This window comes from Nicotiana tomentosiformis, chromosome 3, assembly GCF_000390325.3.
Source record: "Nicotiana tomentosiformis chromosome 3, ASM39032v3, whole genome shotgun sequence".
Lineage (NCBI taxonomy): Eukaryota > Viridiplantae > Streptophyta > Magnoliopsida > Solanales > Solanaceae > Nicotiana > Nicotiana tomentosiformis.
The window spans coordinates 38,458,924-38,530,735 of NC_090814.1; the positions used below are offsets into that span (position 1 = coordinate 38,458,924).

The 71,812-nt window shown below is 39.0% G+C and overlaps 5 protein-coding genes across 5 annotated transcripts; 3 read left to right on the forward strand and 2 right to left on the reverse strand.

The window, feature by feature from the left end:
- The first annotated feature begins 2,222 nt into the window (after positions 1 to 2,222).
- LOC104103221 (coatomer subunit gamma) lies at positions 2,223 to 12,836 on the forward strand. Its single transcript, XM_009611112.4, has 18 exons — positions 2,223 to 2,432; positions 4,896 to 4,993; positions 5,191 to 5,241; positions 6,293 to 6,406; positions 6,498 to 6,698; positions 6,792 to 6,893; positions 7,902 to 8,009; positions 8,137 to 8,370; positions 8,975 to 9,225; positions 9,381 to 9,552; positions 9,716 to 9,871; positions 9,958 to 10,008; positions 10,687 to 10,827; positions 10,908 to 11,105; positions 11,192 to 11,323; positions 11,454 to 11,627; positions 12,032 to 12,271; positions 12,438 to 12,836. Exons 1-18 carry the CDS (start codon positions 2,387 to 2,389, stop codon positions 12,630 to 12,632), a joined length of 2,664 nt encoding a protein of 887 aa, XP_009609407.1. The 5' UTR covers positions 2,223 to 2,386; the 3' UTR covers positions 12,633 to 12,836.
- A 422-nt stretch (positions 12,837 to 13,258) lies between these two features.
- On the reverse strand, positions 13,259 to 30,072 carry LOC104103222 (guanine nucleotide-binding protein subunit beta-2-like). The gene is made up of 6 exons (XM_009611113.4): positions 29,860 to 30,072; positions 29,690 to 29,784; positions 15,023 to 15,447; positions 14,573 to 14,930; positions 13,788 to 13,901; positions 13,259 to 13,595 (listed from the first exon to the last, which is right to left on the reverse strand). Exons 1-6 carry the CDS (start codon positions 29,972 to 29,974, stop codon positions 13,560 to 13,562), a joined length of 1,143 nt encoding a protein of 380 aa, XP_009609408.1. The 5' UTR covers positions 29,975 to 30,072; the 3' UTR covers positions 13,259 to 13,559.
- A 3,680-nt stretch (positions 30,073 to 33,752) lies between these two features.
- LOC138907648 (uncharacterized) lies at positions 33,753 to 36,242 on the forward strand. The gene has a single exon (XM_070198254.1). The coding sequence runs from the start codon at positions 33,753 to 33,755 to the stop codon at positions 36,240 to 36,242; it is 2,490 nt and encodes an 829-aa protein (XP_070054355.1).
- Positions 36,243 to 38,431: 2,189 nt separating this feature from the next.
- Positions 38,432 to 38,920, forward strand: LOC138907649 (uncharacterized). Its single transcript, XM_070198255.1, has one exon. It carries the CDS (start codon positions 38,432 to 38,434, stop codon positions 38,918 to 38,920), a length of 489 nt encoding a protein of 162 aa, XP_070054356.1.
- Positions 38,921 to 69,426: 30,506 nt separating this feature from the next.
- On the reverse strand, positions 69,427 to 70,714 carry LOC138907650 (uncharacterized). Its single transcript, XM_070198256.1, has 3 exons — positions 70,550 to 70,714; positions 70,117 to 70,348; positions 69,427 to 69,503 (listed from the first exon to the last, which is right to left on the reverse strand). The coding sequence occupies exons 1-3, from the start codon at positions 70,712 to 70,714 to the stop codon at positions 69,427 to 69,429; spliced, it is 474 nt and encodes a 157-aa protein (XP_070054357.1).
- Positions 70,715 to 71,812: the final 1,098 nt, after the last annotated feature.

Here is a 71,812-nt window from a genome sequence, read left to right on the forward strand (position 1 = left end):
GTTTGAAATGAGGAATCTGTGTCGATAAAGGTTAAGAATTCATGTCAAGAATCGAATAATGTTTGCTAAGCTAATTTGTATGAAAAGCCTCTGTATGATTATGATTTCCCTAGCTTTTTCCCTTATGTGTGCAATGCCTTATGTGTTAGGCCTTATTGATGCGATGAAAATATTATTTGAATGTACAAGAAGGGGAAATTGGAATTATAAGATATACAAAGTGCCAAGAATGACTTAATAAATGAGGCTACTCATGCCATGTAATGAAAGATGGGAAGGAAATGTGGGTCGCAATGAGCGATTGAAAGGATGATATCTCAGGTGAGATGGCCTAGCCGATCGGGCCGTGATCGGACGCCATGCCGCACACATGATGGTTATTATGCTGGATTGATTGATTGAAATTGTAGATATGGATGATGTCTCAAATGAGATGACCTAGCCGGTCGGGTCGAGATCGGACTCCGTGTTGGAACACGGTGGCATTGTGGATAGTGGCACATGGCACTAAGATTACCAACCTAATAAGATGGAAAATTGAACCGGAAACTATGTGATCCTTACTTGATGTTTTCGTATTTGTTTGAAGTTATTATTGTTTATCATGACTGCTTTCACTTCGTTTCATTGTTCATTCTATTAAGATTGGTATTTGGCTTTACATACTAGTACTATTCGACAGTACTAACGTCCCTTTTGCTGGGGGCGCTACATCTTTGAATGGATGTAGGTGGTTCCATAGCAGACAGTGTCGATTGCAGCTAGCGGCGCATCCTCTTCTCAGTGACCTTGGTGAGCCCCCCTTTTCTTCCAGGGGACATGAAGTACATCTATGTTTATATGCTTACACGTTTTGAGGTATAGTCGGGGCCTTGTTGCCGGCATTATCATAACTGTCTTTTGTATCCTTAGATGCTCCGTAGACATTTACGTGGGTTATGTAGGGGTATTGGAATGGGTCGTTGAATTATGTTGTATTTCTTCTAAAACTCTTATTCCGCTAGTTTGTAAATTGTATGTATTTTGGAGACTTAACCATGATGTAATGAAAATGAAGCAAGGCAACTTGTAAGGTTATATATATATAATACTTCCACTGCTTAACTAATGATAACGTGCCTTCTTTAATCACAAACGAGTCGGGAAGTAGTCATCTAATAGGCTTGCTCGACCGGGTTCACTCGGTTGAGCGCCGGTCGCGCTCCCCGAGGTTGGGGCATGACAGCCTCTCGGCTATGCGGGAGACAGTGACAAAGCTTACATCCGAGCTAGAAGTGGCCAAGGAAAGAGAAAGGCTTAGAGATGCTCAATTCCTTGGTATGTAAGATGAGATCAAAACTCTCCTTTCTACTGGAGCTTTTCCGTTACCCCGGTCTCGTGAGTCATCTCTAGAGGTCGACCTCCATGTGATTGTTCCTCCCATCCTCCTCGTGATCGTTCTTCCGTCCTCCCCGTGATCGTTCTTCCCGTCCTCCACAAGACCGTTCTCTATATCGTCTTGTAGATGAAAGTTCATCAGACGATGATGATGTTGTAGAAAATACCCCTTGACCAATTCTTTGGTATACTTTGAACTAGACTAATAGAACCAGCTTTGAATTAGATTGAACAATTTTGAACTTGTTGTAATTAGTTTTTGCTTTGTTTTGGATTGTGATGTTCAATTGAACTTTAATTTGTTAGTATTAAAGTATTAATTGGATGTTTGGTTGTTGTTGTTGTTGTTATTGTTATTTTTATTGGATTTTTGGTGAATTAGGGGGGTTGTATGTGGTGAATTAGTAGTTATTAGATGTGAATTTGGGGTATTGGTATGCTGTTTTTATTTGACAGGTGGTGTAGCTACCAAAACAGGTATTTTCTACCAAAATTAAACCCAGAAAAACGACCAACCTTGGTCGGTTACTAATAAAAAAAATTAAATTATACATTACCGACTAAAGTTGGTCGGTTAATGTACATGAATTCCCAGAAATTCAACATTACCGATCAAATTTGGTCGGTGTGCTTCCTGACCAGTCCAGTTTACCGACCAATTTTGGTCGGTATTTTTAAATTTTAATTATTTATAAAAAAAATATCTATGGTTATAAATGGTTAAAATTGCACTCAATTTTAATTTGTGGTCATGTGTTAAAGAGAAACTTTAAAGTGGCTATTTGTGGAAATGACCCCCTTTTGGTTACAGTAGACCCAATTGACCCGTCTCCTAACTCACCTCGGCGCTCGCACACCGAGAGAGCTTCAGAGATCAAAATTTTCGACTTCACTACTCACCATATAAATACAGTGAGACTGTACATTATAGAGATTAATCTAATAATCTCACCTTCACCTTCCTTGGTGAATACTCACAACATCTCTCTGCAATTCCTCTCGTAAAAATATGGCTCAGCCTCTCCTGAAGAAAGACGACGATCGCGATGACGAAGGTACGAATTTTTGAATTCTCAAGTTTTTACAGTCTTAACATATAATTAATTCACGTATTGCTGTTTTACGATGCTTTTAGATCTGCATTTTGTAGTTTCTTCTTAGTATTATGTGTTCCAGTGAATATTGAGTCTTATTGCTGTCAATCTGTTAGGATTTATGGATTGAAGTTTCCACCGCGATAGCATTTATATGGCGGCAAGTTTATGTTTGATCTTCTTTGAATTTTTCGGTGGTTGATGCGAATTGATCCGCTTCTTTTACGACTGTATATGTCCTTGCAGGCTTCCTATAGATCTGCATTGTGATTTAATGCTTCATTCACTTTATGTTTTCTGGATGAAAATGAGTCTGATTATAGTTGATCTGTTAGTAATCAGCTGCTGTTACTAGCCTTTTTACCTTTTTTCTTTCTGATAATCGTGTATCGTTGATTCAACGTGCAAATCAGTTGGAATTCAGCATTGAACGTTTTTTAATATTGGAATTAGATATGCCTGAATAGAGTGGAACGAACTGTGTAGATTCAAATGAACTGGCACCATAGGCCCATTGTAAACGAGTTGAAAGAAGCAATCCGTAGAAAATTTGGCACTGCTCACTAAATTTTGTAAATAATGGCATGTGGAGATCGGTTGTTGCTGTTTTGAGAAGAATCGACGGAATAACTTTTAGCATAAAAAAGTTCCTAGTATAAAGAAATTCAACGGAATGGATTCGGTGGTTCATATAGCTTAGGCGAACTGATATGGGATTGAGGCACAATTAAGTGATTGACGAGTTGAAAAGCTACTCATCTAACTTATTTAAGATTTGAGTGAAACAGACCTAATTTGATTCTTGAAAAGAGCATAGGACAGTGTTGATGAAGCCAATCGCTTTGTCGCTGCGAAGCGAAAGGTTATTGCTTCATAGCCATGTGCTTCATTGAAATATGCGCTTCAAACAACGATACGCACAACGATCCAAACATAAAAAAGGCCGGTTCTTTAAATCTTAACTTTGAGGAGTTGGACCGATCTCTGCATCATTGTATAATGGATGCTGAAGTTAATTATTTTTATTGTAATTTATTATTATAGTACCATAATTCATACTCCTCCCATTCTAGACTATGTGACATCATTTTCTTTTTTAGTTTGTTCCAAAAAGAATGACAACTTTCTAAATTTGGAATCAATCTAGCTTAAACTTCTTATTTTAATCTTAATGACAAGCTTTTATAGCTACACTAATGGTATGGCATGTTTAAGACTATAAGTTTCAAAGCATCCAAGGGTCTGGCCTAGTAGTCAATGAAGTGGGTGTGAACCATGCGGTCTCAGGTTCCAATCCCAGATGAGGCAAAAAAATTAGGTGATTTCTTCCAATCAGTCCAAGCCTTGATGGATAGAGTTACCCGGTACCTGTTGCTGGTGGGAGGTAGCAAGTATCCCGTGGAATTAGTCGAAGCGCGCACAAGCTGACCCGGACACCATGATTATCATAAAAAAAAAAGACCACGAGTCTCAAAAGGTTTATAGCAACACAAATATTATGGCATGCCTATAATCATAAGGTTCATAAGTCTTACTTTCTTTCTTAAAATACGTGCCTAGTCAAACTATGCTACATAAATTGAAATGGGGGGAGTATTTGTTTGGTGCTTTTAATTTTCTGTAAATTGTGTGCTTCACTTCAAAGAAACGTGCAGCGTGCTTTACTTTTTGCTTTTCGCTTAAAGCTTCATAGACCCTATTTCCAGTGTTATCAAAGGCGAAAAGCGTAAAAAAAACTCTAAGGTCTGTTGGGACTTTAAGCGCAAAGCGCAAATAAAGCGTGGGCTTTAATGAAGAAAGGCGCTAATGGAGAAAACTACAAATATGTATGTGTAGTCCAAGACTAATATCTATAAGCATGAATACCAAATATATGGACAAAGAAATTGAAGAAAATTTGCGATAAAGTGAAATATCAATTGTTTAGTGTCGCCTCTTCAGGATTATGCTCACTGGCAAGGAAAAGTATGCCTTAGAGGCTTGATGAAAGCACTGAAGCATCCATTAAGTGAGACTAAGCGCTCAACACGTTTTGAGCCTTGCTTCAGGGCTTAAGCGCGCTTTAAGCACGCCTTCGATAACACTGCTTATTTCTTTTTGCGCTTTTTACTTCTAAAACTCACTGGCTTATGGATATATACCTCACTAGAGCCGAGTGGATAAAGATGATTAATATAGTAGAATCCAACTAATTCAGGATTGAGGTTTAGTTGGCTGATTGAGTTGAAATTGCTCATTTGTTGGTTTAGTGTGAAAACATTGGGGAAGCTAACTGTTTGTGGTTCATTTAATGTGTCATTTTCAAAACTCTCCAGAATAGTGCTTTTTGCTAGATCTATGTGATGTAGTCATTTGGCTAGTAGGAGGAACTTACTTTGTTTGTAGTCAAAGGGCATTTCATATTGGATTTATATAATAATGCAGCGGAGTACTCTCCGTTTATGGGGATTGAGAAGGGGGCTGTGCTTCAGGAAGCTAGGGTTTTCAATGATCCGCAATTGGATGCACGCAGGTGCTCACAGGTCTGTTCTATTGTTATCTTTGATTTCTGATTCTGCCGTGCAAATTATAACTCTTGTAGATTTTATGTCATGTCTGTTCTATTGTTATCTTTGTTTTCGGATTCTGCCATGCAAATTATAACTCTTGTAGATTTTATGTCATGTTAATTTACTTAGACTAACTTGTTAGCGCTTCCTTTATTTTCGGGGTTTTCCAGGTCATTACAAAGCTTCTGTATCTTCTGAATCAGGGTGAGACGTTTACAAAGGTTAGTTTCTAAGCTAGTTCTGTTTTTGCAGTGAAGCATCTATTCTCTTTTTCTCAATTATTTTCTTTTGATAAATTGTACATTAAATTGTTATTAGTAAGCAGAAAGAAAAAGAAGTATGTGACATCACAGCTCATGCTAGACCACCTTTTTTTTATGAGAATTAAGTCACCAAAGCAAGTTTCTAGATAGTTTAAGCTATCAAAGAATTAATGATTGAATGAAAGAAAAATCAATAGAAGAGGTGTGGCTAAGTAGAGAGCTGTAGAATTCATAAAACAGGAAAAGAGCCTTTACTTTTAAATAACTAGTTATTCTTCTTGTTGTGAGGGCCTCGCTTGAAATAAGCCTCTCTGCCCCGATCAGGTACCAGTTGCATTGCAGGTACACCTACTTATGTTCGGGGTCCCCCCCCCCCCCCCCTTTACCCGCTTCCGGTATATCATCTACATATTTCTACTAGAATAGGAAACCTATCAAATTGTTGGACAGGGGGGAGGCGGAAGAGGTAATGAGGAATAAGCTCACGATAAACGAGGTGCAATAGAAGAGGCGAAGACAATTGTGCATAAGATGGGAGACAAACTGACGTGCTAAAGGAGATGTTTGTTGCCAGAGGGATAGTAAAAAAGGAGGAGATTTGAGAGAAGAGATGATTGCCTTGTTTGGAGGTAGGGGTTGAGAAGAAGAGAATGGAACAAAGCTTCCTTACTTATTATAAAATGTGAGGGACATAATATCATTCCTTATTCAAGATATTCCTGACCATGATCTCTCTTGAAGGATCGGGTATTACCTCATTTTAAAAGTAAGTTTAATTCTGGGAGGTAATTCAAACGTGGGACGAGATCTGACTAATTTGCCTGGACCTTAATCCCACGTACGAATTAGCTCCTATGTCTCTTTTCATAAAGCTTCTTTTCTTGCTGCTTTTTTGGTAAAAAAACCACCAAATTATTCTTGTCCTTGTACAAGGTCTTTGTGTCACTTTGAGTACATTGTCTCTTTTTCATCATGAGAGCTCATTTCCTTAGTTTGTTTTAATTTGTAGGTTGAAGCTACAGAAGTGTTCTTTGCTGTCACAAAACTCTTTCAATCAAAGGATCTTGGTCTAAGGAGAATGGTATACTTGATGATAAAAGAGCTTTCTCCCTCAGCCGATGAGGTAAGATCCTAGTTGATCTCCCGTGTTGATTTGTAAATTTCTACTTATTCTGTGGATGAAAATAACTTTTCATTTCTTTTTGCTCCAAAAGGTGATCATCGTTACTAGCTCTCTTATGAAGGACATGAATAGCAGAACAGATATGTATCGTGCAAATGCTATTCGAGTCCTCTGCCGAATCACAGATGGGACTCTTCTCACACAAATTGAGAGATACTTGAAACAAGCCATTGTTGACAAAAACCCTGTTGTTGCAAGTGCTGCCCTTGTTAGTGGAATCCATTTGCTTCAGGTACTCCCAGAATTTTGAAGAATCCTCTTTCCTTTGGTTGCTTGTTTGGTGGTAGCTTTCTTGAAAACCTTCTTTGTTTATGACTTTCCACAGACAAATCCGGAGATTGTGAAAAGATGGAGCAATGAGGTCCAAGAAGCTATTCAGTCAAGGGCAGCACTCATTCAATTCCATGCACTGGCGCTGCTGCACCAGGTATGAGTACTCATGGTTAATCAAGTAATTTGCTAATCTTTTCGAGAATTTGGTCTATTATCATCAATCCCTTCTTTTCATGTGATTACTAAATTCTTGTGTGCGAATTATAAAAAAAGAGTTAGTCCTCAAATATATATGGGAAAATACATTAAAACCCCCTAAAACATACCTGTTTGTTACTTTCATACTTAAAGTATGGGGCGTTCACAGTTACCCCTAAACTTTAATATTTCCTATTTAATACCTCCCAGTGTGCCAAGTAGTATGGAGAGTGGCTTCACTCTCCTTGTGGCATATGAGAGCCAAAAATTAGCCAACAAACAATAGCCACGTGAAATTTTTATGATTCTCTCTTATTAATTAATTATTACTGATTTTTTATTATTATTTTTTAATTATTTTGCTCTCTTTTTTTCTTATTCGATTTTCTTGAGTTCATTTTTATTCTTCAATTACACATTGTTTGTTGGCTAATTTTTGGCTCTCATATGCCACAAGGAGAGTGAAGCCACTCTCCGGGGGGGGGGGATACTGTGAACATCACATATTTAAGTATGAAACTAGCAAAACGAGTATAGTTTAGGTTTTTTTTTACGTATTTTCCCAATATATATATATATAGGGAAAATACGTAAAAATAAATAAATAAATATATATATATATATATGTGTGTGTGTGGGGGGGGGGGGGGGGAGAGCAGGATTTTAGCCGGTTGCAACTGAAAACAAATTATAAAGAAAGGTGATTCACCATATTCTTTAAGAGCTCATAACATGGTGCTCGGATCCTCTCTAATCTCTTACAACCCCCCCCCTCCCTCTCTCCTTTTTGACTGTTAGCGGTAGAATCTCGTTGCATTTCAGAAATAATGTTTCTTTTCATCTGCTCAGTTTAGTTCTTACAATAAGTTGTTAGATATTGTGGTATCCCACGTCATTTCTCCAAAAGGATCCTGAATAAGTAACATTTTGCATGCACTGGTATGTTTTACTTCAAAATATACAGATAAGGCAAAATGACCGTTTAGCTGTGAGCAAGCTTGTTACCAGTTTGACAAGAGGAACTGTTCGCTCGCCTCTAGCTCAATGCCTCTTGATTCGTTATACTAGTCAGGTGCCTTCTTTTTCTTTCATTTCTAATTTTTGAGATTTAACATCATAACTTGATTGGACTTCTATTATAGTACGAGATTCTGATTCTGGGTTTGTTAACTAAGAATTGGGATTTCATATCTATTCAGGTTATAAGAGAGGCTACCATGAGTAATCAAACAGGGGATAGGCCATTCTATGACTATCTAGAGGGTTGCCTACGTCACAAAGCAGAAATGGTTATTTTTGAAGCTGCCAGGGCAATCACAGAGCTTAGTGGTGTGACTAGTCGGGAATTAACTCCTGCAATCACTGTTCTACAGCTCTTTTTAAGCTCTTCCAAGCCAGTTCTTAGGTTTGCTGCTGTTCGCACCTTGAATAAGGTGATTCGTCTATACTTTCATTGGTCTTCAAGCTCTATTGTGAATGGTTAAGTTGGTCATGCGGTAATTGTGTTTTGGTTAAGTAATGATGCCAATGAATGATACAAACTAACCCATGTTTTTCCTTTTGGGATAACTCAGTGTGTTTATCTGTACAAATACCAGAATTCCCCTTTGACAATGAAAGATTAATGTGTTTGTATGCGACTGAAAGTGGGACCAAGTGGTTGGCCCCTCATCCCTCTTAATCCCAATTTTAATATAGCACCTTCTCTATTTTGAGACATTTGGCACTATTCTACTAATAATATTATTCTATACGACTTTTAAGACTTCAAATTCTTTACTTATTGTTTATCCATCAGACTAACTTTTCAGTTGTTACTTCAATACTTTTTTCCAGTACTCTTAATATACTACATAAGTCAAATTAACTTTTCAAACTCCGTGTCCAGTCAAGCACCATCATTGGATGGAGGGAGTAATACTTTGTGCAAGAAAATAGAAATGCTTGTTTTCTCCTATCTGATTCTATAATAGTTTAAACCCTTTTTGTGCTTTCTGTAATTGAAGCAGAAGGATTAGGAATTTGAACTGTGTGCAGGTGGCAATGACACATCCTTTGGCTGTGACAAACTGCAACATAGATATGGAGAGCTTGATTTCTGATCAGAATAGGAGCATAGCAACTCTTGCCATAACGACTCTGCTTAAAACCGGCAATGAATCAAGTGTTGATCGTTTGATGAAGCAGATAACTAATTTTATGTCTGACATTGCTGATGAGTTCAAGATTGTTGTGGTGGAAGCCATTAGATCATTGTGTTTGAAGTTTCCCCTGAAGTACAGATCTTTGTGAGTAATCATGGACTTTTAAGGAAGTGCATATAAATACTCCTACATGAACTTTTTTGGTTTCATAGATCCGCCAAGAAAAGCCTCCAAAACAAATGTAATATTTTTTTTGTTTAACTTCTGGAGGATATTTGCTAATTCTTTCATATTTGTAGGATGAATTTCTTAAGCAATATTTTGAGGGAAGAAGGAGGATTTGAGTACAAAAAGGCTATTGTTGACTCAATTGTGATCCTGATCAGAGACATTCCAGATGCTAAAGAAAGTGGGCTGCTTCACTTGTGTGAATTTATTGAGGACTGTGAATTTACATACCTTTCTACTCAGGTTATTTGGCTTCTCTATTCAATCTCCATTGTTCATGGTTTTCTTGTTAATCTAAATTGTTTTGCTGAACCTTTTCTCTCTCTCTCTCTCTCTCTCTCTCTCTCTCTCAGCTTATGAGATGATCTATTTATTTATTTATTTATCTCCTTTTATGTATCTATAGATACTACATTTTATTGGAAATGAAGGACCTAAGACATCAGACCCCAGTAAGTACATACGATATATATACAATAGAGTTATACTTGAGAATGCAACAGTTCGGGCCAGTGCAGTGAGCACCTTAGCCAAGTTTGGTGCCTTGGTTGATTCATTGAAGGTAGGCTTGCTCTCTGTTTTTCTTTGTGTCATGAACGAATGCCGCATTTTTACTCTTGATAAAACGTGTGCTCTAATATGCTGCAGCCCCGTATATTTGTGCTATTGAAACGTTGCCTATTCGACAGTGATGATGAGGTTAGTCATGATGTTTTACATATTTTAGTTTTTTTAATGATTTTGTTTATATTATTGATGATTCTCCTTTGTCCTTTTTCTTTTTCATGATAGTTGTGAGAACATATCTTTGATTTGTGAAACTTCTTGCATCACATATGAGAAATTATTTGCTATCTTTTTCTTGTTTCCTTGTTCAAGATGCCATTCAGATTGCAAAGTATTTCACTTTTAATTATAAACAATGTCCTTTCCTAACTAAACATGTATAAAGTCTCTATCCTTCCTATTAAGTTCCTCCTGGCCCTCCCATCCCATTAATGTTTCCCTTGGAAATTGTTTTTTCTTTTTTTTGATTCAAATGTGTAATTGGGTGTATTTTCCATGTTGCTGGGGGTATGGGTTTTGAGTGTGGTATCAAAGCATGCTGTTTATCTCTCATAGTATGGCAGCTTCATATCTAATATAAGAAGTAACTGCATTTAAATTGAACTATTATATGCGCAAAGGCTCTTGTCGGAAATGTGATGTTACGTCATGTGTAGAGCTTTAAAGCTTCCACCACCATCATCATCATCATGGTTTTCTTCATTTTGGGCTCTACCCATTTCTTATGTGTTAATATTGCTGGTAAACGAAAAGAAAATTTCTACTATTATTGTTATTCCTTTAAGCTTGTGAGTGGTAATCTTTTGGCAGGTTCGCGATAGGGCAACACTGTACTTGAATACCCTTGGAGGTGATGGTGCAGTTGTTGAAACTGATGATGAAGTGAAAGAGTTCCTATTCGGGTCACTCGGTGTCCCTCTAAGTAATCTGGAGACAAGTTTAAAGAACTATGTGTGTATCTTCTCTTAATTTTCTTGTCCTCTGGTTCTTTTATTATTGGTTATCTGATTATTTTGCTTAAACGGCTGCAGGAGCCATCAGAGGAGGCGTTTGATATTTTTTCTGTTCCCAAGGAAGTTAAATCTCAGCCTTTGGCAGAGAAGAAAGCATCGGGTAAAAAGCCAACTGGTTTGGGTGCTCCACCTGTCGGCCCCACCTCTATTGTTGATTCATATGAAAGATTACTATCCTCTATCCCAGAATTCGCTAGCTATGGGAAGCTTTTCAAGGTTCTTCATTGTTTTTTCTTGTCGTTTATTTTCTAACGTCTTTCTCAGCTGTCTCAGTGAGTAATTTTCTTTGTCTTGTGTTTCAGTCATCGGTGCCTGTGGAGCTCACAGAAGCTGAAACAGAGTATGCGGTTAATGTCGTGAAGCACATTTTTGATAGTCATCTAGTGTTCCGGTACAACTGCACCAATACCATTCCTGGGCAATTGTTGGAAAATGTAATGATTTTTTGCAAGGAAATTCTTGCATTTTGAAGTGATCTGCTTATTATTCTAAGATTCTTTGAAGAGTTTCTTGCATTTTGATGTTTGGCCCACTTATTCATCCAAACAATGTTTTCCCCGCCAGGTCTCTGTTATTGTGGATCCGTCCGAAGCTGAGGAATTTTCTGAAATAGCATCCAAACCTCTCAAGTCTCTTCCATATGATACTCCAGGGCAGACATTTGTGGCTTTTGAGAAACCTGAAGGAGTCCCTGCTGTTGGGAAATTCTCGAACACACTAAGTTTCATTGTTAAAGAGGTATACTGCTCATGAGAACTATTACCTTCAAAAATTTTGTTATGGAATCTATGTATAACTTAGGAGACAACTAATGATTTACTTTTCAGGGTTATGATACTTGTACATAAAGTACATAGTGTCTTTATTATCTGTATATAACATATCTGGCATTATTTTGGATATCCTTTGAGCTGTGGTTATTTGTTGAGACCTTTATTAGACATGGGACATGGTTTCAATGTTTTTCATGTATCCTCGAAACCTTGCCGATTTAGCATTTTATCTCCTCTGCATATTACTGCTTCCCAAGATTGTCTTAGTTTTGATTTAAAATGAAATGTTGGATTGTATACTGCTCATATTTATTCGTAATCTTGGTTATATGCAAAGGTGTAATGTTAATTAATTTGACGATCCACCAGGTTGATCCAACCACTGGTGAGGCTGAAGATGATGGTGTTGAAGATGAATACCAACTAGAAGACCTGGAGGTTGTCGCTGCAGATTACATGCTGAAATTGGGAGTCTCCAATTTTAGGAATGCATGGGAGAGCTTGGGACCAGATTGTGAACGCGTAGATGAATATGGTCTTGGCCCAAGGGAAAGCCTGACTGAAGCAGTAAATGCAGTCATCAACCTTCTTGGCATGCAACCTTGCGAGGTTTATCAAATTCAACACTCTTTGTTAAAACTCCTTTTTAAGAGCAGGAGATACTGTTTTGTTGAATACCGTCTGTAACTTACGTAATTTTAGTCAAATATTTGCAGGCAATTCTGCATAATTTTTCTCTCTTTGGAAGCTGAAATAGTTTCTGATGTTTCTGCAGGGCACTGAGGTAGTCCCAAGCAACTCAAGATCGCACACATGTTTATTATCTGGTGTATACATTGGCAGCGTAAAGGTACTTGTTCGGTTATCATTTGGATTGGATGGGGCAAAGGAGGTTGCAATGAAGCTGGCTGTTAGGTCAGAAGATATATCTGTAAGTGATGCAATTCATGAAGTTATTGCAAGCGGCTAGGTTTCTTTACATCGACCGAGAGATACTAGTTGTTAAGGTGATACTGTGGTGGGATTTGACAAAGTCGATTGGCTCTGCGAGATACTCTTTGACGAGTTATTGGAATTCATTCATTTATATGACTAGTCGGAGTTGATTATTGTAGTTTATCCAACTCTAACCGGTATATTTTTTGCCTCGTATATATTTAAAGTGATTTCTAAAGCAGTTTTCCCAAGCCTGAAACTTGGCATTCAGCACATTTGTACTCCTAAATTTTGATATTCACTCTTTACTTTGTGGTAAAATTAATATCCTCAAATTACGCTGAATTGGGTTCCAGTTGGCACAATGTTTAAACTTACTACCTTATTGTTTTTAGTGTAGGGAGGGGTTAAAGGCCTTATTACTAAAGTTGTGTGAATATTCATCAGATTAATGGATGTGATAATCAATACACACTCTAGAAAACCGGTAACGAAAAGCAAGGACTATTTTGAAAAGGACTTTAACTTTTATGCAGATTACTGTCTATAATAAAAGAAATTAATAACTTGAAAATAAGAGAGAAAATCTGCTGATGTTATAATTCACTGATAGCTAAAAATATTTTCACTGATAGCTAAAAATATTTACACATAAAATCCTTTTGAAAGCTTAGATTTGAGTATCTATATATTGAAGTTAAATAAGGAAGATCACCAAGTAAAGGTATTCCCAAAGGTACGGACCTAACTATGAAGAAGTAAAAAATCTGCCTTGTGATTGTACTCAAGTTGTTTTATGAGAGCATGCTCCTCGGAGTAAAATTTACAATTTTCTAACCACAACATTAGCTGAAATACAAAGAGATCTACAAGTGAAGACCATCCCAAGAAAACACGACCATATGCCGGGCAGTCCCTGAAAATGAGACAGAAAAGGGAAAGAGGTAGCGCGTTTCATCACTCAGATCACTGTTCTGTGACCTCCGAATGCCCAAATCTGCCAGCGGAAAATGAAAGATTAACATATCTTTTCACTCACACAGGTCTAAGATCGCAGAGAGCAGAAGAATACATGGGAAATGATCAACATGGCAATGAATGAAACTTATTATCACAAAAAATAATACTTGATAACCTTTTTGGTTGCATAATTAACACTCATCCTTGTAAGAAAACATCAAAAACTTACCTTCAGGTTTGTATCCCAACTTCCTGTACATAAGGCACTTCCATCAGCTGACAACCCAAGACAACTAATCCGACCTTCATGAGAGTTTTGAAGTGATCCCAAATTTAAAACCATCTAGTATTTGAAACAGCAAATGCAAACATAAGGTTGATGTGAATTAAGGAAGAACTAAGATTATAGCAACATAAACATACACAAACCATCAGACTACAGCAAGTACAGTCATAGCTCTCAGCAGAACACAACAATTAGTTGAATATTGTTTAAAAACCAATGGGAACTTAGAACAAGAATCATCTCATAATCTCTTCCAACAATAAGTTCACCAACGGTAGAATATATTCTTTTTAACAACCGAGAGATATGCTGACTCCAGCTTCAAAGATTGGTGGATTATAGACCCGCCTCTCTACCCTTCACTTAAACACCAGACTTGGTATCCCAACTGGAATTGAAATTGTGATGATGGTAGATGAATATTTCAGACGAACAATGCATAAGCAACAAAGAAACTACTGTACCTCACCCCCAAGCTAGTTGAGGTATGTTATATCATCCTCACTATTCATTTAGCTCCATCGTACCATTTCATTCCTATAGGCTATAGTCAATAACTTGGGAGTCTCTAAATACTTAAGGTTCTCTCTAGTTGCTACTAACATACACACCTCCAGACGGATTTAAATAACTCCTGGAAAATTTTGAACCTAATGTAAGCGTACAGTCATGACTGAGCTTTAACCCCAACTCATAAGCAGTGAAAACAAAATGCAACTCTGCTTTACCTTTGCTAATAGTGTGTCCCACATGTAACAGTCACCATTCGAGTACCCAGCAAACAGAAGCCGACCAGAGATAGAAAATGCAATGGAAGTGACATGTGGGATATCGCCATCACCATGCGGTTGGTAGTACACTTGCAGCTGGTGTCCAGTTCTAATGTCAAACAATCGGCAAGTTCCATCATTTGAACCAGTCCCAAATCTATTACCATCAGGGAAGAACTTTACAGTATTAACATCTCCCTCATGACCATAGAATGTTCGCTGTGCTCGACTAGCAACACGGGTGTCCCACAGACGGGCAGTTGTATCACAGGATCCAGACACAAACAGCTTTGGATTTGATGCATTGATTGAGACGCTGATCGAATGAAAAGAAATGAAAAATGATGTTGACAAACTTCAAGAAAACATAATTATTATTGCATAACACTCTATAGGTCACCAACTTACCTTAATACATCAGCACTGTGCCCAGACTGAAAATCACCACCAAAGACAGAAGTTCTTAGGCCAGTGGTTATATCCCACAGAATACATGTTTGATCACCAGAACCAGTTATCACGTGACCATCCTCATCTGGAACATACTGACATGCCGACACGTACCCCTTGTGCCCACTAAGCATTCTTGATAACGGAAGGTTCCCCTCCTTGTCAGTAGGTGAATTCAAATTGAAGATAGAGCAGACACTATCAAGTCCGCCACAGGCAACAGATTGCCCAATGGGAGAGAAGGCGCAGGTCATGACCCAAGCACATGGAAGCTTAATTGCATGGGTTTTCTGGCTGGTCAGAGCATTCCATACTATTAATCTGCCATCTTGGGATGCACTCACAATACGATTTTTTTCTGGAGTCCAGTCCAGTGAATATACCTGCCAAAAGTTTTTTAAGAAGTTTAGTCATGCAAAACCATGTTTAGTTAGTATACATCCTAGGATCCAAAAAGACAAAAATTCTAGTCAAAGTACTGCCCCTTCAACTTTTATCAATACCCTCGCATCACTTCACATAAATTGTGAACCAGTGAATCAGTAATTAAAAAGCACAGGCAAAATCCGAAATATGATGAAGATACATCAATTAGATTTCTAAAATTTTATAATCACACTCAGGAGCAAGCATAATGGTGTAAAAGTATTCTTCACCAGTCTGGTTAATACTTTTTTTGGGTATATTTTTTCATGAGGTTTTTTTGTTAGTTATCTATAATTATAAGGTCCCTTCAAATGTGGCCCGAAGTTAGCCTGCTAACCCGGTTTTATCAATTCATTAAGTACAAGTAATTTTTTTTTTTAAGATGGAAGTACAATTTACCCTAAGTTGAAGCAAATTATTAATGAATAAGACTTTTCCAAAATTGTGTAGTTTCAATTGCACTGTATCACTTGTCATGGTCTCAAGGATTTGACAACAACAACAACAAACCCAATGCAATTGATTCTCCAACTTTTTTCACCGCCAATTTTTTCCCATTTCTCTCTCTTCTTCTTCGTGTTGTTTGCCTTCTCTTCCACCCTGTTGTTTATGATAACTGAAAACTTTTTGGTTAACAAGAACCAACAGTACTTGTGCATCTATTTAAAGTTCAAGCTAACCTATGATGTCAACAACTTGCGCTGCATCATCTTAAGTCACACGACAAATAACTATTAGAGGCACCCAAAAGGACGCTGCAAATACCCGGACTCTTCCAAAAGCACCCTTCTAGTCATCAACAGAATAGTTAATGCAGACTAGTTATACTAAGAACTCTCTCTCTCTCTCCCCAAAAAAAGAACTCCTCTATCCTGTATGTAGTCTTCTCAGTTGCTAAGTCAATGTCTTCCTTTGAGAACTTTAATCAAGCACTTCATAGAAGATACGCCACTGAGGGAGTCCGTGATAGCATCCTAGGAAGCTCAAATCTATTGAAGGACAAGAATGAAGCTTTGGAATCTCAAAGAGGGCCTTTAACAAGATGTCAAGCTAAAGAGTTGCAAAACAAGGTCATTAGACTTCAAGTGCAAATAAAGAAGTTGTTAATTGGGATGGAGAGCTCAAGGATAAAAGGATATGAGTTGTCTAGGTATTATAATTATTTTATAGTCCAAATTCATGTCCAAGAAAAAGTGGATTAGATCCCAAGAGACATCCTCTGAAGAATGTCCAAATCAGGCCACTATTGGACCTATTTGGCACCTAAAAATATGTCCAAACTTGCAGCCCAATAAGTCCTACATGAAGCCACGTTTTTATGCCCAAGAAAGGTTCAATAGGCGTGATAAAAGTTGGGTACAAGTTGGTGCCAAGTTGCTTGCAAGTTGCCTTCAAGATTTCCAAGATCCTATCCATGATTGGTTTGGGACTTTCAAGATTCTATCCAAGATTGGTTTTAACTTATTTCCATATATTTTGGTACTAGATTTATTGCTTTCCTAGGTAATTAAGGTTATGTTTTCCTTTTCCTAAGATTGTTGGAGTTACTTTTCAAGATTGACTTGGTTTTTGTTTCCTAGTGTTTTTCCTTTTCCTAAGGTATTTGGACTTGTTGTCCAAAGTAGTTTAGGACTTTATTTCCTTGTTTTTAGGTAGGAATTTCGTGACCCCCTCTCTATATAAAGGGGTGTCTTCTTTGTTTTTAGATTTTAGATTATTATAGACAATATCAATAAAAATTGTGAGATTTTTCTTGCACTCTTGTGTGTGGCTACTCTTGGATTTATTCTTCAACCTTCAAGACTCAACTTAAGGTGGTAAGATTAAACTCTTTCGAAATCTTAGATCACTTCTAGGTATTCAAGAAAGGTGATAAGTTTAGGCTTATTGTTGTTCTTGTTATTCTAAAGGGTCGGGTTTCACAATCTATCTCTTGTTTTTAATTCTCTACCAAAGGCGATTAGTTCTTTGTTAGCTAATTGTTGTTGTTAAGATTCAACTTCAAGAATAGACTTCTTGAATTCAAGAAACTCTTTCTTGAATTCAATCTATCTTTAATTTTCCGTTGTTTTTTTGTTTCTTTATTTTCTTTTAGCTTCCGCACGTTTCTTGATTTTCTTTAGTAATTCTTGGACCCCTATCGTGTTGTTATCAAGTGGTATCAGAGCATAGGCTAATCAAGATTTCAATCTTGATAATCTTGGGAGGTTTTTGAGCAAAACAAAACAAACAAAAAAAAAAACGAAAATCAGCCAAAAGAAAAGCATTATGGCTCATTATTATTTGTAGAATTCAAGTGTTATTTGGTTTCCAAGTCAAGAAAGGAAACAAGAAGAGGGGATCCTAGTTCTTGAAGATTAAGGTAACTTCTTTCCTTATTCTTGTGGGTTTTGGGTTTCCTAAATTCTTTCCTTATTTTTTCTACATAACCAATTCCTATTCTTCCAAGGTTTGGTCCTTCACTTTTCTATTCTTTTTCTAACTCCACATTCTTATCACTAAGGGTTGTGACTAGTAAGATTTATTAATAAATCTAAAGTTTAATGACCAAGAGTTGCTTTGAGTGGAAAAAGGCAAAGTTTGAGAGATACATAATTCTTCTAATCTTTGTTCAAGATGTTTCAAACAGGTAGTTATAGTGAAAGGAGGCGAGCTATGACTCACCAACTTGAAAAGTCGAACTTACAATATACCGAATGGAAGGAAGACAATGGTAAAATTATTTTTCAAACAAGAGCTAAAGTGATGTCTGCGATTTGTGCCCTTAAAATTGACAAAGAGTTTGGCTATAACTCAATTAGCACTTATATGGTTGAAAAATTGAACTTGCCTTGTGTTGAGCATATTGAACCCTACATGTTGAGAGGAGCAAAGGTAGATAAAAGAGTGTTATTACTATTCTCTATTGGAAGGTATGAGGATGCGATCTGGTGTGATGTGATTCCCATGAATAATTATCATATCTTGTTGGGAAAGCCATGGTATGCCTATAGAAGAGCTTCATATAATATGAAAAAAATAGATACTCTTTTGAGATTAACGGGAAGAAACTTATTCTTGGACCTTTGACTCTCCCTCACAAATTTATGAAGATGAAAAGACTGTTAAAGAGAATATGGAAAAATATGAGAGAGAAAAGAATGAGAGGAGTAAGGGAGTGCAGGTTGACATCCCAACAGAGGAAAAAGGAGAGGTTGTATTGAGTGAAGAGAATGGGATGTCAATTGAAAAAAAGAGTGAGCTTGAGGGAAAAGAAAAGAGAGAAGGCAATGAGATAAGAAAAGTTTTAAGGTAGAGAGAGAAAAATAAAAGGGTTTGAGTAAAGAAAAAGGAAAAAACATTAGTGAGAGAAAAGAGGCTAAGGGTGAGGAAAATTAGTCTTGTGATAAAAGCCAAAGAGAGTGTAAGCAAGAAAATATTTTCTTTACTTCCTAACCTATTAAATCTTTCTTGTTTTAGTTCTTGTGATTTTGTGCAACCATATGTAGAAAGACCTTTTGAAAGGGGAGGTGAGGCACAAGAGATGGTAGCAAAGGATCCAATCGGATTCCAACATGAATTTAGCGAAATCAATTCTTGTTGGATGGTGGAAGATAAAAGCTTGGTTAATTTCTTTGTTGTTGAACCTTTTGACTATTTTGATCCTTATTTACAGGTTTATAACATGGAGTTCCCTAAAGACATTGCTAAGTTAGAGCCATTGCATAAGAGAATAAAAGGTGATGTTGTTCCATTAGTAAATAAGTCCAAGTATGGTATGTATAATTGGTTCATTCACATTCTTGGCCTTTCTAGAACAGCTAAGGTATTTTTGGAGGTAATGAACTATACTCTTATTTCTTATGTTGGTGACTTTATAATTTTTGTGGATGATGATATTTTGATGCATATCAAGTCATTAACTGTAATATCTAAGTTAAAGTGCAAGAGTAATTTGCTTCCTTTTGAAATTGAGTATGACATAGATGATTATGCATTCCAACTTGGTGGAAAGAGGCATGAAATTTATGAGAAGAGGCTTGCTAATGAGTTAAATGTTCTTTCTTCTCTTATATTAAGTGTCTAATGAGTTTTCATGTGATAAATTGCTAGAATGTGAGTTTTGTTGTTTGATGGGAAGTCATTCCTCTAGTCATGTTGATTGTGAGCCTATAAAAGTGTTTGCTACTAGTAAAGAGGATATGCATGATTATTGTGACGTTAGTGATCAAATACTCTTTCATGAACCTATCTATAACTCTTTCGGTAACAGTTTCAGCAATCATGTAGAATCCATTGATGTTGCGAATATTATTGGGGAAAGTTATAATCATGAGCTTGAATGTATTGAAATTTATGGGTTCTTCTGACCTTTCTGAGAATTTATGTGCTTCTTTGAATAACTTACATGTAGAAGCATCCATGGGATTTATAATTGATACTTGGCTATATCATAAGAGTGTCTTATTTGATACATGTGGCAGAGATACTTGTGTTAAATGGATGCATGACCAATATTTTGTAATTTCTTTGGCATGCACATGTTTAGACTACCTTATTGACAAGATCGCATTGCAAATTTCATTACATAGTGTATCTAAGAGAGGTTTTTATTGGACAACTCTAAGTAGGCATAAATTTTATTGGGATGATGATGTCCATATGCTTTATAAAGGAGTATTTACACCTATTAGGCTTAATTGGGTTAAGTGGCCACATGGTCACTATCTTGTTTTATTCTTACCATTTTTTCAGATTAGTGGATGCCATTTACTAGTGCGTGACTTCTTTTTCTTGCAAGGTCGAAATTCGAGGACGAATGTTTTTCAAGAAGAGGGGAATGATAGCATCCTAGGAAGCTCAAATCTATTAAAGGACAAGAATGAAGCTTTGGAATCTCAAAGAGGGCCTTTAACTAGATGTCAAGCTAAAGAGTTGCAAAACAAGGTCATTAGACTTCAAGTGCAAATAAAGAAGTTGTTAATTGGGATGGAGAGCTCAAGGATAAAGGATATGAGTTGTCTAGGTATTATAATTATTTTATAGTCCAAATTCATGTCCAAGAAAAAGTGGATTAGATCCCAAGAGACATCCTCTGAAGAAGGTCCAAATCAGGCCACTATTGGACCTATTTGGCACCTAAAAATATGTCCAAACTTGCAGCCCAATAAGTCCTACATGAAGCCACGTTTTTATAACATAAAAAGGACTTACTTGCCTCGAATTTCGACCTTGCAAGAAAAAGAAGTCACGCACTAGTAAATGGTATCCACTAATCTGAAAAAATGGTAAGAATAAAACAAGATAGTGACCATGTGTCCACTTAACCCAATTAAGCCTAATAGGTGTAAATACTCCTTTATAAAGCATATGGACATCATCATCCCAATAAAATTTATGCCTACTTAGAGTTGTCCAATAAAAATTTCTCTTAGATGCACTATGTAATGAAATTTGCAATGCGATCTTGTCTATAAGGTAGTCTAAACTTGTGCATGCCAAAGAAATTACAAAATATTGGTCATGCATCCATTTAACACAAGTATCTCTGCCACATGTATCAAATAAGACACTCTTATGATATAGCCAAGTATCAATTATAAATATCAATAAAAATTATGAGATTTTTCTTGCACTCTTGTGTGTGGCTACTCTTGCATTTATTCTTCAACCTTCAAGACTCAACTTAAGGTGGTAAGATTAAACTCTTTCGAAATCTTAGATCACTTCTAGGTATTCAAGAAAGGTGATAAGTTTAGGCTTATTGTTGTTCTTGTTATTCTAAAGGGTCGGGTTTCACAATCTATCTCTTATTTTTAATTCTCTACCAAAGGCAATTAGTTATTTGTTAGCTAATTGTTGTTGTTAGGATTCAACTTCAAGAATAGACTTCTTGAATTCAAGAAACTCTTTCTTGAATTCAATCTATCTTTAATTTTCCGTTGTTTTTTTTGTTTCTTTATTTTCTTTTAGCTTCCGCACGTTTCTTGATTTTCTTTAGTAATTCTTGGACTCCTATCGTGTTGTTATCAAGTGGGAGAGCTCAAGGATAAAAGGATATGAGTTGTCTAGGTATTATAATTATTTTATAGTCCAAATTCATGTCCAAGAAAAAGTGGATTAGATCCCAAGAGACATCCTCTGAAGAAGGTCTAAATCAGGCCACTATTGGACCTATTTGGCACCTAAAAATATGTCCAAACTTGCAGCCCAATAAGTCCTACATGAAGCCACTTTTTTATAACATAAAAAGGACTTACTTGCTGCCCAAGAAAGGTTCAATAGGCGTGATAGAAGTTGGTGCCAAGTTGCTTGCAAGTTGCCTTCAAGATTTCCAAGATCCTATCCATGATTGGTTTGGGACTTTCAAGATTCTATCCAAGATTGGTTTTAACTTATTTTCATATATTTTGGTACTAGATTTATTGCTTTCCTAGGTAATTAAGGTTATGTTTTCCTTTGCCTAAAATTGTTGGAGTTACTTTCCAAGATTGACTTGGTTTTTGTTTCCTAGTGTTTTTCCTTTTCCTAAGGTATTTGGACTTGTTGTCCAAAGTAGTTTAAGACTTTATTTCCTTGTTTTTAGGTAGTAATTTCGTGACCCCCTCTCTATATAAAGGGGTGTCTTCTTTGTTTATAGATTTTTAGATTATTATAGACAATATCAATAAAAATTGTGAGATTTTTCTTGCACTCTTGTGTGTGGCTACTCTTGCATTTATTCTTCAACCTTCAAGACTCAACTTAAGGTGGTAAGATTAAACTCTTTCGAAATCTTAGATAACTTCTAGGTATTCAAGAAAGGTGATAAGTTTAGGCTTATTGTTGTTCTTGTTATTCTAAAGGATCGGGTTTCACAATCTATCTCTTGTTTTTAATTCTCTACCAAAGGCGATTAGTTATTTGTTAGCTAATTGTTGTTGTTAGGATTCAACTTCAAGAATAGACTTCTTGAATTCAAGAAAGAGTTTCTTGAATTCAATCTATCTTTAATTTTCCGTTGTTTTTTTGTTTCTTTATTTTCTTTTAGCTTCTGCATGTTTCTTGATTTTCTTTAGTAATTCTTGGACCCCTATCGTGTTGTTATCAGTCCGGAACCAAAAGGTTGCAAATTTTGACTCAAGAGACAAAAATAGGTGGAAAAAAACACAAAGGACAATTTTATGTGCAACACATGTAAAACCTGTGCTATACATTAACGGCCAGTTACCCCGTTAACGTATAGCGCATGTAAATACATGCGCTATACTCAATATTTTTAAACCTGTAGTATAGCGCATATAGCTGAACCTAAAGAGTCGGTCAGGTATAGTGTATGTATTACATGCGCTATACATAAATAAAATAAGCCCTTTTTTTTTCCTCGACAGAACTTCTCTCGGTCCCCCCTTCTATTTTCTAATCTTTCATTGGAGCCCATCTTCTCCCCCAAAAATCACGTGTCACTATTATATTACGGAACAAACACAAGATTCAAGGTTAGCTCATGCTGTAGAACTCGATTTGTTCTCCATTTGGTAGAAAAAGCGCGTATATTCATTGTTCAAACACTTCAAAAAAAGGTATTTCGATGAACTCTTTTCATATAAATTGTTTATATTTTTGTGTAACTCGTTTTTATTAATTTATGTCATGATTTGGTGCGTGTTTAGTTAATTTTTATGAATTTATTAATAAAAACGAATTACACAAAATATAAACAATTTTGTACGAAAAGAGTATATCCACCTTTTTTTTAAGTTTTTGAACGGTGAATATATGCTGCCTTTTCTACCAAATCGAGTTCTACACCAGGAGCTAACCTTGAATCTAGTGTTTTTTCTGTAATATAATAGCGACACGTGATTTTTGGGGGAGAAGGTGGGCTCCAATGGAAGATTAGAAAATAGAAGAGGGGACCAAGAGAGGTTCTGTCGGGGAAGAAGAAGGGGCTTATTTTATTTATGTATAGTTCCTATACCTGACCGACTTTTTAGGTTCAACTATTGAGCATGAAATATGTGCACGCTATACTACAGGTTTCAAAATATCGAGTATAACACATTTAAAACATGCGCTATACCTTAACGGGATAACTGGCCTTTAAGGTATAGCGCATGTTTTATATGCATTATACATAAAATTGTCCTCAAAACTTTTTTTCACCTATTTTGGTCTCTTGGGTCAAAATTTGCAACATTTTGGTTCCGGACTCCTCCGAAACATCACCACAAGCATCAAGACCCTACAATGGGTTGGAGGTGGAAAGCTTTGGAAGATGAAGTTGGAGGTGCCCTGAAGACCTACAATGTTTTTAGGGTGATTCCTAAGGAGGAGCTACACGCCGCCTCCCTCCCCCCACCCCTCCCGTGGCCATGGTTGAGGGACACGGTCCAACTGTGTCCATTTCCAGAATGCGGTCCAAGGGGAGTGAGAAGGGCCGTGTCAATGGTTCAAGCCATAACGGTTCCGCCCGTGCCAACTGATCTATTGCCAACGGTTCAAAGAGCACAAGAGGGTGGTCACATGGACCGTGCCAACGGTCCGAGCCCATGCCACCGTGTCCATGGATCAATCTAATGATCGTCGTCATCATGAGCCACCATGGGGAGCTTATGCGCAATCACGTGACTTAGGCCATGATTGTCAATGATTGGATACTTCGGCTACAAATTTTCCCTTTGGCGTATAGTAGTTTGGCCCATTTAGGGGTACTTATGTCTTTCCTTTAGACCTAGTATAAATAGAATAGGATGAGGTCACTTCTTTTGAATATTGAAGAATGTTGATGAATCATGAGGAACTTGTATTTCCCTAAGTTGCTCGGACTCGGGTGCGAATATTCGATACGGGGACGGATCCGAGTATCGGATTCGGCAAAATCTAAAATTTAAGATTCAGGGGTGTGGATCCGGATATGGATACGGGTGCGGGGATTCGACTAATACAAAATAGAGCTATAAAAATATTGTAAATTTTGAGAAATATTCTGTGAAAAACTTACATGAATATTGTACAACACAATCTTTCATTCTCCAAGATGGACATTATTCTTTCATTGTTCTAAATCTGTTTTATTTTTGATTTTGAGAAATCAAAATCTCAATTTTTCTCCCAAATTTGTCGATGGACTCCGGTCAAAGTGTCCGAAGTCAGTTGACCGTATCCGAGACGTATCCCGTCCCGGTATCGGTATCCGTCCCGTATCAGGACAGGGACGGCACCAAAATCGAAGAGTCCGCGCAACTTAGGTATTTTCTACTTGTTGATCTAACTCTTTAAGGTGTATAATTCGTCTTGAGGGAAATCCTATAGATTAGGTGCTATAAGTCTTGTAATTGTTGAGTAAATGATTATATCAATTGTTTGACACTGCACCTTATATCGGTCTAGTCTTAATTTCTATCCTTTAATCTTAGTTTCTTTAATTTCTGCACATCAATTCGTATCAACAGATCTGCTCAAAAATAATTTTCATGAACAATTGAAACTTTACATAAGAGAAATTCCTAAACAGTAGCCTTTATCAAGCTCACAACAAAAGAATGAACAAGCAAGAATAGGAAGAGAACGGTGGCACCTTATGATTGAACAATCAATCTTGCCTAACAGGACGTGCCAATTAGCTTTACCAGGAAGATGAACACGCTTTATCCAGAAGATGAGATATCTTCCGAACAATGATAATAACAGATGAAAAAAGAAGATACAAGGATTCTAGTCATCATAAAATAGAAAGAGAAACAAAAAAGTTAAACCTAATGGAAAGGACATGAGATAAAGGTTAATGAGCAAAATGACGTGTAGAACAAGGAAACAACCGATGAGAAAGAAGACATGACCATTTATGCTCGAGAAAGGAAATATATAATTCTGCCAAATGACCCCTACCTCTACAAAGGCAGGGTCTATTTTCAGAGAAGCTATTTCAAGGGTGCTGTTATTTTCCAAACCATTGAGTCCAAAACGTCCAAACTCTGATAATGTCTGCTTGCTTGACTAAATAAGCAGGTAACTTCATCCTGTCCCGTTACTTCTTTCACTCCAAAAGTTAGCTCCACATGTTCCGATGCAAAAAATGATAGCGACGAAACATGATCATTAATATCTAATAGCTACTAAAGGTAATTATGCGGACTATTATATATAAGTCCATACAGTCATACTAAAATTTAAGTGGCTTGGAATACTCAAATAATTTCAACAAACATGGTCAGAACCATGGAACAAGTTAATGAAGAAGGAACTCAATATCTCAGCCATGACATTAATGTCAGAGAAACTTCACATGACGTGTTTGGTTCTTCGAGGATGATAGTCTTGTGAATGAGGAAGAAAATTCAATCTTTCATACGAAAATAATGTCTCTAATGGAGTCAATGACATGACGATCTATGAAAAGAGAATGATTTCTTTGAGGATCATCAAGATGGGGGAACGGGACGTGTTAATGAGATATAGGTATGTGAAAATACTGAAGTATTACAAGGTACAAAACAAGAATGACTAATTCTAAGCATTCTTTTCTTTTGTTAAAAAAATTTAATAATAATACGTGAACCATATACATTATGTTAAATGTTTCACTATACTAAGTATTCTTAATATCTAAGTTATTACATTTGTTTAATTGTAGTTTCAGTGAGTAATATTAGGCTCAAAATATATTTACCGAATTTCATAATTCTCTTAATTTGGAGGAAAACTTTTGGTAGATGGAAATTCATTGGATGTGATTGATGTTAAATTCGTCGAAAAGATTTAACTAGAATTAATTAGTATTTTTAGTAGTATTTTATTTTATTTTAGAGAGATTTTTGGGCTAGCTAATGTTAGGTCTTGTTTTGAATCAAATTTCCTACCAAGCCAAGTCAAACTTCGGATACCTCAACCTGAGCCCAAAAGCCACCTGACCTGTCTGACCCAAGAGCCCAAAACCCATCAACTTACCAACCAATCAATATCTTAAATTTAATCCAAGCCTCCCAATCCAACGGTTACCATTCTCCCGAGCAGGGTCAGCAAATGTGTGTGTGGTCTCAATATAAAGTGTTTTCAAAAGCCAACTTGATCAAGTAAGCAACCATGTTTTCCATGGAACTTGGGGGTCCCCCGTCAAAAGAATCTCCTTGCCTAAAATCCTCTTTTGCGAACAAGTAAATGGAGTTATTTTGGTTTTCAAAGGAAAATGCTTTTAAACTTGTTTTAAGGTGACCTACCGCACAAAACTCCATTATTAGATGGAGACTCCGAGAAAATCCCTTTTGGAAACATCTTTGTGTTACTTTCAAATTGAAAACCTTTTGACTTTGGAAAAATACTTTATCTTTTTAAAGGTAAAAAGGGGTGTGACATAGGTAACCTCCGGTAAAAAAAATCTTCAAGAAATAACGGTACACATCATTTCATCATCTTCTCAATATGTAATGGGATTCACTTTGTGCACTCTTTTATGAGACATCACCTTCATTATGTGGCAGCCTATAATACCAATTAACCAAACATCTTGCAAGTGCACTGAACATATTGCCTCTAGGTCAGTATTCAACTTTGAATACAAATTGATTCCCAAAAAAGTTGTTTCTAGTCGAACGGTAAATAATATTCATCTCGAACAGTGTAGCTACCTCACTCCCATTCTTGTGTAATGGAATAAACAAATCACACTGCAACAATCGCACCGATTCCTTTTGGACCATCTTAAAAAGATGTTCGTGTAAGAGCGGATTGGAGTTGTTCTTCCCACGAAAACCCAAAATCACATTTCACTTTGGTGTATCTGGACTTCTATTTAACTTTATCCCATTGTCACATTTTGCTATAATTGCAAGCTCTTACTATTCAACAGAATTATAAAGTGTACTTCTACTATTCACATAACCATCAAACAAGGAATGCATTCCCTTGCTTGTGTAGATCTCATCCCAACAGAGTAGATTTATGAGATTAAAAAGTACCCAACTTTCTCGTTCACCATACAACTTGATCATCCAATTATTACTTTTCAAAAATCATGTCTTTCTGTAAATTCGACCCATCTTCTTTCAAATTCCTCTACTGTGAACCATACTTTGCTTTGAATTCATTCTTTGCTGCAACATATTATATTCAGCAACACCTTTCAACTTAGTAGGCATCTTTACATATATATGTCATAGGCAAAACCGACGGCTAGTGTCAGGCAAAAGTTGACCTATTGTTTGCTCATATGCTCTCGCATTGATCACTCAACATACAAGTTGGATGGATATCTCACGTAGCATAAATTCAAGTAGAAAATCCACCTAAATATTTCAACGTCTTTATGCTATATCAACGCACACCAAAAACTAACGGACAAAGGCGATTAACACTCATAAATGTTGCAAATGGCAGTCAATACATGTCCACAAGGTATGGGGTAATAAAGTTAACTATATCATAAAGGTCCACAAGCAGCCTTTACCTGCTGATGAATCCAAATAACATTTTTCAATCTAACTTCCGAGTCTACATCCATCAAATGAAGGAGGCCCTATCCTTTCCTTGCATTTCATAAAAAAGCTTTTGGATGGACTTAGCATTCTTCCTACAGCCTCAGCTGTTACTGTGAATAAAATTTCTAGTTCTCGGATAAGCATCCCATTCGCTCAACACCCCCATGCTAAACCTCACTCACACAAATTCTAATAACTGACCTGTCAATTGTTTCAATTATCCTATTCAATGCCTTTGTCATTTTCCTATGGTCAACAATAAGCTAAGGCATGTCAGGGTTAATTGGATGCAAATGCACTTCAACTACCTTGCTTACAGGGCACCTTACTTCACCATCTATCACATCGTTAACTCTATCTATACATTTAGTCCTCTCACTATACTTGTTGTAAAGTTTTTTACCTCTGACATACGAAAAAACGTACTTGGTGGACTCAACATCTTACATATTGATCATTTCAATACACTAAATCCTTTGGTTTCCTTGTTTCGTGTATAAATCAAACAATTCGTCTATACTAGAAAAAGTCATTCCAATTTTTGGACCTTCTAATACTTCTATAATTTCACCAACCTACATCTCATTAAAATCTCTAGTGTCCCACCTTGATGAGCCTAAAAACAATCACTCTTCATTTATAGTACGTCACGCCATGGATTCAACTAGAGACATCACTTTCATCTAAAAAAAATAGAATAATTTATCTGAAAAATAGAATTTTCTTCCTCATTAACCAAATTGTCATCCTCTTCCACGGTTCTGATCGTATTTGTTGAAAATTTATGAGAATTACAAGCCACTTAAATACTAGTACAGCTGTCTAGTATATAATACTTTTAGTAGGTATTAGATATGTAATGATCAATTTTTGCAGTCATCACTTTTTGCATTGGAAAAGATATTCACTTTTAGAGAAAAAGAAGTAGCGAGAAAATATGAAGTTATCCGCTTATTTAGCTATGGCATTGTAGTCCGCTTATTTAGTTAAGGCATTGTAGACATTTTATATTTTGGATGCAAATATTATGGACAAATAACAGCAAACCTTTTCCAAAATATTGTGTCTCTAGCATATCAAAACTACAAGTTTCTTTCTTCCCAGTTCCGAGTCATAAACTCGTGACCAGACATGCTTAAAACAAAAATGCACCATTTGTCACCATGTTATGTTTCAAAAAGAAACAAAAATCGAGCTCCTATATAACTTTACTCCATGTAGATCATAAAGTAAATGCATATTAAATTTTCACTATAATGAAGAAAGACTTTAGACCACAGCATAAACAAGTGTGTAGACAATACAAAAGGTTTCACAAACTAGCGACTACACTAAATTTACTATTTTTCATGAAGAAACAGAAATTACTGATTTGACTGCAAAAAATTAATAATGTCGTATTCCGTGACAACTTATTAGGCAATAGAATCAGGAAAATCATAAAATGGAAGAACGATATAAAGGAAAACCGAGGCCAGCAATTTGTTGGCAACCTCTGAATTGGAGCAAACAATACATAACTGTAAGTCCATCCTTTCGAAACATACACTATACATGTTAGTGTTAACCTATTAGAAGCAGTTGGTCAAAGAGAGCAACTTGCTGAGATCAAATTGGTAATTTTCTAAAACAGATTAAACTAAAATCATTAAGGCTTAATTTCAAACACAATAAATAGTTAAAAATTTAGGTTGTTTGGCTCCAACATACAAGCCTTGGTGCAACAGTAGAGTAAATGTGTAGGAAGAGAAGCACAAATATCTACCTTACCGGAATGTCCTTGCAGGATCCGACAACAAACCAGATCCGTCGGGCCAAAGCTGACAGGAGTTATACCTTGTGACCTTGCATACCCAGCAACTTCCAAAATAAAAAATAAAAAATTAGATCTCCTGTTTAGTTAAATATATGCAATTCATGAAGAAAAGGAGCAACCGTCAGTGTCAAGTAGATGGAGACGCTTCTGCTTGAGACGTTCACGGAGAGTATTTACAGTTTGGTTAGCGGCCATGTGCCGTTCTTTCAGCTCCGTAACTGACATATTTACCATTATTCAATCATTCACTTCCATCAAATTCATCATTTGAATTAGTGCGAGCGAGAGAGAGAGAGGAGAGATTTTTATTGCAGCGTGGTTTGGTGGTGGTGGGTGGTTTAGTTAGCTATTTAAGTTATAGTATATGAGTTATAAATTTAAGTGATAATACACATTAATCAGATTATACATATTTTACACATAAGCTCGGTCTAAAAATAAAAGTGAATAAATTTTTTTCATGGACTTAGCCTTTTCAACGCAAATTGTAGTTTCAAATATTTACTATGTTTGTACCAATCAAATTAATACAATACATGTGTTTGTATATAAAAATTTATTACTTAATTATAATTTAAGTGGTATATAATCACACAGCAAACACTTAAGATTAAATTATTTACTAATTTGGTAAGTATTAAGTGCGGATAATAGTTTTTTGTCTCAATATGTCAGTCTACGTTGGATGACTTAGATTATACTCTCTCCGTTCATTTTTATTTGTTCTCTGTGAACTTTGCACATTCCTTAAAAAATAATAAATGAAGTGTATAATTTATCACCTATATTAATTGATGCATATTTTTAATGGATTTGAGAGAATAATTTGAAATGAGTAATTAATATTGTGGGTATAAGAGGAAAGTGTTTTACCAAAAAAATATTAAACCTTTTCTTAAGAATTCTAGTTAAATATAATAACTACTAGATCTGAAGTTTAGAGATATTGATGATGTAGGACCGAATCTAATAATATTGAATGCCAACTACAAATGCTCAATGATTGTTAATGAATGTAGTAATGAAAGCATGCAATAAATGTAGATAATGGCAATAAATGTAATAAGGAGGAATTTATCACCCAAATGTTAGATGACTTGGATGATTCTCCTTCTTGACAACAACGTGGGATAATAGAAAATGAAGGTGGACAAGAAATCCTTGGATCTTGTGAATAAAAGATGTATATTGAGCAATGGAATAAGTAGACAAGACAAGCTTTTGTGTATTCTTTGTAGTCAACCCTTTACAATATCAGAAAAGTGAAATCCTTGTTTGTTCTTTATCTCTTCCTATTTATAGGGATATTTCTAAGAAACCCTAAAAAGTACAATTGAAGAAATATCTAATGGAATATTCCTTCTCTCTATTCTAAAACGTATTCTAATTGTTGCTTCCATACGTTCTTTACTCGACCTCGGCGCTAATCCTTCTTTAGGTGACTCCTCGCCATTGAGCCGTGATCGGCTTTGACCTCGACCATGTCCCGTCCATTTGTAGTCATTAAGTTCAGTCCAAATTTTGACCAATACAGTTAGTCCCTCCGCTTATTGAGGTTGTGCTCTTGGACGTCCTCGATGAGCGAATTCTGTCTACAACCAGTCAGAGGAAATTTGGTCGTGATGATTGAATCGAATCGCCCGAGGTCGAACTGGTGGCGATCGTCAGCAGGGTCGTGGTTGGCGTGACTGACATAGGATGGCGTAATGGCCACGCGCGTCATCATTACGCGTCTTCCTAATGCAGTGTGTCGTTTCCTGTGCTTCTGTCGCTTTGATTTTGGTGCCATTGACGGCTCTTTGCCTCGATTCAGGTGCCACCCAACCCTATAAATAGAGGAGAGGGGCTTCATTATCGAAACTTTTAGCATCTCCTACTCTGTATGCACTTTGTTCTTCTTTAAGCCTCTTCTCCGATCTCAGTTTCCGATTTCCTACAGCTCCTTCAGTTTCAGTCCCCGATTTCTTTCCTGGTCGATACTTTCTTTCTTTGACTTCATTGTACATATTTTATTACGAAAAGATGTCAAATTTTCCTCATACTTCTGATAGAGTCTCTGATGCCACCCCTTTATTGGTAGCCATTCCTCCCGGTGGTGAGGAACCCATGGTTGAGGAGGACGAAAGCTTCCCCATCGTGGAGGAGGTAGTTCCTACGAACCTGATAGTAGGCTATATTCATGCAATTTAGACACTACTTACACTCTAATTTAGCCGCACTTTATTGATATTTGAATGCTAAAAGATAACAAAATGCTCTAATTAAGAATTTGATGCTTTGCAGGAGCTACTCCGAGCTAGGAGGGAGCTAACGAGTGTTTTGGAGTCAACATGGAATGTGAAAGGGCAATCGAAGGTTAGCCTGGTCAAAAAGGAGCGAGAAAAGCAAGCGAAACGACCCCTCCAGGTGCGCGGCCGCGGAGTAGGCCGCGAACTGGTCCGCAAACTCAAGGCAGTGAGGCAGTCCAAATCCGCGGCCGCGGACGGGCGGACGAAAGCCAAACACGCAGGGTTAATTATGTAATTTCTTAGGTGACTAACCTAAACCTATATAAAACCTAAACTCGCCCAGAAGTGAGAGATAGTTGTTTTTAGAAGATTTTAGAGGCAAGAACGAGGGAGAGAAGACGGATAAATTCCTAAGAGTTTTCATCTTCTTCTTCATACTTCTATTTGTTGATTATGAATTATTTTAGTGATTTGTTTTTCATTAGTATGAGTAGCTAAACCTATTATCTAGGGTTGATGGAACCAATTGTTGGATGAAGTCTTGACTCTATTTTGTTATAATTGAGTCGTGTTTGTTCTATGATTATTCAATTACGTATTGTATTGTGGTTAATTGAAAGGGCCCTCGATTAATCGTGTCTATTCACCTTGTGTTGCTTGAGAAAGAACACTTGGTTAGATTGTTGTTGAACAACACCACTTTTGGGGAAGTTAAGAGATTAATTACTTAAATTTAAAAGTGGGGTTAGAAATAACGAAGCTTTGGTGGGATAATTCTGAGTTGCATAAATTGTTAACTAGAGTAGTTCGAGGGAATGCTTCTAGTCAATTATCGTAATTGATCGAAAGGTAATTACGGTAGCTCGTAACTCATAAACCTCATAAAGTATTACGACGAGATTATAGCTAAAGAGTTGAGAATTAATCCGGCAATTGGGGAAATCAATAACCCTAGATCCTTTTACCCTTGAATTCAATTTTAGTCTTGATTATTGCTAATTTTAGTGTCATTTTTCCTTGGCTGAATAAATTTTATTGATTATTCATAAAACTCTTGCATCCGAAAGTTGTCTGAGCTTATCATTAGCATTATTTAAGGTTGTAGTGAATAGGTTAGTTCCCTGTGGGATTCGACTCCAGACTTGAACCGGGTTATATTTGTAGCGACCGTGTAGTCTTTTTTACAAGGCATAGTTGTGCGTGATCAAATTTTGGTGCCGTTGCCGGGGATCTAACGGTGTTATTTATTACAACTTAGAAGAATTTCTAGGATTCTTAGTTTAGATCAATTTCTTACGGTGTTTAAATTTTTCCATTGAAATTCTCACGTTTGAATTCTCTTGTGACTCTGGTGTATGCCTAGAAGCTCTTCGAGGACTGGTGAACTTTTTGAAGGACTCTCAGACCCCGAGAAAGCATTCAGGGCATTAAATCGAGCCAACAAGAAGAACAAACAGTTACAACAAAAATACACACTCGAAATTGAAATGGACAACGTGGATGATGTCAACGAAAACAATCGAAATAATCGGGTTGACCCAAACAATGGAGTGGTGGCACCTCTTGTGCCAGAAGCTGCTCTATATGATTGGGAACAACCAACTACTGATAACTTAGCCACCGCCATTGTTGTACCTTAGATACAAGCGGAGACATTCCAGATCACCAACAACATGTTGCATCTGTTGCAAAATAAGGGACTGTTCTCTGAGTCATACATTGAAGACCCACAACAACATCTGAAGAATTTCCTATCAATATGTATGACCCAAAGACAGCCGAATATGACTCCTGAAGCCATCAAGCTATTACTGTTTCCATTCTCTGTGACTGGAAATGCACAAACTTGGCTGAATTCACTCCCAATAAACTCCATTGCTACTTGGGAAGAATTAGTCAAACAGTTCTTAAACAAGTTTTATCCTCCCAACAAGACTGCAAGGCAGATTGATGAGATATTACAATTCAGGAAGAAACCAACTGAGTCCTTGCAAGAAACCTGGGAGAGGTTCAAGGGTATGCTAGTGAAGTGTCCACACCATGGCATTCCAGATCAGATGCTGGGACAGAGATTCTACATGGGTTTAGCAGATAGTTTGAAGTCCAATGTAGATGCTTCAGCTGGGGGTGCATTTTTGAGCAAGACATTCACAAAGTGCAAGATTCTTCTTGACAAGATGGCTCAAAATTCAGGCTGGATGGCTAGAGGTACGACACTTACACCAATAGTGCATTCTGTTGCTCTTGACCTAAACAATTCCCATGCAGATAACATAGCCACTCTCATGACTCAGATGAGCATACTGACAAAGAAAATTGATGAGATGGGTACGAAGCAAGTGCACATTGTTGATACAATGAATGGAGTATTGTGCACTCCTTGTATAAACCAGTCATATGTGTGCTCGCGGAGTGGAGAGAATGACAATCAGGGCTTTAGAGAAGACATGAATTATGTCAATAATTTTGGAGGTCAGAGGCAAGGTGGGCAACAATGGGGACCAGCACCAAACCAGCAGTACAGACCCAACCTGCCACAACACAACCCCAATTCTGGAGGCGCACGACCACAAGGTCAAGTTGTGCCTTATCAAAGACAACAGGGCTATAATCAGCAGCACCAGCAACAGTTGGCCTACCAACCACCTCATCAACAACAGGACAACAATATGGTAGAAATCAGGGGTATGCTGCAACAACTCATTGGAACAAATGGTAAGATGCAAGAAAAGTTAGCAGCACATGATTCAGCAATCAAAGGCATTGAAACTCAACTAGGACAGCTGTCTATGGCCTTGAACAATCGCCCCCAAGGAATATTGCCTGCAGATACAAATATTAACCCAAAGGAGCATAACCCAAATCAGCTAATGGCAGTGAGTCTCAGGAATGGAAGAGATTTAGACAGAGAGCAAGAAGTTGCTCAATTTAGGAGAGAGATTACGCCAACTACTCCAGTTACATTAGAGGCAGATGAGTCAGCAGAGCTCACCGAGGTTATAATTGAACAAGTACAGGTTGACAAGGGTAAGGAGAAGGACGGTGAACAAGTCTCAGAACAGGTGGCACCTTTTGTGCCAGAAGCTTCCAACAAAGAAAAGACATCAAGTAATGGACATAAATTGACTCCTGCACCATTCCATCAAAGATTGGCAAAACAAAAGAAAGATGATCAATACAGGAAATTCATGGAAATGCTTCGACAGATTCAATTGAATATTCCACTTATGGATATTTTGAGGGAAAGGCCAGGGTATGCAAAAATGATGAAGGACCTGATGTCGCGGAAATTTGACTTCCAAGACCTGTCCACTGTAACTCTGACACAGACCTGCAGCATGGTAATGACAAGACCTATGGCCCAAAAGGTGTCTGATCCAGGTAGCTTCACTATCCCATGCACTATTGGGAGTTATGCTTTTGCTAAAGCATTGTGTGACTTGGGAGCCAGCATAAACTTGAAGTCCTTGGCAATCTATACAAAACTGGGCATTGGCAGAGCTAGACCGACCTCAATGTTGCTGCAACTGGCTGATCGCACAGTCAAAAGACTGACAGGAATTCTTGATGATGTGCTTGTGCAAGTGGGAAATTTTGTATTTCCTGCAGACTTTGTTATTCTTGATTGTCAGGTGGATGAAGAGATACCCATCATTCTGGGAAGGCCATTCTTATCCACTAGGAGAGCATTAATTGATTGTGAGACTGAAGAGTTGAAAATGAGGTTGAACAATGAAGAAATAATATTCAACGTTCAACAATCCATGAGGAGACCCAGTGAATTTGCAAACTGCTCACTAGTGGAGGCCGTAGATGTGATACTGCAAGAAGAGGATGAGACCCTTAATGTCAAGGATCTACTAGAAGCCTGCTTGATCAATTTGGAAGAGATGGACGGTGAAGGGTTGGCAGAGTGGGTCATGGCTCTCGAAGGTCAAGGATTCTGGAAAAGGGAACCTCAGTTCGAGCCCCTACACTTAGAAGAGAGAGCAACACCACCTGCAAAACCATCAATAGAGGAGCCACCACAACTGGACTTGAAACCGCTTCCAGCCCACCTCAGGTACGCTTTCTTGGGGCCTAATTCTACTTTGCCTGTTATTATATCATCTGGTTTGCTATCTGTGCAGGTAGAGCAACTATTGAAGGTGTTGCAAGAATGTAAGACTGCCATTGGTTGGACCATGGCAGACATAAAGGGTATCAGCCCAGCCTTTTACATGCACAAGATTCTTCTGGAAGAGGGGCACAAACCTTCCAGGGAACATCAATGACGTCTGAACCCAAATATGAAGGAAGTAGTAAAGAAGGAAGTGATCAAGTGGCTAGATGTGGGTATCATCTTCCCCATCTCTAACAGCAACTGGGTCAGTCCTGTCCAATGTGTGCCGAAAAAGGGAGGAATAACAGTCTTACAAAATGAAAATAACGAGTTGTTCTCGACTCGTACAGTCACGGGGTGGCGGATTTGCATGGACTATCAGAAACTGAACATAGCCACTCGAAAGGACCATTTCCCATTGCCTTTCATTAACCAAATGTTGGACAAGTTAGCTGGGCGGTCCCACTTCTGTTTCTTGGACGGATACTCGGGGTATAATCAGATCTCAATAGCCTTGGAAGATAGAGAGAAAACATCCTTCACTTGTCTATATGGCATCTTTGCCTTTCGGAGAATGCCCTTTGGACTTTGCAATGCACCGGCTATATTCCAACGGTGCATGTTAGCCATTTTCACTGACATGGTGGAGGATATTATGGAGGTGTTTATGGATGATTTCTCCGTGGTGGGGGATTTATTTGAAGATTGTCTTCACAATTTAAGAAGAGTGCTCAAAAGATGTGTGGAGATAAATTTGGTGCTGAATTGGGAAAAGTGCCATTTTATGGTACAAGAAGGAATAGTTTTGGGGCATCGAGTGTCCAGTAAGGGAATTGAGATCGACCATGCTAAAGTTGATGTGACTGAGAAATTGCCACCGCCACTTCGGTCAAGGCAGTGAGAAGTTTCCTTGGGCACGCCGGGTTCTACAGGCGATTCATAAAAGATTTTTCCAAGATTGCTAACCCTTTATGTAAACTTCTTGAAAAGGATCAGCCCTTTGTGTTTTCTAATGATTGTAGGTTGGCATTTGAGGAGCTGAAGAAGAGACTCATAACTGCACCCATCATTGTTGCACCCAACTGGGAGCAACCATTCGAGCTCATGTGCGACGTCAGTGATTATGCTATAGGAGCAGTCTTGGGACAACGAAAAGACAAGATGATGCACCCGATTTACTATACAAGTAGGACGCTTAGCGGTGCATAACTCAATTACACTGTAACGGAAAAGGAAATGCTGGCTGTAGTGTTTGCCTTTGACAAATTCAGGTCGTACTTAATTGGTTCAAAAGTTATTATTTATACTGACCATGCAGCAATTAGGTACTTGATAGCAAAGAAAGAGTCAAAGCCATGCTTGATTCGCTGGGTTCTTTTGCTACAAGAATTCGATCTGGAAATTCGTGACAGAAAGGGGACGAACAATCAAGTGGCAGACTACCTCTCAAGATTGGAAGGAGCTGAAAAGAGAATGGAGGTTGAAGACATAATAGAGACATTCCCGTATGAACAGTTACTTGCTGTGACAATGGAGGAGACGCCATGGTATGCTGATATTGCTAACTATTTAGCAAGCGGTATTGTACCTTATGAACTCTCCTCAATTCAAAAAAAAAAGTTCTTCCGCGACTGTCGAGCCTTTTATTGGGACGAACCTCTATTGTTTAAAATATGTGTAGATAACATGATCCGGAGGTTTATCCCTGAGAAAGATCAACCTTCTGTTTTGCAGGCTTGCCATTCTTCACCATATGGTGGACACTTTGGAGGAATCCGAACAGCAGCAAAAGTGTTGGAATCGGGATTGTATTGGCCTACTCTGTTCAAGGATGCCCATGCTTGGGTCAAAAGTTGCGATGAATGCCAAAGGACATGCAACATATCTCGCCGTCACGAGATGCCGATGACCACAATTCAAGAGGTGGAGGTTTTTGACATGTGGGGGATCGACTTTATGGGGCCGTTCGTCAGTTCGTATGGTAACAAATATATATTGGTAGCGGTTGACTATGTCTCTAAGTGGGTCGAAGCGGTGGCTCTCCCAACCAATGATGTAAAAGGGGTAACAAGTTTCCTAAAGAAAAACATCTTCACACATTTTGGCACCCCGAGAGCTATAATCAGTGATGGTGGAACCCATTTTTGCAATAAAACGTTCGCACGTCTGTTGGAAAAGTATGGAGTTCGCCACAGAGTAGCCACACCATACCACCCACAGACGATCGGGCAAGTTGAAGTGTCCAATAGAGAAATTAAAAGTGTCCTGACAAAGACAATGAATGCAACAAGGACCGATTGGGCGAAGAAGTTGGATGATGCATTATAGGCATACCGCACAGCATTCAAAACTCCAATTGGTATGTCACTGTACAAGTTGGTGTTTGGAAAGGCATGCCACCTTCCGGTAGAGCTCGAACATAAAGCACTTTGGGCACTGCGGCAGCTGAATCTGGATATAGAGACCGCAGGCACCAGCAGAGTCATTGAGTTACATGAGCTCGAGGAATTCAGGTTCCATGCATTTGAAAATGCTAGATTATACAAAGAAAAGATGAAAATGATCCATGATAAGCACATCTTAGATCGGAACTTCAAGCCCGGAGATCTAGTGTTGTTATACAACTCGAGATTGAGGTTATTTCCGGGTAAGTTGAAGTCCCGATGGTCAGGTACCTTCGGAGTGGTGCAAGTGTTCTCAAGTGGAGCTGTGGAGATTGAATCCGAAGATGGGACAAACAAGTTCATGGTAAATGGGCAAAGGTTGAAACATTACCTTGGAATGGTCGAAGAGAAAGGGGATAGGGTGGTGATAACTTTGGAAGAGCCCCAGTACGCAAATGAGGAGTGATAATGAAAGCCTGGGTCGTGCCGCGATGTTAAATCAGGTGCTTCCTGGGAGGCAACCCATGGTTTGTTGTAAATCGTCGTGCCGCGACGTTAACTTAGGCGCTTTTTGGGAGCAACCCATTATTTTTCTTACTTTGGTTGTTGTAACTGATTTTGAATGACTTTGACCGACCTACTAGTGTGCAGGCCAAAGATCATGCGCATCGGAAGGATTCGAGGGTCGAAATTAACCCAGGAATAGGTAAAAAGTGCGGCAAACATAAAAATTGGCTGGAAACGGAGATCCGCGGCCGCGGATTTTAGCCTGTGTTCTGCCCCCCGTCCGCGGCCGCGGATCGAACCACGGATTGGGGTGCAGATTTTGGGACCCCCTCTACCCAGAATCCGCGACCGCAGATTGGACCGCGGATTGGGGCGCGGATGCGCGGGCGTATCCAGGTATGTTTTTTATTTTTAATCCCCAACCCCCTTCTTTTCCTTAACCCAAACCCTCACTTCCCCCACTTCTCTTCTTCCCTTCCTAACTTCAAGAACCCAAACCCCTCACTTCCCCTCACTTCCCCCCACTTCTCTTCTTCCCTCCCTAACTTCAAGAACCCAAACTCCTCCCTTCCCCATATTTTCCTTTTAACACAAGACTCTTCTCCTTCCTTTTCTTCTCCACTCAACCGATCTCCAACCTCCGTTCTTCTCAAGATCTCCAAGTAAGTACATGATTTTATTCCTCTTTCTTAGTATTTTTTTTTTCCTTTTCTGTATAGGGTAGTAAAATCATAGGTACTTTTGTCTGGGATTTGGATTGTGGTTTATATGTGGTGTATGGAGGCTATTTGAATTGATTGATTTGGAGGAAGCCATTGTTGGGTTTGTGAGGAATGGTAGTCTGATTGGGTCTTTGGGTGACTTGGGGGTACATATGTACACTACCTGTTTGTTGATTTGCCTTAATGAGTGTTGAAGATAAATTGTGACCAATTGTGCGAGTGAAGTCTGAGTAACCGCCATTGGGACACATATTCCTCTCTCCACTGATAGTAGTATTTATTGTGTAGGTAACATGCAACCTTCAAGGAAGAGACGCGCTACCGGGGCCTCCTCAAGTGGTCATGGAGGCTCATCTCGGGGTCGGGCACCAACCAGTGCAGCTCAATTTGATCGCACCAGGTTTGTCTCCAGAGCTGCCCAAGACCGTTTCAGTTTGAAGGCCACTAAAAACCTGTACCGGAAAGGGGTATTGGCAGGGCGTCCCTCCAGGATGAATGCCCTAATATATATCGGGAGTTGATCAGGCGCAGATTGGACAACATTTTCGAAGAGTCGGAGGAGGGTAACTTGATGCTTGTTCGGGAGTTCTATGCCAACTGCCCTGAACATGAGGATAGAATATGCACTGTGCGACACACGAGGGTGGATGCCTCGTTAGAAGCCATCAGGTAAGTGTATCGATTGCCTGAATTCAATGGGGAAGAGGATTTCTATGATACTTACAGGAGAGAACCCATCACATGGAACAGGTTTTTTAGAACTATCTGTGCACCAGACAAAGAGGTAGTGTGGGTTGTGCCGGGATCAAAGCTACACTCTTCCTCACTCACTTTTGAAGGAAAATGCTGGTTGTACATCATCAACAGTCGCTTACTGCCGTCCCACAACACCACAGAGGTAAATGGTCCGAGAGCTGCCTTGATATGGTGCTTCGTGAATGGCTACGACTTCAATGTGGCCAAGGTTCTTCAGTCTGAGATGTTCGTCCGTTCAACACAGAAGAGGTATGGGTTCTTTTCCCCCTCTCTGATCACTAGATTATGCCGGGTAGCAAGGTGCCTGAGAACCCAAATGCGGATGGCATGGTAAAGAAAGAAGCAAAGTTTTCGGGCAGACAAAGTGACCATCGGGAAAGACCCGGTGTCACCAGGGGCAACTCATAGTGACGATTCTAATGCGTCGGAAGAGGGCGACGAAGGGCAGAAAAAGGTTGAACCTACCTCACCCCCACAGGAATAAGCTGCAGTGGCTGAAGGACCATCCCAGGGCAGACGGAGTACGCGAATGACAGCCCTAGAACAAGACATGGCAGGACTGCGCACTTCCGTCACGGAATTGGGGACCAGAGTTGATGCTTTGGCAACCCAAAATGCGAAGTCAGAAAAGAAAATCATGGGCTGGCTGCGTGCGCTGGGGAGAGCATGTCATCTCGACCCTGGCACTGTCTCCGATCAAGACTGATCCACCAGGGAAGTTCCTTTACCTCACATGACTTTACTTTGTATGACATGGGGACATGCCATCTTTTTAAGTGTGGGGGTAGGGGGTACTTTGTTGTATATAGATAGTTTCGTAGTTTATTTGTATAAATCAATTTCGACTTGGCCCAACGATGGATATCATTCGACGTATTTCTTGAGGGACTAAAGTCGAAAGAAAAAAAAAAGATTTTCTTTTGTAGTAGTGTATCAATTTCCCCTTGGTTTTTCTTCAAACCACGGTTCTTTTCCAAGGGTTTTGTTTGAACCGGGTGTAGTTAGCTTTTTATTTTTTAGTTAGGAACTTATGGGCTATGGGCAAAATTAAAATAGGAAGCCTTGTTTGAGTTCGTAATGCCTTGAATATAGCGGTTACTTTAGTGTGACGCTTAGGCTCATTTGTTGACTCTTGTAAGAAGGTCTTAAAATGTATGCTCTTAATTTGGCTGAAGTACCCTGATCTGAGTGTTTGATGATCTAATCTGGAATGAGTCATGTGCCATGGTTGTGGGAGGCTTGTTATATTCTGTGCACGACATTTAACGCCTAGAACTTGCCCTGTGTGTCTGCAGCGAAATGGTAGTCTTGTTTAGTCTGGAAAATGATATAGGCATTTCTTTGTTGAACCATATATATACATACTCCACCCACCTATTTGCTATGTACCATAGTTAACCCCGTTGAACCTGTAATCTTGTTTCCTTGGCAATCACATTACAAGCCCTATCCCTTGTTTGAATTGACCATCTTTTTTAATCCTTTACCTCTCGTAAGCACTGGAAATACTATGAATTTACAAAGGATAAAGTGTGGGATAGTTGATGGAGCTTTTGAGTGGAACTAGAAAATAAGGAGAAATGTATATCTTGTTGGAAAAGGCCACTTGTGAAAAAAAGAAAAAAAAAAAGAAGAAAAGAGAAGAACATTTTTAATAGTGTATCATGTTGATTGGTAATAAATATTTTGTAGCTTTTAAGGTGAATATGCTCAAAGAAGAAGTGTGGGGTGGTATATGTGGTGTTAAAAATGAAAATATTGGTTTAACTTAGGTGTGGACTTGATTATAAAATAAATGTATTAAAGTGCTTAGGGAGGTGTAGTCACTATTATATATCCAAATATATCCTACCCAACCTACAACCTACATTACATCCAAATATAGTCCTACTTGATCCTAGACTGAGTGAGCTCAATTAGTAGAGTCGTACACTACGGGCAAGCCTATAGTGCATTTTTTGTGGCACAAGAATGTCATTTCTAAGGGTAAGTGAATTCTGTTCCTTTTAAAGTTCCTCAGTGTGTGTGAATTTTACTTATTATGAAATGAGTCTCTTTTGTTGTGAGCAGACACTTGATTCATGAAGGAGAGGTAAGTCTGGACCTTTGATATAGAGTAAGTAAGCCGGTTAGGAACATTGCGTGGCTAGAGGGAGTCAACTCTTGAGGTGTAGATGTTGCACTAATGTACTCAATTTATGTGAAATATTCTTGGTGTGACGAGTAGGGAAGTCGCTCAGTGAAGTTAGGCCTCTTAGAGTGTGGTTTGATTGCTCGGGGACGAGCAATGGTTTAAATATGGGGTGTTGTTAGTAGGCTATATTCATGCAATTTAGACACTACTTACACTCTAATTTAGCCGCACTTTATTGATATTTGAATGCTAAAAGATAACAAAATGCTCTAATTAAGAATTTGATGCTTTGCAGGAGCTACTCCGAGCTAGGAGGGAGCTAACGAGTGTTTTGGAGTCAACATGGAATGTGAAAGGGCAATCGAAGGTTATCCTGGTCGAAAAGGAGCAAGAAAAGCAAGCGAAATGACCCCTCCAAGTGCGCGGCCGTGGAGTGGGCCGCGAACTGGTCCGCGAACTCAAGGCAGTGAGGCAGTCCAAATTCGCGGCCGGATCCGCGATCGAATCCGCGCCCGCGGACAGGCGGACGAAAGCCAAACATGCAGGGTTAATTATGTAATTTCCTAGGCGACTAAACCTAAACCTATATGAAACCTAAACTCACCTAGAAGTGAGAGATAGCTGTTTTTAGAAGATTTTAGAGGCAAGAACGAGGGAGAGAAGATGGATAAATTCCTAAGAGTTTTCATCATCTTCTTCATACTTCTATTTGTTGATTATGAATTATTTTAGTGATTTGTTTTCCATTAGTATGAGTAGCTAAACCTATTGTCTAGGGTTGTTGGAACCAATTGTTGGATGAAGTCTTGACTCTATTTAGTTATAATTGAGCCGTGTTTGTTCTATGATTGTTCAATTACGTATTGTATTGTGGTTAATTGAAAGGGCCCTTGATTAATCGTGTCTATTCACCTTGTGTTGCTTGAGAAAGAACACTTGGTTAGATTGTTGTTGAACAACACCACTTTTGGGAAAGTTAAGAGATTAATTACTTAAATTTAAAAGTGGGGTTAGAAATAACGAAGCTTTGGTGGGATAATTCTGAGTTGCATAAATTGTTAACTAGAGTAGTTCGAGAGAATACTTCTAGTCAATTATCGTAATTGATCGAAAGGTAATTACGGTAGCCCGGAACTCATAAACCTCATAGAGTATTACGGCGAGATTATAGCTAAAGAGTTGAGAATTAATCCGGCAATTAGGGAAATCAATAGCCCTAGATCCTTTTACCCTTGAATTCAATTTTAGTCTTGATTATTGCTAATTTTAGTGTCATTTTTCCTTGGCTGAATAAATTCCACTGATTATTCATAAAACTCTTGCATTCGGAAGTTGTATGAGCTTATCATTAGCATAATTTAAGGTTGTAGTGAATAGGTTAGTTCCCTGTGGGATTCGACTCCGGACTTGAACCGGGTTATATTTGCAGCGACCGCGTAGTCCTTTTTGCAAGGCATAATTGGGCGTGATCAGAACCCTTTGGTCAGAAATGACTTTCCAAAAGAACCTGCCCCCGCTCAGGTACTCTCTAAAACGGGACCGAGTCAAATAGCCGCCCTCCAATCCAAATTTGGTATTCCTTCTCACGTTAAAATTGTTCCGGCGGGGGGCAACATAGTACATGTTCACTGACCCGGATATTGCGCTTTTTACGTCTATCCGTTCCTGGTCGGTTTTTCTCTTTCTCTCCCCCTATTAGCGGAGGAGTTCTGCTATTTTTACAACGTCTGCCCGGCGCAGCTCTCCCCCTATTTATATAAGGTTTTTCTAATGCTGGCGAAGTAGGCAGAGTTGGCCGGCTGCGAGGTCACTATCCGCCATCCGCTATATCTCTTCTCGCCCAATTTTTTATAGAGGAACATTGATACATCTACGGCATCGTGGGACCAAAGGATTGGTGGCCGGGATGGATGATAAGGCAAACCGGTAGTTCTAGCATAAATACTTCTTCATCAGGACCGAGCACCTAGTGGCGGATCCGACCGGGTTCCTCGAGCAATGGAACTATAATCGTAAGGGTCTATGGTCGCTTGCCATATGTTGCTCATTATTTCTTCTCTTTTTTTTTTCTTTTTTTTTTGTTCTTGACCTACTCACGACTTTTTGTTTTCAGCTGAGAAGCGTCCACCTTCTCTCGTCTTTGATATTAAAGATTGGGTAGCTCGCGTGTTACCCCACGCCGTGGGAATCCGCATCTGGGCGTCCTTCCACAGGCTCTTTGGACCCAAGCCCTCGTCCAATAAGTGTTATTTTTACCTTTCGACTTATTGCCGTTCACTATTGTCCTTTGATGTGATTTTCTTTTAGTGCTAGGTTAGCGAACTTCCAAGAAGGCGAAGGCTCCGGTGCTTGCATTTCACCAGGCGGTTGCCTCGGTCGGGATGCAATTCGCTCTTGCTGAGTCTGCACGAGGAGGTCAGACTCAAGCTCTGCCATTGAGGGACTCCGCCCCTCGAACTGTTGCTGTGCTAGATGAGATCTCTTCTCAGCCTATCTTGCACCTAGTCGACGAATCGTCTCACGGCGAGGAGGAGGCGTCATCGAGGAAGAAACGAAGGGTGGAGACTGAGAAGGCCATTGTTGCTGACGTTGATCCGCAAAGGCTCATCGCTTTGGAAACAAAATCGGTGGCTTCACCAAATATCGAGGTTGTTCCTGCGGCGGGTGCCGTCATGGAGAAGAGGACATCCGAGGTTAAGGGGGTCCGTGGCAGAGGAGAGCCTACATGGACTATTGAAGTTGGTTCATCATCAGCGGTTGGGAGAGATAGAGTCATTCCTGTGGAGGACGATGACTCTGGCTCAGACATCGACCCTGAGAAGGTACGGGCCTTCGAGGAGAGGTCTACTCGCGTGGAGATATGAACGGAGGGTCCTAATCGGCACATAGTCATTCCCGTGAGCTATAACCTCTTGGTCGACTCGGTACGGGCGGCACCGTCCTTTGTTCCTTTGTGTGCGGAAGCTAAAAATAGGACGTTGCAGATGCTAAGGGATGCGGATCTGTCTTTGGTCATATCGGGCATGGCCTTGCGAGTATGTTTTCACTTCTTTCCTCCAAAGTTTATCCATTTCATATGTGCTGTTTACTCTTGCTGACTTGCTTTCCTTTGCGTGTCAGACTCTCATCTTGGAGATTGAGCGTGACCGATGAGAGGAGCAGAGGACGACTCTCTAAAAGAGGATGGAATCTAAGTATAAAGAGTATCGATCTAAACACCGAATGATGGTAAAAATTGTTGGTGAGGATGGCCAGTTCCAAGCATTACGCGATGAGATCAAGCAGAAGGATAAGGAGCTAAAGGAGAAAGATGAGGAGATTATGAGGGCCATCGGCCAATGCAGCGTGTTGGAAGGGATGCTGAGGTCTAAGGAGGATGAGCTCGAAGTGAGCAAAGGGATGATGGCTGAGAATGCAGATCTCCAGGTGTAGGTGGCGTCCTTAAAGGTCGAGCTTGAACAAAGTGAGGCCAGGGTCGTCGACTTGAGGCCAAAGTTAAGCGCTAGGGTCGAAGAGCTGAACCTGGTCGAGAGAACCAGGATGGCCGCCGTGGCGAAGGCAGCAGCCTTAGAGGGTACCCTACGTGTTTGTAGGTCTGAGCGAGCCAGCAAGGCGGAGACTTCGGCGCTCAAGGTGGCAAGGTTGGAGGAGTGGATCGAGGGTTTGGAGGCAGAGCTATTTGGGCTGAATGATCAGGTCGTCACCTTAAAGGTTGAGAAGGAGCAACAACAGGCCCAACCATCTACTTCTCGTACTTCTGTTGATTCTAGTATGTCACGGGAGTTGTACGAGATGTGGGTTCACACTGAGTCCCAACTTGACGTGTATAAGTCTTTGAAGGCTGCCAGGAAGGTTTCCGAGGCGGAGCTTGAAGACGTTCGTGTCAAGACACGCGCAGCTCATGAGGGTTGTGGTTACAACCATGGTATGCCCGTCGGGGATGATGATGAAGACGCCTTGGATGGGCTTGCCTCCGACCCTTGGTATGATGATGAGTATGCCGATGATGCTGATGGGGATGATGCGGCGTGAAGCCTTTGTACTTAGTTTTTTTTTGTTTTGCTATTTTTGTGGGGGCGTCTCTCAGGCCCTTTGTAAAATGTATTGGAGCTGAACAGTTGAAATGGAACAATTGTCTTTTTGCCATGTATTTTCAGATTTTCTCTTTCCCTTTTCCCTCTCTTGTTGGCGTTTTCTTTTGTGAGAAAGTCCCTGACTTTTCGGCCGTTTGCATGTAAGGTTGATTTGGGCGGAGTCGAATATGGACCGAATTGAGGTCAAATATAAGTTAGCTCGAACGAGGTTGAGGTTTGATTGATTTGAGCGAGGTCGAATGTAAAGTAATTCGAGCGAGGTCGAATGTAAAATAATTCGAGCGAGGTCGAATGTAAAATAATTCGAGCGGTGTCGAATGTAAGTTAATTCGAGCGAGGTCGAATGTAAAATAATTCGAGCAATGTCGAATGCATATTCTCTGCGTTGGTGTGATGTGCAACTTTGGTGGAGTTGTGCAAGAATGCTGCATATTGCTTTGTTTATTCATTCATTGGAGAATATTACATGTTTCTCTTTGTTCCATACATACATTTGAGAAGTTCCAGTCTATCTAGTCCCTTCATCGCTCGGCCTGGAGAAGTAGTCGATAGGCGGGGCGATGAATTCAACACTTAAACTTTAAGACGCCCTCTTTGTCTCCTCATTAAAAACCTCCCTGATAAAACCCAATGGGGAGAAAACCCGGGTGAGGGAAAAAGAGTATGACTTATAGGACGTCCATTTTCAGAAGTTGAAGTATTTGAGGTGGGTGACGTTCCAGTTGTTTGGCAATAGCTTTTCCTCCATTGTTTCTAGTTGGAATGATCCTTTATTTGCTGCCGCCGTGATTTTGTATGGCCCGTCCCAATTGGTTCCTAGTTTACCTTCTCTTGGGTCTTTGCTCGCTTGTGTTTTGGCCTTGAGTACATAGTCCCCGACCTTGAGTGGTCTTACTTTGGCCTTTTTGTTGTAGTACCGTCCTGCTTGCTATTTCTGATCTATCATTCTTATGTAAGCCATGTCTCTTCGCTCGTCTGCTTTGTCAAGGTCTTGCTTTCTATTCTCGTCGTTGCTTGGTCCGCTCTCATTGGAGTATCGCAAACTTGGTTCTCCGACTTCGACTGGTATCACTGTGTCAGTCCCATAGATTAGTGAATATGGAATTTCTCTTGTGCTTTGTTTTTGGCGTGGTGCGGTATGCCCATAGCACTTCTGGTAGTAGTTCCGGCCACAGTCCCTTGGCGTCCTCGAGCTTCTTCTTCATAATGTTCAATATTGTTTTGTTGGAGGATTCGGCTTGACCGTTGCCTGCAGGATGATATGGCGTGGAGAGTATTCGCTTGATGTGCCAATTCTCAAAGAATTCGGCGGTCTTTTTCCCGGTGAACTGGGGTCCGTTGTCACAATTGATTTCTTTGGGGATGCCGAAGCGGCATATGATGTTCCACCATATAAATGCGATAACTTCCTGTTCGCGTATTTGGGCGAATGCACTTGCTTCTACCCATTTAGAAAAGTAGTCAGTTAAAACCAAAAGGAATCGTACGTTACCTCGTCCTGCTGGAAGTGGTCCAACGATGTCCATTCCCCATTTAATGAACAGCCATGGCGATGTGATTGAGTGGAGGTGCTCGCCCGCTTGGTCTATGATTGGAGTGTATTTCTGACACTGCTCGCACTTCTTGACGAAGTCGGCGACTTCTTTTTTCATAGTGGGCCAGTAATAGCCTGCTCGTATGAGGCATCTAACGAGGGCTCGGTTGCCAGTGTGGGCTCCACAGTGGCCTTCGAGTACTTCCTTGAGGACGCGCCTGGTTTTTTTTTGGCCCTAGGCATTTCGCCAAGGATCCACCAAATGATTTTTATACAAGTCGTGGTTGACGATGTTGTATCTGGCTGCCTGCATTCGAAGCTTCTTGGCTTCTTTTATGTCTGATGGGAGTACTCCCTCCTGCAAATATGCTATAATATGGTTATGCTAGTCCCATGTTAAGTTTACAGAGTGTACCTCGATTTGGTCTATTGACGAATGGAGGAGGGTAACCACGTTTTCCTTTCCGCTTATATTCTTGGTGGCTGCTGCTAATTTGGCGAGGCCATCTGCCTCAATGTTTTGTGCTCGAGGTATCTGGTCGAGTTGACATTCGTCGAACTTCGGCAGTAGTTTATGAATTTCTGCCTGGTATTTTTGTAGCCTCTGTTCTTTGATTTGGAAAGTCCCTGTGACTTGGTTGACAACAAGTTGTGAGTCACATTGGAGGATGACTCGTCGTGCTCCACACTTGAGAGCTAGTCTTAGTCCTGCAATTACGGCCTCATACTCGGCCTCATTGTTAGTCATATTAAGGCACCGTATGGAGTGGCGGATGACTTCGCCTATTGGGACCTCGAGTATGAGTCCCAGTCCAGATCCTGACGCGTTGGAAGCGTCGTCGGTGTATAGGACCCATAGGTCGGGTAACTTGGGAGAGGTACGAGAAGCTTGCTTCTCGACCTCAGGCATTATTTTGGCACTAAAATCGGCGGCGAAGTCGGTGAGTACTTGCGACTTTATCGCTGTTCACGGCTGATATGTTATATCGTGCTCGCTTAATTCTATGGTCCACCTGGCCAATCTCCCCGATAGCTCGAGTTTATGCAGGATGCTTCTTAGGGGGAAGGTCGTGACCACCGAGATGGGGTGACATTGAAAATAGGTTCTAAGCTTTCGTAAAGCTATGACCAATGCCAGGGCTAGCTTTTCGAGGTGGGGGTATCTCGCTTCGATATCGACCAGGGTTTTGCTAATATAATAGATTAGAGATTGCGTACCTTTGTTCTCACGGACCAGCACTACACTTACTACGACGTCTAATACGGCCAAGTAGATTAAGAGACGCTCGCCGGGTTCTGCTTTGGCGAGTAGCGGGGGCGAGGACAAGTATGCCTTTAGTTCTCTTAGGGCCTCGATGCACTCCGAATTCCACTGGAGTCCGTTGTCATTTTTGAGCACGTTGAAGAATTTGTGGCATCTGTCAAAGGACCGTGAGATGAACCTCGACAGGGCGGCTATACGGCCGATCAGTTTCTATACCTGTTTCTTACTGGTCAATATTTCAGGTATTCCCTCAATGGCTTTGATTTTGTCGGGGTTGACCTCAATGCCTCTTTGCGAAAACCGAGGAACTTCCCAGAGGACACGTCGAAGGCACACTTTTTGGGGTTCAGCTTCATGCCGTATCGCCTTAGTATATCAAAGGCTTCCTTCATGTGGTCGATGTGGTCCTCCTTTCTTTTTTATTTGACCAACATATCATCTATATAGACTTCTATTGTTTTGCCGAGTTGGTCTTTGAACATCTTAGTGACCAGCCTTTGATAAGTCGCCCCTGCATTCTTCAACCTGAACGACATGACTCTGTAGCAGTACGTCCCTTGGTGGGTGATGAAAGTGGTCTTTTCCTGGTCCTCCTCCTCCATGAGGATTTTGTTGTAGCCTGAGTAGGCGTCCAAGAAACTTAACAACTCATGCCCCGCTGTTGCGTCGATGAGTTGATCGATGTGGGGCAACGGAAAGGAGTCTTTCGGGCAGGCTTTGTTTAGGTCTGTGAAATCCACGCACATGCGCCACTTCCCATTTTTCTTCTTGACCATGACCACGTTGGCGACCCATTAGGGGTATTTTGACTCTCGGATGGAGCCGTTGGTAAGCAATTTTTCTACCTCTTCGCGGACGACCTCATTGATTGATTCGTTGAATTTTCTTCTGATTTATCATACTAGTGGGTAGAGTGGATCGACGTTCAGCTTGTGTGTAGCAATGTCTTTCGGGATACCTGGCATATCTGCATGGGAGAAAGCAAACATATCGGCATTGTCAATTAAAAATTTATGAAATTTTCCTGGTTCTGAGAGTTTATGGCCGATATAAGCCTTTTTGTTGTGGTCGTTGCTATCCAGTTGGACGGGGTCGAGGTCTTCCACTGTTGATCCTGTGGCTTCTATAATGGCGGGGTCTTTGATGACGTCTTTTTGTTTATCGTGTTCGGGCCCCGACTTCGGTAATTGCTATGCTCTTGAGCCCTCTTTTTTTAACTGTTGAGTGTATGTGCAATCTTGGGCGATGCGGTAGCATTCTTGGGCCGTGCGTTGTTCACCACGAATGCTGAATATTCCCCACGGGGTAGGAAACTCGATGACCTGGTATAAGCTGGACGAGATGGCCCTCATGGCGTGTATCCAAGGTCGTCCTTTGATGGCGTTGTAGGTTGTGTCCTGGTTCATGACATGAAACGTTGTTTCGAGGGTGACGCCCCCGGCCAAAACGGGCAGCGTTATCTCTCCTGAGATTCGTTCAACTACATTGTTAAAACATGTTAGTGTTATGCAGCGCGGTACTATTTTGTCCTCGAGTCTCATTTGTGCGACAACTAGGGGGTGGATAATACACGTGTCGCTCCCGTCATCTACCATTATTCTTTTTACATCAGTATCTAAAATACGTAGAGTAATGACAAGAGCATCGAAGTGAGGAAAGGTCAAAACTGTGGATATCTAACTTATCGAAGATGATACTGTCTTTGAGGTCATCATACCGTTCATGGGTAATCGACCGCTTCAGTTTGTGTGTGGTGGTGAATTTCACGTGGTTGATTGCTGCTTCGTCGCCTCCGTCGATGATCATTTGGATGGTGCAGGCGGGGGAGGGTGGCTTTGGAGGGCCTTGGTGTTGTTCTCATCCGCGGCCGAAATTGGCTCTTCCTCGGTCGCTCATCAGCCCCCTTAGATGTCCTTGGTGAAGCATGTCCACCACCTCTTCCTGTAGGGCTATGCAGTCCTCGGTCTTATGGCCCCACTCCTGATGGAACTCACAGAGGGCGTTTGACTTTCTGGAATTTTAGTCAAACTTCATCTTTTGCGGCCATTTCACTTTCGGGCTGAGCTTCTCTAGGGCGTACACTATTTCTGAAGGGGAAACAAAATAAATTGTGAGCAGATAAAAGTGGAGGCATACCTCTTTCGTTTCGGTGAGTCCTAGCGTATGGCCTAGACGACCCTTCTGTTTGGCGAGGAGGTGGTGGGATGGCCATTCTGACATATGGCTGGTGCCTTTCTCGATTGAGGCGTGGGCCTGAATGATCTCTTCGACTATCGTTACGGCGGTCTTTCCTCGACTCCGTTTGGACTGATGTTAGCCGTTGAGTTGGACCGTTGAGGTCATCCTCGTCTGCTCTTACCTCGGCAGAGTAGGCGTTGTGAATTTCTTCCCAGGTGGTGGGAGGGTATTTCATGAGTCTGCTTAACAACTTTCCGGTCGCCCTCGACCCATTCCTGTTCAACCCATTTTGGAAGGCTGCCACTACCATCCCTTCTGATACTTTTGGCAAGCTCATTCTTATTCTGTTGAACCCGGCGAGGAAGTCCCTAAGTCCCTCGCCAGGCGATTGTCTGACGACGAATATGTCATTTACCCCGGCTTCTGCTTTCTTAGCCCCGGCGTGGGTGGTGACAAACTTATCGGCCATCTCCTCGAACGTCGTTATCGAACGTGCTGGTAATTGTGAGTACCATGTTAAGGCTCCCCCTGTTAGGGTTTTGCCGAACTTCTTTAGCAACACTGATGGTACCTGCTCTTTCGAGTGGTCGTTGCCCTTTACCGCCGTGACGTAATGATATTATATGGTCCTCGGGGTCTGTTGTGTCGTCATATATCTTCAAATATGGTGGCATTTTGAAGGTTTTGGGTATGGTATGTGGGGATGCCTCCTCGCTGTATGGCTGTTCAACGAACCGGTCGACGTCCCGTTTTGGTAAAAGTTTCAGGGAGCCCGATATCTTATCAACCCTTTTTTGGTGCTCCCTCATTTGGTCACGGAGCGCTTTATTCTCGTTCTCCATTTCTTCCATTTTCTTTAGAATGGGTGCAAGCGCGTCATTACCTGCATCAACAACGGTGTGAGTGTTACCTGCTGGGAGAGGAGCGGGTTGCTCGTTGACGGTTGCTGTGGTGTCCGCTCGTGCGACGCTCCTACTCGCCCCTTGAGCGGGTTTGTCAAGTATGTTGTTTAGAGTACTTGTCAACCATGCCTCCAGTAGTTTTTTCACTGCTGGTGGCGCTTCCTCAGTTGTGGACGTGGAGGCTCCCCTTTCGCGTGAAGTGGTTACACTCCCATGAGGGGGAGGTGAGTCACTTTACCTGGGTGTGGCACTCGGCGTCACATTCTCCTCGTCTTCTCTGTCAACCTCGTTGATGGTGTTTAGGAGGTTGGCAGTGACATCCACTACTGCTTTCAGTCTTTCATCTTCTTTTCCTGCCATTGTTAGCTCGTACAAATAGGAAACAGATGGCTGTTTTTTTAGATCTAGAAGAAACTAAAATTTTAACTAGAACCTCTCCACAGACGATGCCAAATTGTTTTACTAAAAAGGTGTTAAACCTTTTCTTAAACGGATTAATGAGTAAATAGAAGGTGAATTCTAGTTAAATATAATAACTACTAGATCTGAAGTTTAGATATATTGATGATGTAGGACTGAGTCCAGTAATATTGAATGCCAACTACAAATGCTCAATGATTGTTAATGAATGTAGTAACGAAAGCATGCAATAAATGTAGACAATGGCAATAAATGTAATAAGGAGGAATTTATCACCCAAATGTTAGATGACTTGGATGATTCTCCTTCCTGACAACAACGTGGGATAATAGAAAATGAAAGTGGACAAGAAATCCTTGGATCTTGTGAATAAAAGATGTATATTGAGCAATGGAATAAGTAGACAAGACAAGCTTTTGTGTATTCTTTGTAGTCAACCCTTTACAATATCAGAAAAGTGAAATCCTTGTTTGTTCTTTATCTCTTCCTATTTATAGGGGATATTCCTAAGAAACCCTAAAAAGTACAATTGAAGGTATATCCAATGGAATATTCCTTCTCTCTATTCTAAAACTTATTCTAACTGTTGCTTCCATACGTTCTTTGCTCGACCTCGGCGCTAATCCTTCTTTAGGTGACTCCTCGCCATTGAGCCGTGATCGGCTTTGACCTCGACCATGTCCCGTCTATTTGCAGTCATTAAGTTTAGTCCAAATTTTGACCAATACAGAAAGAAGATATTATCTTTTCTTGATATGCTAAAATTGACAAGTAAAAGTGAAAATTTATTTTTAGAATATTGGACACGTTATTTGATAAAACTCACAAAACATCTTTAACTGTATTAATCTAGTTATCCGAAATATGTTTTCTTCTATTTAAACCAAAAACTTCCAACCGCCTAAACGCATTAGCTTTTTATTTTTTAACATCTATATATAATAAAAGGAGAGGCAAAAGAACATTATTAAGACAAGTGGCATAACCACAAAAAGCCAAGTGGCATTATTAAGACAAAATAAACTATCTTTTTAACTAAAAAAAACTTTTTAAATTTTAAATTAATTGGTTACTTTATTTGAATTAATAAATATAGATATCTTATAATTAGCTATATTAAAAAAAAATGAAACTATAAAAAAAAAACTACTCATTCATGTTGGGGAGTAGTTTCAAGCTGGAGGTTTAAAGTTATTTTAAAATTAAAAAACAAAAAATAAGAAAAACTTAAATTAGCTACAATAAAAAAAAAATAAAAAAATAAAAAATAAAAAAAAGACTACCTCTCAAGTTGGAAATAGTTTCAAGTTGGAGTTTTAAAATTATTTTAAAATAAAAAACAAAAATAAAGAAATAAAAAATTGCCAATTCTAATTGGGGTGTGGTTTCAATTTGTAGTTTTAAAATAAAAAAAATGGAAATAAAGAAACAAAAAATTATCAATTTAAATTGGGGAGTAGTTTCTTCTAATATAGTAGTCACACACACACACACACACACACACACATATATATATATATATATATATATATATATATATATATATATATATATATATATATATATATATATATATACCAAGTGGTATAACCATAAGACGCCAAGTACATTATTAAGACAAGTGGCATAACCACAAAAAGTCAAGTGCCACTATTAAAATAAATAAACTACCTTTTTAACTAAAAAAACCTTTTTAAAATTTTAATTAATTGGTTACTTTATTTGAATTAATAAATATAGATATCTTATAATTAGCTATATTAAAAAAAACGAAACTATAAAAAAATTAACTACTCATTCAAGTTGGAGTTTTAAAGTTATTTTAAAATTAAAAAATGAAAAATAAGAAAAATTAAATTAGCTACAATAAAAAAATGAAAAAATTAATAATAAAACAAAAACTACCTCTCAAGTTGGGGAATAGTTTCAAGTTGGAGTTTTAAAATTATTTTAAAATAAAAAATAAAAATAAAGAAATAAAAAATTTCCAATTCAAATTGGGGTGTGGTTTCAATTTAGAGTTTTAAAATTATTTTAAAATAAAAAAATAGAAATAAAGAAACAAAATTTTTTTAATTTAAATTGGTAGTTTCTATATATATATATATATATATATATATATATTATGCCAAGTGGTATAACCATAAGACGCCAAGTATAGATTTTTATGACAAAACTCCAACAAAGTTGGTGTTTTAAAATTATTTTAAATAAAAAATGAAATTAAAAAAAATAAAAATTTGCCAGTTTAAATTTGGGAGTAGTTTCAATTTAGAGTTTAAGACAAAATAAATTACCTTTCGAACTAAAAAATCTATATATAATAAAATAAGAGGCAAAAGCACATTATTAAGACAAGTGACATAACCATAAAAAGCCAAGTGGCATTATTAAGACAAAATAAACTACCTTTTTAAATAAAATAACCTTTTTAAATTTTGAATTAATTAGGTACTTTATTTGATCTAATAAAATATAGATATCTAGCTATATTAAAAAAACAAAAATATAAAAAAAATAAACTACTCATTCAAATTGGGGAGTAGTTTCAAGTTGGAGTTTTAAAGTTATTTTAAAATTAAAAAATAAAAAATAAGAAAAAATTAAATTAGCTACAATAAAAAATGAAAATATTAATAATAATAAAAAAACACTGCCTATTCAAGTTGGGGAATAGTTTCAAGTTGGAGTTTTAAAATTATTATAAAATAAAAAACAAAAATAAAGAAATAAAAGATTGTCAATTCAAATTGGGGTGTGGTTTCAATTTGGAGTTTTAAAATTATTTTAAAATAAAAAATAGAAATAAAGAAATAAAAAATTTCCAATTTAGTAAAAATGATTACTTTATTTAAATGTTTAATAAACTACAGAAACTGAAAACTAATCAAATAAGTATTATAGTTGAAAGGAATGTACGAAAAGAGGGGAATAGAGATAATTTTATGATATTTACATTTTAAATTAATTAAAATAAAAGATAAATAAATAACATTCAAGAGAGTTATCAATGGTACTAAGTATTTGTTAATTCAATAATAAAAATAAAAAGGATCAAACAATTTATTTGATTACTATATGATGTATATCCTTTAATTTTGTATGGATTGTGTTATATTTCTGCGCACTATATTAAAAAATAAAATACAACTAATATTTATTAAGTTAATAAGATATATTAGATCAAAATTTTATAAGATTAATATTCTGTCAAATTATTCGCGCATCGCGCAGGTTCTTATACTAGTAGTTAATGAAATAATAGAATTTTTTCAATCCAGGTCAAGAAAATTTGAACACCAGTTTTTACAATTTGAGTATAATCTTTTGATAATTAAGAAATAAAAAAGGTTTAAATATGTCACGGCCTAAATTCACAATCAATAAGAGTCGTGATGGTACCTAACAACGTTTGCTAGGCAAGCCAATACAACAAATAATATGGAAAGAAAGGCAATAAATAACCGACAACTAAACAAATAGCATGGCGTGAAACAACTTTGTTATAACATAATAAGTTCTAAAACTATTATCTAACGTAAAACCACCCCAAGATTAGGTATCACAAGTACATGAGCTTTTAGATCCAACTAAATACATGGTTTTGAAAGAAATACAACACTGTCCAAAATAAAATAAAACCAGTACAATGAAAATAGGAAGGTGACTCTAAGGCCTGCGAACGGGATGCAACTCTACTTTGAATCACTGTCTGGTATCCGCTCAGTACCTCTCAGGACTCAGCTGGTACCAATGTAAAAATCTGCACAAGAAGTGCAAAAGCGTAGTATGAGTACAATCAACCCAATGTAATCAGAAAGTATCGAGCCTAACCTCGACGAGGTAGTGACAAGGTTAAGACAAGATACCTATAATAAACTTGTACAGTTATACATATGTATCAGAAAATAACAAGTGAAGAGTAAAACAAAACAACGGAGTAGGGGCAGGGATAGGGGACATTAGACATAAACAGTAAATAAAAAATCATGAAGTAAACCTCTTTAAAGAACGGGCAACAAACCACCAAGTCAAAATTCACATTACCAAATATCAAGTAAAATATTGAAATCAATGAACTCGCACGACATCACCTTCATGCTTTTACTCTCATCCTTACTATATCAAATAAATGCAAGTGCACGACATCACCCTTCGTGCTTTTACTCTCATCCTTACGTGATCATAATAAAATGCATATGTATGGCATCACCTTTCATGCATTAACCTCTCATGATAAATAAGCATGTGCACGGCATCACCCTTCGTGCTTTTATCCTCACATTCACTCAATCAATGATATCAATATGTAAATATGGCACAAAAACACTCTTCGTGCTTTTCACTCTTCCTTACCAAGTAACAACAACAATCCAAAGTATCAAGCAAGGTGGGAAGAAATTTCAACTTCAACAATAGCGTTAGAATCAACAAACTCAACTCTCAACATCACAACAATTCCAACATAAGCACTACACAGGAAGACGAATAGTTAAAGAATAAACGATCTATCTATAGTGCGGATGACATAGGAAATGAAACAACATGGTACAAATAAAACAAAATTTCCACCCACATGCTTATCCCAATGGCCAATGCATATGCACTTGTAACCTCGCATATAACCCTCCCCCAACACATAATTCACATAGCAAATAGACTCAATTCTATTTTAATTCCCTCAAATCACTTACCTCTTTTTGCAACCAAATCAATAATCAACCATGATTTTCCTTTCGAACAAGACCAACCGAATATAGTCAATCATCATTCAAACAATTCAAAATAAACTTTAGAAACTACTCACGAATAAAAAGGTTCAATCTGTAGCTAAATTTAAAAAGTCAACAAAAGTCCATCCCGGGACAGCTCAGTTATGTGATTTGTTTTGAAATTCTGCCTCAATTTGAGGTCTAAATCTCAATTTCATAAAATCCCTAATTCTACCCAAAATCCCTAATTTCTACCTTGAAATTTATGGATTTGATGTTTAAATTCATGGAAAAGTAACGGGGATTGATTGAAAACTAGTTAATGTTGCATACCAATGAATTTGGGGAGAAAATTTTCTTCACAAATCGCCTATAGAGAGCTTAGGGTTGAAAAATGGTTTAAATTCAACTAAGTCATGTTAATCCAACTTTTACCCAACTTTAGATCTCGCAATTGCAAAACACTAATCGCAAAAGTGTTCAGTGCATCAGACCCATAGATGTCGCAATTGCGACTATTCCTTCACAATTGCGAGGTGTCCTTCCATCGCAAATGCGAAATTAGCTCGCATTTGCGAAGCTGTCTACTCCCAGCTCTAAGGTCACAAATGCAACCACTTGTCTGCCCGCAAATGCGACCATTTCTTCACACTTGTGAAGACTTCAGTCCGAGCCCCAATTTTGCATTTGCTAGCCTGACATCGCAAATGTGAGGCGCGCAATTGCGATTAGATCTTCACAAATGTGAGACCTGCAACTTGAACACACCAGTTGTTGTGCATAAGCAGTTCCAAACTCAACTATAACACTTCTGATACTCGCCTGAGCCCCTCAGGCTTCAAATCGAACATGCACACAAGTGTAATAACATCACACAAACTCGCTCGCTAACTCAAATCATCAAAATAACATCAAATATCAAGAATCGATTATCAAAACTCAAAATTTTCAACTCAAAACTCAATTTTGTCAATTTTCACACAATGCATCGAAATGCGCTCGGGTCACCCAGAACCCGAACCAAACAAGCTTATAGGTCCAAGAACATCATACAAACCTACCAAAATCATCAAAACACCGATCCGAGATCGTTTACCACGACGTTGATAGTAGTCAACTCTAGTTGCTTTTAAAGACAAAAGGCATGTTTTCTTCAAAATTTCTCATAAAAGATGTCCGAAAAACGACACGGACCACGCACGCAAGTCATATAAAATCAAATAAATCTATGAGAGGTCTCAAAATACAGAGATAAAGGCTAGTACTCAAAACGACCTATTGGGTCGTCACATTCTCCACTTTTAAAGGAAATGTTCGTCCTCGAATGGGCATAGAATATACCTGGATTAATAAAAAGGTGCGGGTATCCACTTCGCATATCGGACTCGGACTCCCACGTAGCCTCCTCAATCGGCTGACCTCTCCAATGCACTTTCACAGGAAAAAAAAACTCTTAGATCTCAACTTACAAACTTGCCGGTTTAGAATAGCTACCGCCTCTTCCTTATAGGTCAAATTCTCATCAAGTTGTACCTTGCTGAAGTCCAAAACAAATGATCTATCCTCATGGTACTTCTGAAGCATATAAATGTGGAATACCAGATGTAACCCTGTTAGGCTAGGAGGCAATGCAAGCCTATAAACAACCACCCCAACTCTCTCCAAGATTTCAAACGAGCCAATATCCTCGGGCTTGCCCTTCTTCCCAAACTGTATCACGCCCTTCATAAGCGACACTAGGAGAAGAACCTTCTCACCCACCGTGTAGGCCACATCTCAAACCTTCCGGTCCGTATAAGTCTCTCCTGAATCACCTTAACCTTTTCCAAAGCATCACGAACCAAATTAGTGTCTAACAATCTAGCCTCACCAGGCTCAAACCACCCAATCGGTGAACGATATAGCCTCCCATACAAGGCCTCATATGGAGCTATCTGGATTCTCGACTGATAGCTTTTGTTGTAGGTGAACTCCGCTAAGGGTAAAAACTGGTCCTACTAAACCCTGAGATCCATAGAGCATGCTCGCAATATGTCCTCCGATATCAAGAATAGTGCACTCAGTCCATCTGAGAATAAAACGTGATACTCAGCTCAACCCGTGTGCCCAACTCACGCTGCACGGCTCTCCAAAAATGTGATGTGAGCTGCGTACCCCAATTAGAAATGATGGAAATGAACACACCGTGCAGGCGGATATTCCCCCAGATGTAAATCTGAGCCAACCACTTTGAAGAATAGGAAGTCATCACTGGAATGAAGTGTACTAACTTAGTCAACCAGTCCACAATAACCCAAACTACGTCATGCTTCCTCAATGTACATGGTAAGCCTACCACAAAATCCATAGTTATCCCACTTCTACTCCGGTATCTCCAATATCTAAGTCAACCCACTCGGTTTCTGATGCTCATACTTCACATGTTGATAATTCAAACATTGAGAGACATGATTGACAATATCTTTCTCCATTCTCCGCCGCCAATAGTGTTGTTTCAAGTCACGGTACATCTTTGTGACACCTAGGTGAATGGAATAGCGCAAACTATGAGCCTCCTCAAGGATCATCTCTCTCAACCCATCAATATTTGGAACACAAATCTGGCCCTAAAGTCGCATAACACCATCTTATCCAATCATAACCTCCTTAGCACCACCCGTTGTACCGTGTCTTTCAAAACTAACAAGTGAGGATCATCAAACTGGTTAGCTTTGATGCGCTCCAACAACGATTATGGTGCTATAATACAAGCGACAATCCTGTAGGCTCCGAAATATCCAATCTCATGAATCGGCTGGCCTAAGCCTGAACATCCATGGCTAGTGGCCTCTCCACTACCGGTAAATATGCCAAACTGCCCATGCTCCCAGCCTTCCTACTCAATGCATCGGCCACTACACTGGCCTTCCCCAGATGATATAATATGGTGATATCATAGTCCTTCAGCAACTCTAGCCATCTCTGATGCCGCAAATTAAGGTCTTTTTGCTTGAACATGTGTTGGAGACTCCGATGGTCGGCATAGACCTCATATAGAATGCCGTATAGATAGTGCCTCCAAACCTTTAGCGTGTGAACAATGACTGCCAACTCAAAATCATGCACATAATAATTCTTCTCATGAACTTTTAACTGATGAGATGCATAGGCAATCACCATACCGTCCTGCATCAATACTACACCATGTCCAATATGTAATGCATCACAATGCATGGTGTAAGATCCTGAACCTATAGGCAACACCAACATTGGACTGTAGTCAATGCAGTGTTGAGCTTCTGAAAGCTCCCCTCACACTCGTTGGACCACCTGAAAAGAGTACCCTTCAGGATCAACTTTGTCAATGGGGCTGAGATAGATGAAAACCCCTCCACGAACCGGCGATAATAACCTACCAAACCTAAGAAGCTCCGAATCTCTATAGCTAAAGTAAGCCTAGGTCAGTTCTGAACGACATCAATCTTCTTAGGATCCACCTTGATGCCCTCGGAATATACAACATCCCTAAAAAGTCAACCGAGTCTAACTTGAACTCGCACTTTGAAAAATTGGTATATAACTGACAATCCCTCAGAGTCTGAAGTACGATCTGTAGGTGTTGCTCATGCTCTTATCGACTACGGGAGTAAACCAAAATATCATCAATAAAGAAAATCACGAAGGAATCCAGATAGGGCTTGAACACCCAGTTCATCAAATCCATAAAGGTTGCTGGGGCATTAGTCAGGCCAAATGACATCACCAAGAACTCGTAGTGATCATACCGAGTGCGAAAACCTGTCTTAGGGACATTCGATGCCCTAATCTTCACATGATGGGAGCCCGACCTCAAATTAATCTTGGAAAATACCTTCACACCCTAAAGCTGGTCAAATAAGTCATCAATCCTTGACAATAGATGCTTGTTCTTGATAGTGACTTTATTGAGCAACCGATAGTCTATGCACATCCTTATTGATCTGTCCTTTTTCTTCACAAACAATTCCAGTTCACCCCAAGGCGAGACACTGGGTCTAATGAATCCCTTGTCAAGCAAATATTGAAACTTTTCCTTCAATTCCTTCAACTCAACTGCAGCCATACAATATGGTAAAATAGAGATGGGCTGGGTGCATGGAACCAAGTCAACGCAAAAGTTGATATCTCGGTCGGGAGGCATACCCGGCAAATCTGTAGGAAATACCTCTAGGAACTCTCTCACCATCGGAACTGAATCTATGGAAGGGACCTTCGTATTAGAATTACATATATAAGCTAAATACGCCAAACACCCCTTCTCGACCATATGCCGAGCCTTCACGTATGAAATGGCCATGCTAGTGGAGTGACCAGAAGTCTCGCTCCACTCTAATTGAGGATTCTCCGGCATAGTTAAAAAATCTAAGATAGCGTGATAAGGCGACAACCAATCCATGCCCAAAATCACATCAAAATCCACCATGTGAAGTAATAGAAGGTCAACCTTAGTCCCATAGCTCCCGATAGTGACCATACAAGAACGATAAACCCGGCCGACCATAATAGAATCCCCAATGGGAGTAGACACATTAACAGAAGCACTCAAATAATCACGAGACATATCCAAATATGAAGAAAAATAGGATGACACATACGAATAAGTGGAACCAGAATCAAATGAAACTGATGCATCTCTATGGCAAACTGGAACACTACCTGTGATGACCGCATCAAACGACTCCACCTCAGGTTTAGCTCGAAATGCATAGAAGTGGGGTTGAGCCCCACCGATCTAACCTCCACCTCTCGGATGGCCTCTCGTTGGCTAGCCGGAACTATGGCACGAGTACCCTGTTGTGGTGTGCTGCTCTGTTATCTATGGCAAAACCTCGTGACGTGCCTCAGATCTCCACAAGTATAACAAGCCCTCGGCTGATGTGACTGATGACCCTGGAATTGACCTTGTCGACCTGAATAACCATCCTAATAACTTCGAATCGATTGTGCACTGATAGGAGCTGAAGGTGCACTGTATGCTAGCTGCTCAGGATGAGACCCATAAGAACCACGACACCCAAAGCACCATGTGATGCCTGAAGCGCTGACAGAATCAGCCTGATGGGATGGCCTCTACCAAATAAACCCTTGCCTCCAGATGAGGCACCACTGAAACCATCGAATAACGAGGCCTCTTCTCTACCCTGACCATGAATCCTCTCGATCCGCCTAGGGATCTCTACAACTCGAGTGAAAGAAATATCATCCTCAGCCTCTCTGGCCATCTGTAGTCTGATGCCGTAAGTGAGGCCATCCATAAACCTCCACACCCTTTCCCTCTTTGTAGGGATCAAATAACTGCATGGCGGGATAATCCACGAATATGGTCTCATTGGTCTCATACTAAGTAACAGTCATGCTACCCTGTTGGAGGCGCTCAAACTGACTGTGGAAATCCTCTCTCTAAGTGAAGGGGATGAACTTCTCCAAGAATGGTTGTGAGAATTGAGCCAAAGTGGGAGGAGGTGAACCTTCTGGTCTACCCCGAACATACTCCTTCCACCACCTCTTGGCAGAGCCATGCATCTAAAGCACTGCGAAGTCAGCTCCATTGGACTCCACTATACCCATGTTGTGCAATACCTCATAGCAATGGTCCAAGAAATCTTGGTGGTCCTCAGAAGGTGTACCACCAAAGCGAGTGGGAAACAACTTTATGAACTTGTCTAACCTCTTTAGCCCCTCGGATGACATCGTAGGTCTCTCCTTAGACTGTGTAGAAATATCAGTCTGAACTGCTCTAATTAGTGGTACTGCCGAAGTCTGATATCCATGAGCCATCTGCTCTGGAGTGTGAGTAGCAAGAGTCTGTGCATTTTCCCCAACCTGAGAGTGAATGGTGCTATAGGGAACATACCGGCCTGGGTCACTCTCTCCATAAGTCCAACTAAGCGGACTAGGGTGTCTTGAAGCATTGGAGTAGCAACAAACACCTCTAGAACTTGAGCTGGCCCAACTAGCTCGACCAAAACAGGGATATCCTCCTCCTGCTCGATCTAAGGCTCTGAAATATGTGTTGTTACGCGTACTCTAGGCTGAGCTCTGCCTCTGCCCCTGGCTCTACCTCGGCTGCAACCTAGGCTCCGACTCCTGATCCGCTACTTATGCAGTATGTGTCATCACCATCTATGAGAGAATAAAAAAAAAAATAATTAATACTCAATGATATAATAAAGTCGCACGTTAGAGAAAGAAAGAGAGTGATATTTCCTAAAGCCTTACAGCCTCTAGAAGATAATTATAGATGTCTCAATACCGATCCTCAAGACTCTACTAATCTTGCTCATGACTCCTAGGCAACCTAGTGCTCTGATACCAAATTTTCATGATCCAAAATCCCAACCAATAAGGGTCATGATGGCGCCTAACATCGCTTGCTAGGCAAGCCAACATAACAAACAATATGAAAAGAAAGGCAATAAATAACCGACAGTGGAACAAATAGCATAGCGTGAAACAAGTCTAAAACCATTATCTAATGAAAAACCACCCCAAGATTTGGTGTCACACGTACATGAGCTTCTAGATCCAACTAAATACAAGGTTTTGAAAGAAATACAACACTACCCAAAATAAAATGGAACTAGTATAATGAAACTAGGAAAGTGACTCTAAAGCCTGCGAATGGGATGCAACTCTACCTTGAATCACTGTCTGGTATCCGCTAAGTACCTCTTAGGACTCCGCTAGTACCAATGTCAAAATTTGCACAGAAAGTGTAGAAGTGTAGTATAAGTACAACTAATCCAATGTACTCCGTAAGTATCGAGCCTAACCTCGACGAGATAGTGACGAGGCTAAGACAAGACACCTAAAGGTTTATGTACAACTTTACATATGCATAAAAGAATAACAAGTAAAGTGTCAAATAAAACAACGGAGTAGAGGCAGGAATATGGGACATTATATAGAAACAGTAAATAAATAATCATGAATTAAAGCTCTTTCAAAAATAGGAAATGAAACCACCAAGTTAAAATTCACATTACCAAATATCAAGTAAAACAATGAAATCAATAAACTCGCATGACATCACCATTCATGTTTTTACTCTCATCCTAAAATTATCAGATAAGTGCAAGCGCACATCATCACCCTTCATGCTTTTACTCCTATCCTCACGTGATCATAATAAAAATACACATGCACTGCATTACCCTTCGTACTTTTATCCTCACATTCACTCAATCAATGATATCAATATGCAAATATGACATGGAAACACCCTAGTGCTTTTCAATCTTCCTCACCAAGCAACAACAATAACCCAAAGTATCAAGCAAGGTGGGAAGTAACTTCAACAATAGCATTAGAATCAGCAAACTCAACTTTCAACATCACAACAATTCCAACATAAGCACTAAACACGAAGACGATTAGTTAAAGAATAAATTATCTATCTATGGCATGGATGACATAGGAAATGAAACAACATGGTACAAATAAGACAAACTTTCCACCCGCATGCTTATCCCAATGGCCAACGCATATGCACTCGTCACCTCACATATACGCCGTCTCCAATACATAGTTCACATATCAAATAGACTCAATTCTATCTTAATTCCCTCAAATCAAGGTTAACCACGGTACTTACCTCTTTTCACAACCAAATTAATAATCAACCATGATTTTTCCTTTCAAGCAAGCATCCAAACCAACCGAATCTAGTCAATCATCATTCAATCAATTCAAAAGCGTTAGAAAATACCCACGAATGAAAAAGGCTAAATCTTTCGCTAAATTTAAAAAGTCAACCTCGGGCCTACATGGTCGAAATCTGAGATTCGGACCAAATCTCAATTACCCATTCATCCGAGCCCGGTTATGTGATTTGTTTTGAAATTTGACCTCAATTTGAGGTCTAAATCTCAATTTTATAAAATCTCTAAATTCTACCCAAAACCCATAATTTCTACCTTGCAATTCATGGATTTGATGTTAAACCTCATGGAAAAGTAATGGGATTTAATTGAAAACTAGTTAAAGTTACTTACCAATAATTTTGGGGAGAAAAGTTTCTTAAAAAATGCCTATAGAGAGATTAGGGTTGAAAAAGGGTGTAAAATGACCTAATTCCCATTAATCCCAACTTTTACCTAACTGCAGACATCGCAATTGCAAAAACACTAATCGCAAAAGCGGCCAGTGCATCAGACCCACAAATATTGTAATTGCGACTGTTCCTTCCCAATTGCGAGGTGGACCTCCATCGCAAATGTGAGCTAAGCTTCGCATTTTTGAAGCTGTCTACCCCAAGCTCCAAGTCGGAAATGTGACTCCGGGTTGCAAATGCAACCACCCGCCTGTCCGCAAATGCGACTATTAGTTCGCACTTGAGAAGATTTTTGACCAACCCCAATTTCGCATTTGCGAGCTTGAAATTACAAATGCGAGGCTCACAATTGCAATCAGGTCTTCGCAAATGTGAGACCTGCAACCTGAACACACCAGTTGTTGTGCATCAACAATTCCATATTTAACCATAACACTTACGAAACTCGCCCGAGCCCTTCCGGATTCAAACTGAACATGCAGAAAAGTGTAATCACACAAGCTCGCTTACTAACTCATTTCATTAAAATAACATCAAATATCAATAATCGATCATCAAAACTCAAAATTTTTAACTTAAAACTCAATTTTGCCAATTTTCACATAATGTGCCGAAACGCACTCGGGTCACCCAGAACCCCAACAAAACACTCATACAAGTCCAAAAATATCATACGAATCTACAAAATTATCAAAATACAGATCCGAGATCATTTACCAAGAACGTTGATCGTGGTTAACTCTCGTTGCTTTTAAAGCCAAAAATCATTTTTTCTTCAAAATTTCACATAAAAGCTTTTTGAAAAATAACATGGACCACGCACGAAAGTCATATAACATCAAATGAAGCTATGAGAGGTCTTGAAATACAGAACAAAGGCTGGTACTCTAAACGACCTATCGGTTAGTCACATTATAGCTATAAATTTTGTGAAATAATTTGCTTTTGCCCTTTGTTAACGTTGAGTCACCCATAATCATGTTGTTATAAAATTAAACTAATATTGCTCTTATGTTCAAACGACAATTAGAATTAATCTTTAAACTCTTTATTTAACGGGTGGGCTTGCCAAATGGTTCATTTTTATCCCACTTCTTTTTTACTAAACCTCTATGCATCCCCGTTTACCCCTCCCCCTCTCTCTCCTTTTTCTAGAACATCGTCTCCATGAAATTTCCTAACTCTCAGTCTAATCATCTTTTCAAATGAAGCAACTTTTGATGCTTCTCTATGGGGTAAAATTAATAATGACAGGTAGACGTTCATCGAGTTGACACGTGGCAATAAAGACAGGTAGGGTATGAGTCAGCAAATAGCTGGTATCGGTTACGAGCATTTGACCAGTCGTGTGTGATTCTGAATACTTTGGAACATGAGATGAGAAGTTTGAAAGTAAGATAATGGTTGAAGAAGGTAGCATTCAAGGAGCGGCCGTTACAAGGAATCTTAGCATTTATACTCAATCGTTATATGACTATCAAGAGAGATCTTTATTCACATTAAAGAGGAGCTTGATTTGGGAATCTAGTCTCCCCTAATTTAGCTATAAATAGAGAAATTTATATCCAGCGAAGGACACAAAATACTTACATGAAAAAATGCTAAACTTATTCTCTTATTTTTCTAACATTATTTTGCCAACTACTTTGTTCTTGATATTGTTCTTGCTACCAGAAAAGCATAATTCGAGGCCTAGGCTCGCCTCCTCTTCAATTATTTCTTACTTTATTCAATTTTGTTCTTTATCACTTTATTTACTCGGATCAATTTAATTCACATGTCTATAAACTACATTATAAATTTAATTATACCTTTTTATAGGTAAACAGTTTGGCACCCACCGTGGGGCATAAACAATTGTGGTATTACTTTGATCCATTCATCTTTTACTAAAGTATTTTGACACTTTTCTTTAGTAAAGAATAAACAAATATGGCACTCATTAATGTCAACAACTCACTCAGTATTGGGACAAACAACCAGCGTGAGGATAATTTATGTGATGGAGATCAACATGATGATTCGACCAGTGAAACTCGCAACGACGGAAATGAGGTGATCACGCCCAACTATGCCTCCTAAGAGGTCTAGCGGTCATTGCAAATATAATCTGGTTAACAAGTCTGGAGTCGAATCCCACAGGGAATTAACCTATTAATTACAGCCACTAGACTCGCATGAATTCAAGTAATCAACCTTCAGAATTATTCAATAACGAATTGGATGTTTACTAACTACAAGCCAAGTAATGCAAATGCAGTAATCGTTAAATAACAAAGGACATGTTGTAGACAAGATTTGGAACATTCTAAGGTTATTATTTCCCCTATTGCCGGAATCCTCCCCGCTACGTTTCCTATATATTTGCCTAAGTATTATCTACCGATCGTGAGTACTTTAAGTATCATAATTATCTTTCGAGTAACTACCACAATTTACTAAACATATTCTTTCGAACTACGCTAGCTGGCACTAAGTCACTACTCACTCGGATCGCACCAAGGTTTTGTTATTCCTAATCCCACCTTTAAACCCTCCGTACTGATCTCTTACATACGTTAGGAGTGATGTTGTTCAACAACTACCTAAATATATTATCTCTTCCAATAAATACACACTAAATAGGCACAGTCGATTGGGAGCTTTTCTGTGAACCACAATGTAAACGTAGTTGAACAAATAGAGAAAAAGCTAAGGCAAATCTATATTAAACGTAATAAGAAAATCATCCTCGAATAGGTTCCATCAAAACCCTAGATTAGAAGTTTAGCCACTCATATTCATAGTAACAATTTCCCAAGTATTTTTCATAACAAGGTTCATGTTCCCGAAGGTGATGATCCTATTCCTGGTGAAGTTAGTGCTCAAGTCCTTTCTCCCCAAGCTGAATCTTCTCCCGTTGTTGATGTACCAGTGAATGATGCCACCTTAGATGCTGCCCCTTAGCCATTATTCATTACTTAGTTTTATTTGGAACTTTTTGATGAGAAGTTTTTTCTTTTTAGAATGGATGTTAGTTTTCCCCCATCTCGTTTTGGGGTTTGATATCAAATACGTACCTTAGTTTTGGCCAAGTTTAATATATAAACCTTTGCTTATTTTGATGTTGAGTTTTTGTTTTACTCTTTTGGCTTTTAAACTTGCATTTAAAAATGCTTTAATATTTCGTGATTTTGATAGACATGAATTTTTATAAAAGAGGGCCTTTTTATAAACGACACTACTGAAGAAGACGTCTCAACTTCATATTGGTGTAAATATATGAGAGAAGTAGAAAAAAGGAATACTTTGAAGAAGTTTCATGAATAATTTGAGGAAGTTTCATGCTTTGAAATTTCAAATTTTATATAACACTATTCACGTATACAAATAACTTTTTGTACAACATCTACAACTCTTTCATAACTGTATTCTTTGTAACATGTTTCAAATTTCGGGTCTATCTAGTAACCCATGACTAATTATTACCCTTAACCTAAAAACTCGTAGGAACTTGAAATGTAATTTGTGTCCGTGAGTTTAAACCTTATCAAGGCTTCTTCAAAGGTTTTTGACTCAGGCTTATTTTTTGACTCTTGATTAGCTCTTGACTTTTGATTTTAGGTTGATCCAGGCTTGAATTCTAACTTTTAGTCTTCTTTGCCTTCAGTTGACTTTTAGTCTTCTTTGCCTTTATATCTACAGTCCCCCAAGTGTTAGAGCTTTGAAGTATGAAATCTCAAGCACTTGATTATTCCTTCTGTTTGGTCCATTTCCTGAAAAGGAAAATACATACGAGACTCAAAGGTATACATTTAAATGATGACTGGTTAACCCTTTTTATTTCCATCAGAAAGGTTGTAACCTAGACCGGGAATAATTCTGTATTCCGCATGTCTTTCGGGTCTAATATCATCATTTGGTGTGAGCTAGCTTTTTGCCTATCATCTAAAATTGTTAGTATAATTTAAAAGAACAAAATAAAATCATAGTTGATCGATACCTGACAGTGGGTACTTCTTTTGCCTAGAAGTAATACTTCTTTAAATGAACAACATTCCAATTCGAAGGTAGTACCTTGCCTTCCATGGTTTATAACTCATAAGCACCTTTTCCAGCGATGCTTCGAATCTTGTAAGGACCTTCCCAATTTGGACTCAACTTCCCTGCACCAGCTGCTTTTATTGATTGAAAATCCTTTTTGAGAACGAAGTCCCCAATCTTGGAGTATCTGAGATGAGCTTTCCTATTGTAGTACCGCTCTTTGCTTCTAAGCTATTATTCTTATTAGAGCCGCTTCTCTTCTTTCCTTGAGTAAATCTAAATTCGTTCTTATCTCTTTACCATTTAATTCCTCAGTTGCTTGTGTAAATCTCGTACTTGGCTTACCTATTTCAACTAGAATTAAGGCTTCAGCACCATAAACAAGTGAAAATGGAGTCTCTCCCGTGCCTGTCTTTGCTATCGTTTGATAAGCCCATAATACTCCTGGTAACGCCTCAGGCCACTTGCCTTTTGATTCCTCTAATCTCTTTTTCAAATTATTAATAATAACCTTGTTTGTTGATTCAGCTTGTCCATTGTCCACGAGGTGATAAGGTGAGGAAGTTATTCGTTTGATCTGCCAACTCTGAAAAACTTATGTGACTTTCGTGCCTATGAATTGTGAGCCATTATCACATACGATTTCTCTTGGCACTCCGAATCGGCATATAATGTTTCGCAAAATAAAATCGATGACTTCCTTCTTTCGCACCTATTTGAAGGATCCTGCCTCTACCCATTTAGAAAAATAATCTGTTAATACTAATAAAAATCGTACCTTTCCTTTAGCTTGTGGCAATGGTCCCGCGATATCCATCCCCCACTTCATGAATAGCCATGGGAAAATAACTGTATGTAATAGCTCTGTTGGGCGATGTATGTTATTGCCATATCGTTGACATTTATCACACTTTGCCATAAAATTTTCTGCATCTTCTTCCATTCTTGGCCATCAATATCCTGCTCTAATTAAAGTTATTACCAAGGATCTTCCTCCTGCGTGATTTCCACAATGTTCCTTGTGTACTTCTCTCGTCACATATTCTGTCTGAGCAGGTCTGAGGCATCTTACTAAAGGTCCCCTGAACATCTTTCGATATAAATTTCCTCGAATTAAGCAGTAACGGGCAATTTTTCGTCGAAGTAGCTGAGACTCTTTCTTGTCTTCAGGTAAGGTTCCACACTGTAGAAAATTAACAAATTTGTTTCTCCAGTCCCAAGTTAAATTATTGAAATTTACTTCATTTTTATCTTGGTCGAGTGTGATCGGTTCCAACCCTACACCACTATAAAGTAGCGAGGAGTGGTCGATGCAGTTTTACCCGATGAGGTCGGGATCAGTTTTCACAGGGAGTTAATTTGGTTTGGAGTTGGGTTTCTAACTAATCTAGATGTGCGTGTTGTTTCTAATTACACTTCTAACCATAGTTGTGATTGATTCTATTCTAAGTTTGATACTATTGAATGCTAAAGAGTAATCTAAGCACAATATTTTTGTGAAAGTTTTCAAGTGATAAAAGGCACTAGGGAAGTAACTTCCGCCTAGGTGAGTATCTAATGGGTATCAAGAATCTAGGGCAAGTTTGTTATGATTGGGGTCGTGATATAACCATCACACATAAATACTCACTCTATACCTCTCGGTAGTTTGAGTGACTTTGCCCGATTTGGCTTTCTCAAGCCCAAATGGGTGTTCATGCAATGCAAGTGAAATTGGCTCAAGTCGGGTATTACTATCTCTAGGTTTAAACCTTTAATTGGGGCTATCAATCTCTCGAATTCACCCCAATTCCTTGTTAGCCTAATTTTCCTAGACTTAAACCCTCTTTCTCAAGAAGAGTCTAAGTCATAAAGGCATGAATCAATGATTGCAACCACTAATTCTACAATTAAAGCATGAATTAGGCCAAATACCACTAACCCATAAATAATTAAGCCCTAAAATTCAAGACCCATTAAATACCCACACTAGGGTTGGATCACAACCCTAGCTATGGGGTCTAACTACTCATAATTATAGCAGAAATCAAAGATAGAGATG

What these genes read in the sequence shown, in the direction of transcription:
- LOC138907650 (XM_070198256.1), bottom strand. Translation starts at nt 70,714, where the DNA reads ATGGAAGAAGATGCAGAAAATTTTATGGCAAAGTGTGATAAATGTCAA. An exon ending in TGCCACAAGCTAAAGGAAAG is followed by an intron (nt 70,349 to 70,549) that starts GTACGATTTTTA and finishes CAGAGTTGGCAG; the next exon opens with ATCAAACGAATAACTTCCTC. An exon ending in CTTAATTCTAGTTGAAATAG is followed by an intron (nt 69,504 to 70,116) that starts GTAAGCCAAGTA and finishes TTTCCTTTTCAG; the next exon opens with GAAATGGACCAAACAGAAGG.
- LOC138907649 (XM_070198255.1), top strand. Translation starts at nt 38,432, where the DNA reads ATGTCACTGTACAAGTTGGTGTTTGGAAAGGCATGCCACCTTCCGGTA.
- LOC104103222 (XM_009611113.4), bottom strand. Translation starts at nt 29,974, where the DNA reads ATGGTAAATATGTCAGTTACGGAGCTGAAAGAACGGCACATGGCCGCT. An exon ending in CACAGTGCTGATGTATTAAG is followed by an intron (nt 14,931 to 15,022) that starts GTAAGTTGGTGA and finishes TCATTCGATCAG; the next exon opens with CGTCTCAATCAATGCATCAA. An exon ending in GTTGGGATACAAACCTGAAG is followed by an intron (nt 13,596 to 13,787) that starts GTAAGTTTTTGA and finishes TTCCGCTGGCAG; the next exon opens with ATTTGGGCATTCGGAGGTCA.
- LOC138907648 (XM_070198254.1), top strand. Translation starts at nt 33,753, where the DNA reads ATGACTCCTGAAGCCATCAAGCTATTACTGTTTCCATTCTCTGTGACT.
- LOC104103221 (XM_009611112.4), top strand. Translation starts at nt 2,387, where the DNA reads ATGGCTCAGCCTCTCCTGAAGAAAGACGACGATCGCGATGACGAAG. An exon ending in TTACATACCTTTCTACTCAG is followed by an intron (nt 9,553 to 9,715) that starts GTTATTTGGCTT and finishes ATGTATCTATAG; the next exon opens with ATACTACATTTTATTGGAAA. An exon ending in GCTATGGGAAGCTTTTCAAG is followed by an intron (nt 11,106 to 11,191) that starts GTTCTTCATTGT and finishes CTTGTGTTTCAG; the next exon opens with TCATCGGTGCCTGTGGAGCT.